Below are 72089 nucleotides of genomic sequence, written 5' to 3' on the forward strand. Positions count from 1 at the left end.
CGGAGGAGGCTAGCGGCTATTTACAGGCAGAAATGTACATGGATCACACTGATATGTATATGTTTCTGCAGAACTCGCAGCTCACAGGCAGGTGAATTGATTTCACGAATTTGGACATAAGTATTGTCCGTTCTCGTGAGAGTTTTGAAACTCTCTTCTTGGTAAATTCCCGAATCCTATCTTCACTAGTGAAAATTTACTCGAGTTTCTCCAATGGTGAATTGAATAGAGTTTGCTAACTCTCCAGAATTTTCCTGTAGCAAAGGAAATTTATTTCCTGAGTTTGACATTAGTAAATTTGCGAGTAGGAAAAAATGGAAAAATGGCCAAACTCTCCAGAGATTGCTAACTCGACCAAACTCGAATCTTAGTAAAATTTACCCCTAAGTGTTCACACCAGGGGTGGTTTAAGTAGAGGCCAAAGCACATGACACAATGGAACCATCCCCTAAAAATTATAAAATTAGTTTGCTATTTGTGCAAATAAAATATTGTATTCTGTTATCTTTGGTGACTTTTAATAATTTAAATTCTTTTTGAACATCAATTATATTTGAAGCATTGTTGATTTATTGTTTCTTTCACCTGTCTTCCTACCTGTGCATTATCCAAATCATCTGCTGTTACACCTCTATTATTGTAAAGCCAGATTGTGCAGCAGACAGCAAATAATCTGCTATATTTGCAGGATCGTTAAAAGCATATCATTAGAGTTATCAGGGCACTTGAACCAAGCATACAGTATATTATTACACCTTTAATGGTAAAGTGTCTCTTAAGTGACATCATATCCTGAATCACCTAAAATTACACACGATAGACATTAAATAAAGTAACTGTATATTTCAGAGAGTACATGTTGGCTATATAAACCAAATGACATATACAAAATTATTGTTTTTAAATACCTGGAGGTCATCCACTCATGTGTGTGTTGGTACATATAGTGCCACAAATGTGCATTTAAAATTGTACAACCATCAGCATTTGGCCTGTAATGAAAATAAAATGATTTGTTCTTTATTAAGATAATAAAATTAATATTGGATATCTAAATAAATTGATCTATACTTTAATAACTTGCCCCTTTTATATCTCAATGTATTTATTGAGTCAGACATAAATAAATTGAAAGGATAGTGCAAATCTGATTATATGTGCGAGAAGAAAAACTTAATAAGGTGGATTCCCTAATCTCATGTATTGTAGTTGAATGGGACCAAGAGTAAACTTTGTGACTCAATCTCATTCAAAGAACACTGGGGCTGATTCAGCAGTGCAATCATGAATGCTAATTCTCGATTATCGCGTAGCTGCATGTGTGCAGGACCCATTCTGCACATATGCAAAATGGGTTCTGCATGATCGCAAGTAGCCCCTGCTATGACTCTGCCCGATTGACAGGCAGAGGCATTTTCTGGGCATTGCAAAGGGCAGGGACGACTGGTGTTCCTGGAAGCAGGAGCACGTCATCCCAGTTTTCTGGGAGTGGCAGGCCCAGGATCTGAATCAGCCCCACTTTCCCTACTGTGAAACATGGTGGTGACGAATAATGTTATTATGATACTTCTCTGTTTCAAGAATAACATTACAAAGAAAAGTGCAGCACAAATTGCAATGTCCAGATGTGTGAAATTGTCATAGGCTTCCCCTAAAAAAGTCATACAACAAAAGGTACTTTTAATAAGCATTAAATGAAAGGAATATTCATCTAATCTATTATTATGAAGAAAGCTTTTATGTATCTTACAGTATATTGATGTAGTACATCAGTGTTTCAGAAAGCTACTCTGTAACCCTTAGCACCCATATAATAATCTTCTCTTACATATAAAACTTTGATAAATTTGTGAAGTCAGTGGGATGTAAGAAAAGTGGTTGTTTCAAAGTTCCCCTGGAAAACTATCTTAGTTCTTCTGCAGAAACCAATGAGGTCAACTATCATTGAAATCACCTCTATTATTCCTTTAGTGATCTCTGTGCCCCACTGCTTGCTGCGGTTGCCATCACATCTGCTGCAAACATAAGGAACAAGTGTCCTATCCATCTCTAGGCTTGACCAGTCAGGACAGGTGGAACCATTAATAGGTGATGCTTTGATAATTAATTGTTTTCTAAAGTCTGGATTCTCTGTGGTATTGCAGCTTTTTTTCTTTAGTAAATCTGCAGTACAGCATACAAAGAAAAAAAAAACTCTGAAAATGCAAACCTGCTCCTTAGTAAATATACCCCGTCTTTCTTTGATTACCAGCTTTCCAAGACCATTTTCTCTGAAAAATAAACAAGAAATGAGTGCACTACCTTCATTTACTTTCAATTACGAGATACAAAAGTATTTTCTGATGGGAAATTTTAACTTTTCCTTTTTTTTTCCTTTTTTTTTCAATTAGCCTATAGAAATATATTTTTGCTGTAGGTCAGCAACCAGAACTGTACAATTTCATATGAGCTAGAGTGTACATTTTAAGGGCCCACATACTGTAGATGTTTTAATGCCAATACAATTTCAATCTGCTCTGCAAACTGCAAACAGCAGTGCAAATATTGTAAAAATAATCATGTTTATTTATAGAGCACTTTATGTCAAGGTAATTTCATCCACAGAACATTATGTACACATACACTAATGAAAACAAATAAAGCATGTTACACTCACCTAGTAAAATCCTGCAGTGTTACAGTACATTGATGCAAACAAATGTTCAGAATAGATTTTTGTAATTATAAGTTCATTTTTTAATACTGACACAAAATTGCTTGTTCATAATTTATTTATTATTTATTTATTGTTAGTTTTCTAAAGTTGAGTACACACTACATAATATTTACTACGATGTATCGCTCTGACGCAGATCGGGAATGATATATCCTGCGGATAGTATAGTATGTATGCCAGATTGCACATGCACAATGGTCGTTCATTGCACAGTAAATAGGACGATGTGGTGAACGACACCATGCTGTTACATGCAGCATGGAATAATATCTCACACAGTCATACACCAGATTGTGCAGTGTGTATGGCCTCCGCGATATAATACATCGTATAGTGTGTAACCAGCTTTAAGGGGCATACAAGCTAGACTATAAAACTGAACAATATGAACGATAACGATATTGTTCCATTAGACTAGACAATGGCTTATATAGCATGAGGCTATATAAGAGTCCTTAGTTTTTTGGGATTGCTAGTTGTAGGGAATATGTTGCTAGGCAGTGTTCTTTTCTGTGAGGACTTTTCTCATTAGTTTGCGGTCAGCCAATTAGGGTTTATAGGGGAGGGTACATTTAGGTTTTGCTCTTTAAGGCCGAATTTGAATAAGTTCAGCCTCTTTTTCAGTTGGAAGCTAAGTAGAACCTGTATCACTCTTGTATTACCTCAGGAGTTGTGTCAGTTTTTTGGTCCTCCACTGTTTGAGCCCTCTTTCCATTCCTTTATCCTGTCACCTTTTATTCACCTTACTGTTTTTGTAGTTCAATTTCTTCTGTTCCTCGCTGTCTAGCTGTCATTTCTTCCCCTTCTCAGCCATCTTTCTGTACCTTGCTACACTCTTTTCTCCCTTCTTCCCTCTCTGTCTGTTCTTGCATCAATACCCACCTTTTTGTTACCCCTCTTGCCTGCCAGCATGCCCATGCCCAAAATGTTCTGCCCATCCACCATTTGGTAGACATGGCCCGCAATCTCGCGGACGCAGGTTACCACCAGCCTGTGGATGAGGCATGGCCTCCCTCTCACGGGGAGCCTCCGGACGTCCAGCCCATTACTTCAACGGGCGGCGACATGGCCCCCCAGCATCCCCTGGTCATGCCCCTGCTGCTCGTCTTAGCAGCAGCTGGGGCCAGGGGCCTTTGGAGCCTAGGCACGCCCGCATGCTGTGGGCACTTTCCCGGGACTGTTGATGGAGACCCTGGACCTGTGCACACCGGGGATGGAGAATCCCTGGCCGCAGTTCCTCCATCATCCGCACTGATTACCGCCGATCCTGGCATCCTGCATAGCCCGGGTGTCCTTGCGGTTCCTATGTTTGATGCCAGGGCCGGATGTGGGTCACGTGACCACACAGACATGCTGGGGACAGGGAATCTCCAGCTGCGCTCAAGCCACTTTATGAGGTGGACATTTGTACAGGGACCCCTGGCCTCCCTGCAGAGATCTCAGGGCTCTTGCCAACCGCCACTGCCACAAGTGCCATTTTGTGGGGCTGCAGAGGGGAACTCTGCAGCTCCTGTGATGGCGGGGCCCAACTTGAATGTGAATGGAGTGCCACCTGCTGCATCTGCAGCATATGTGCAGGCCATGAGCACTGCAAGCTCATGGTAAGAAGCTTATAGTTTTCAAACTAAGTCCACTATATTAAATTCCCGTAGGGCTTTAGCTGGCTATGCTTTGTCTAATGTTCAAGTTAATGCCCCACCTTTTACTGTCATGCCTGCCATTAGTACTGTTCAGCAGCCATATTTTTCACATGGTGGTGTCACCCACAGTTACTTATCAGTTACCTTCTGTGGTTTCCTCTCCCCATGCCACGCAACCCACAAGGTCATTAGGCGCCACACGTTTTGCCCCAGAATCTCTTTTTTTCATCTATGGCGGTATCTTATCCCTCCTACACCCCCCATTGACCATGTTTAGCCATTTTCCCTATGGTCAAATGATTTTTTCAGGGTCACAACAGCCACCCAGCCCTTATTACCACTGGCAGGCAGATTACACTTCACCCAGCACACCATACGCCAAGCGCACTGCAGTAAAGTTTTTCTTCATCACCGGCAGTTCCTGCAGCCTCTTTTAGCCCTGCTTCCACTTTGCTCCAGGCAGCTCCGGTCACTGCACCGCAGGCACTGCCTATACCTCCGACCCCCCCTCCACCCCCTCCACCAACCCCAGTTGATGTAACGGTATTCTCCATGGATTTATACATGTCTGTTTCTACAGCTGATATTTTCCCTAGTGGTTCAGCAGCATCTACGGGGCCAGAAGTGGTAGTCCAAAAAAAAAAGACAATTGCCTCGGGATGAAGTTGTGGCAACAGGGAGCATTCCTTCTGGGCCTGCAGGAGTTGTATTTTGGGATTTAGAGCTTCCAGGCCTTTCTGGATCCGGCAAGCATACACCTGTACAAATTTCTAATGACAGTTTGTCATCTGACTCATCCACTAGCAGCGAGTCGTCGGGGTCCCCTATGCGCCTGCGGAAATTGGCAAAATTGATTGCGCATTGCATAGTCAAGAAAACAGCATTGAGCAAGGGTATTGACAAAACAACTGCGCCTGCTGAAGTGCCACTATATTGCGATATGGATCATTGCATGAATACGGCTCTAACGAGGGGTTTAAGGAAGAGAATCTGGGAAAAGATAAGAAATGGGAAATATATGGATACATTTACCCTCTCTGGGGACATGAGGCAGGATTTTGAGAAGGCCAAAAAGATGGGTGGGAAAAGCTGTGGTACCCTTACCTGTGGTTGGAAGGGGGATTGTTTTGGAAAATGTTTTTCACAGTTTCCATCAAGGGATTATGACAAAAAATTAAGTCGTAAGCAGGATACATGGCAAAGGTAAGGATTTTTGCCTTCAATGATGAGAAATATACTAGAGGGGTAAATTTTTGTTTTCGCCAATCCTGTCGCAATTGCGGGGGAGGACATCCAGTCAAGGGCTGCAAGAGCGGTGCTGGTGCTTCCCAATGAGAACAAAGGGAGAGTGTTGGGGCCACTAAATAGGGTGCCAACACCTATTATTTTAGAAGAACTTGGTTAGTGTTTGGCACGTTATCCTAAGCGGGATGATGCTAGGTTTTTGTTTGAGGGTTTGTAAATAGGTTTTCATGTGCCCGTTTCCAGTCTTTCCAAGAAGTTGCCCGCAGGATTCTTAAGTCAGTGAGGGAATTACCGCTGGTGGTGTGGCAGAGAGTGGATATGGAGGTTCAAATGGGTCGTATGTGTGGTCCTTTTGATGTGGAACCCTTGCCGGGTTTGTGCATTCCCGCCCTGGGAATTCACAATCCAACATCTGTCTCATCCGCTCGGGGGCTTTGTCAATGACGCCATTCCTGAGGAGCTTTGCTGTGTGTGGTATCAGCTGTTTGATGACGCACTAAGTTTGAGTCGCAGATTTGGCCCAGGGGCATTAATGGCAAAATTAGATATCAAATTGGCTTTTTGGCTACTACCATTGCACCCCGATTCCAAGTGCTATATGTGTTTTAAGTTGGAGGGGAAGTTTTACATTGATAAGTGTCTGCCCATGGGGTGTTCTTTTTCCTGTGCCAATTTTTAGAAATTCAGCACTTTCCTTCACTGATGCATTGTCGTGGGCACAGGCCTGCATCTTGTTGCCCATTATTTAGACGATTTTCTCTTTATAGGTCCAGATAGCAGCGACATTTGTGGGGAAATTTTGTTTTCAGCTAGCTCATTGTTCCATGTTTTGGAAGTTATGGTAGCACAGAACAAGACGGAGGGCCCCACTTTTTGTTTGTCTTATTTGGGTATCGAGGTCGATTACAGGGCGGGATGCTGCTGCCTCCTGGCGGATAAGGTTTAGAAGCTTTTAGGGCAAATCAAGGAAAGTTTGTGGCTAGAAAGGCTCAGGTTGAAGCAGGTGCAGTCCCTTTCAGGCCCTTTTAATTTTGCTTGCCAGATTATTGCAATGGGGTAAATTTTTGCCATAAGCTAGAGAAATCAACAGCGGTAAAGCAGCTTCATACCGTCCACCTCTCTAGGGAAATCAAGGATGACCTTAGAATGTGGTTTTCCTTTTTGTTAAATTTTAATTGGGGAACTTTTATGGCTCTCTAGTGTGGTTTTTGATGCCACTCTGCAATTATTTACCGATACGGCCGGTTCTACTGGTTTCGGTGCATTTTTTGAAGTGGAATCTACTGGAGCTATTCCCAATAATTGTGGCTATGGAGCTTTGGGCCACCAGATTGGCAAATTAGAGTGTGGTATTTCACTGTGACAGTTTGCGGGTAGTACACGCTGTTAACAATCAGAGTTCCTCTTCCCCTCAGGCTTTGCGGTTTCTGTGGCATTTAAAGTGTTTGCAGTTTAATATCAATTTTTTAGCAGAGCAGATGCCAGGGGTTGAAAATGAAATAGCAGATGCTTTGTCACGTTTCCACTTTACTAGACTTCGCGCTTTGGTGCCTGTTGTAGCCTCTATTGGCCTAACATGTCCTCCTTATGTCTGGCAGATATCGAGCAGGCATATTTGGCACCATTTACTTTACGGGCGTATTCAGCTGTGTGGCAGGACTGGGAGGTTTACAGGGCTAAGTATGGAGATGGGGGTAAGTTACAGGAGGATTGCGTGTTATCTAAGGCAGCCATGGCTGCTGCATTAGCAGGTATCTCCTTTTATTTGAAAATGTATCAGATACATGATCAAGCAAGACTTTTGTGCTTTCCAAGGACCTTAAGGTTTGGGACAGGGATAGACCTGCCCCCGCAGATGGCTGCAGGCCCATTGATTTGGGTTTGTTATGGGACCTTGGGGGTCATTCAGACCCGCTCGCGAGCAACAGTACGCTCACAAGCGGGTCGATGTTCCCCAGTGCACATGCGCACGATGGAGGGAGCTCCGTTGTGCGCATGCGCGAGACCCGGGGAGCGACGGGCTTTCCATCGCTCCAGGTCTCGCACCAAAGGGGCGTGCTGTCAATGTTGATTGACAGCACGCCCCCTTTGGTGGCGTTCCGGGGGCGTGCCTGCCAGATGGAGGCGTTCCCATGGGAATGCCTGCCGTCTGAAGCCGGCCCCACTGACATCACTAGTGATGTCAGTGGGAGTGATTTTGGCTCTGATAGAGCCAAAATCACTCCAGGGCTTGTGGCAGGGAGACTCTACCGCAGGGTCTCCGTCGCAAGTCCAATGGTCGCGATGGTCAAGACCATCGCGACCATCTTTTTGGCCGCTCGCATATGCTGTGGGTGGTAACCTACAGCTATACGAGCGGCCAGGAGGCCGCTCCATTTTCATGGAGGAGGGCCCTGATTCAGAGCGAGTGCTCTGGTCAGAGCGTTCACCTCTGAATCAGGCCCCTTATGTCCATCTTGGCATCTTTGGCTTTGAGCAATTTTGAAGCCTTGGTTTTCCAGTGTGCATTTTTGTTTGCTTTTTTCAGTCTTTTGGGTCAGCGAGCTGGTGGCAGTTAATAAACGTTCAGAGGTCACCGGCCTGCTGTCCTGAAATGTACTGATTAAAGAGGAGTCAGTTATTTGCAAAATCCCTCATTCTAAGACGGATCAGACGGGCCACATGAGATGGGTTTCCCTTAAACCACATGCTATCCCTGACATTTGCCCTTTGCGCCTCGCGTCTCTCTATATAGTTAATCCAGGCCCACGGAGGGCGTACAATTTTTAGCTCAATTAGATTCTTACCCTTTTATGAAGTTCCAGTTTTGTGACGGTTTTAAGGCAATGTCTGCATGGGTTAGGCCTTAAGAGCGAGGAGTATTTCGTATTGGCATGGCTACATGCACTGCGGCTGACAATTTTCCAGCAGCGGCTATTCAGGCAACTGCAAGGTGGAAATCAGCTGCCTTTAAGAGTTATGTTTGTTGTGATAAGCTTTGAGTTGTGCCCGTTGCGCCAACCCAGAAACATTGCTTACCTGTCAGTTTTTGAATGATTAGCATTCAAAAAGTAGGGGTTTGAAAGGATTTAAAAGTTTCCTCCAAGGGGGCTCTAATTACAATTGGCTATAATAGTGGTCCACGGGAGTTTTTTTTTAATTTTCTTCTTCACCTTGGTTTCTGTATTAATATTGTTTGTTGAATGTTTCATTCATTTACATGGTTTTGGGGTACAGAACACTCTCTGCCAGTAAGGTATTTTTCTTTTCAACATCTACTGGCTCTGCGGAGCATGTGTGGTTGGGTGGCCACTCCTATCTGTTTTGGGCTGATAGGCACCCTTTGGCTAAAAGGGCAGTTATGTTGATGGGAGGTCGCAAAGTTAGATGGCTTGGAATCTGAGGATTACGTTGAGCCTCCCTCTTGGTTTTGCTGTTAAAGCAGGAACAGCAATGGGACCATCCCGATTGGTTGATTTTGCATATAGTGGGCAATGATGTGAGTCAGATTAAGGGCATGGAGCTGATCCTCTGAATAAAAGAGGATTTGAATAGGATGTTGTCCCATTGGCTGGGGGTGCATATAGTGTGGTCTGAGATTGTACCCTGTTTTGTTTGGAGAGGTTCTAGGGATTTAGCGGCTTTAGACAAAGCTAGGAAAAAGGTAAACATTCCAGTGTCTAGGTTTGTGATTGCTGCCAGGGGTGTTGTGGTCAAGCATCCACTGTTGGTTCTTGAGAGTCTGAATTATTTTAGACCAGATGGAGTGCATTTATCATCTTTGGGAATGGGAGTTTTCATTAAAGGAATTTTTTCAGCTTTTGATTCGCTGGCTTTGGTGTGGCTGGCAGGCTGCTGTTCGTTGAACCTGGCATTGGCGGGAAGGCGCTACTAACCAGTGGCCAAATGTGATGTAAGCGGTCATTGTGGGTCACTTGTCTCTTTGAAGGATGGCAAGTGTGTCCTACTTATGCGGGTTGGACGATTGGGCGCTTTCTTTGTGGAAGAGTTCTGACTGTGCCAAAGTAAGGGGCAGTGAGATTCGCACAGCACAGGTTACACATATTGAAAGGGGGGGAGCTTAAGTCATCCCTCATTTTTGTGGTAAGAGGTATTTTGGCTGGAGCTGGGTTGTGGTAGCGCCTTCTTTTGCCCCCCTCTTTTATTAAGATAAATTTGCATTTATTAAATACATTCATTCTGATTCAAACCAACACAGTTGTTGTTAGTGTCATTATTTATTTTAGAAGTTAAGCTTAGCATAAGAGGTTATAATGTTTTTCACAATAAATTAATGGACGCCTTTATATATCCCCACTACTGACGATGTTGCTGCATACACACATCGTCTAGTGTGTATGCGGCTTAAGACTCAAAGTATATACAGTATATTGCTCACTCTACATTGCACTTCTCCAATATAAAATTTTTATTTCCTCCTGAAGACGGATTATTATTATTATTATTATTATTATTATTATTGTTGTACAGATTTTTTAAATTATTATAGCCACTTAGAATTCTTCTCTGGAAGGAGGCTTTTATTTAACAAGTTTTCTGAGCATTTATCACATCATTAAAATTACTGCTGATGTTCCTGATTGCTCCTTTAATAAGTTGTACATGAATGCATGGCTTCTTAGTGTGCCTGATGTTTAGATTAGCTTGGCCTGAGTTTATTTTCTTAATTTTTTTGCAGGCCCACTTCTAAGGGCAAATTTTGGTAATGCCAGATATTCCATACTACAGACAAATCACTGCGATGTGGCCGACAGTTTGCCTCATAAATATCACATCGGACGGGCATGCTGGAAAATTCAGCATGCCCGACCAAGCAATATTTAACCCTCGGTCACCCATACACAAGCTACAATTATAGGGGCGATCCGTGGATATCGGGCGGATCGCTCCGATAAATGTAGCGTGTATGGCCAGCATTAGATAGATGTATTATCATGAGGAGGTGTAGTTACTTTAGTGATTGCTAACCACCCACCAACTCAGGTGGACTTGGGCTTTAAAATTAGATCACTGTTGAAGTTTACACAATATTATTTAATATTGTACAAATTGAAAAGGTCTTTCCTTATTTGGACTTGGCGCAGGCAGGCAAATACAGATTTATTACAAGATGAAATATACATGTTGAACAAGGAGAGAGACTTTTTAAGTGGTTACATTTATGTTCTTTTTGTATATTGTTTTGGTTATTTTTGTGATTTATTGAAAGAAGGAGTGCCATTGCATATACTAGGTTATTTTTTGTATTGTTGTTTGGGTGTGGGGCCCTTTTGGTATAGAGAAGCATGTAGGAAGTTTTGCTTTTTGTCAGTTATAGGGATGGAACCTGTTAAGTCAGTGAGCCCATACTACCTTCTTCTTACTTTTGCTATTGAGAGCACTGGGGGCACAGCAATGTCTTTTGAATTACAATGAACAAAATGGTGTCAGTGGGATTCTATCCACTGGCTGTTTCTCAGTGCTCCCCACTGCAATTGTAAAAGTAAAATAAATGCTGTATGTGAAATACAGTTGTGTTTGATATGCAGTGTCCAGGGCCGATGTTACCATTAGACATCTTTATGCAGCTGGTATGGGTACCAGAACCTGGAGGGCACAACTGAAGCCATATATAAAATTGTATTTAATTATTGTGGGGGCCGTGGATGCTGTAAGTCACAACCCCTGTATTTTCACTTGGGCCAGCTGTTCTTCTATAATGTGTCTTGGTGTTGTTGCACTGCAGGTAGCCAGGCAGCAATGTCCATCCTCTTTCCTTCCTTCCCAATCAATGAGTCCTTAAAACTCCACATCCCAGAAGGAACAAGGAGCTGACAATTAATGGAGCTGCATGAAGACTGCAAACAAAACACTTCCAGTAATAATATATATTTTTTTTATTTAAAATATGATATTAGAAAGTCCAATAAAAAAAGGTAAAATAAAGCATGATATGTATTTTTCATTTTCATTGAATCTGCATCGGTTGAATTGATCTTTCAATGCAGTATGCCTGAGTGACCTGGCAATAGCGATCACGTACTGTGGGCCTAATTTAGTAAGGATCGCTATTGCGTACGCAGTTGCAAATTCGCAAGGGACGCAGCTGCTTTCTCAGCCCATCATGCAACATTTATGCCAGGTCTGACCAGCCGCAGAAACAGCAAGTGTCGTCAAACACAGTGAGTACTCAAGCTGTGTACACAATCACAGAGGCTAATATATGCACACCCATGAAATGGCATTCAAATGGACAGACAAGCCTGCATTTTTCTAACTACTCCCCCGCCACCACCCCCAAATGCTCACAGCCTGTCACTCACTCTGCGATGGATTCCTCAGTGCATCCGTAATTGCAATGCTATCACAGCACACGCACAGTACAGTGCATACGCATGCACAGTGGTTAACAATCGCTCAATCTGCATACGTAATTGTAATTGCGTACCCTGCTGAATCAGGCCCAGTATGCACCGAGACGTCCACGACTGGCCACCAATGAGGAAAGTTGCTGTTTACTGCCCCCAGCTGCCCAGGTATTTTTTTGTTTTATTTTGTAAAATACACACAAAAAAAAGATTTTGGTGACAGAAATTTGGTATTTTCTTGAAATTTCAGTAAATAGGTCCCTGACATTGTTTAATGTATATAAACAATCACCAAAACCTTGATAATAATATATTATTATCTTCATTAAATTACCTTTTTCCCTTTTTTACAAAAATGAAACAAAGTCTGCGCCTAAATTTCACTGCATGTGTGTGAACCAGGAAAGCCAGATCATGCATGAGCATATACATTTTTGTTCTTAATAAATCTTAAAAGTTAAGCCTGAATGTAAGAGGCTGCAAAGAGAGTACTGGGTGGAGCAGTGGTGGTAGGGTGCCTATGGCACCTAGGAACCTTGTACCGGCCTGGCAGTGTTAGTTGGTTACCAGCCTTTCAGTCAAGCTGTGGAATGCAGGAACCACAGGCAACTGCCTATTTTTGATAATATCTGTCTGTACGGGATCGGTATGATTTATGCAGCCGGCAGTTCAAAATCCCGACATCAGAAGCCTGGTAGGGGTGAAGATCCTGACAGGAAAAAAAGGTAAGTAACCCTAACCCTCTCCCCCTCAACCCTAATGCCTAAACCTAACCTCCCCTCCCAGTGCCTAACCCTAACCCCCTTCTAAGTGCCTAAACTTAACCCCCTTTCTCTGCTGCCTACACCTAAGTCTCCCGGGGTAGGGGGGGGAATGACTAACCCTAACCTCCCCTTCCCCTAGCCTAAACCTAACCTCCCCTCCCAGTGCCTAACCCTAACCCCCTTCTAAGTGCCTAAACTTAACCCCCCTTTCTCTGCTGCCTACACCTAAGTCTCCCGGGGCGGGGGAGTGACTAACCGTAACCTCCCCCCGGGATGTCTAACCCTAACCCCCCCTTCCCATAGCCTAAACCTAACCCTCCCAGGGGGTGACGAACCCTATGTCCCCACCCGGGAGCACCTAACCTAACCCTCCCACCCCACGACTGTCCCCGCCCGACACCCGGCTTTCCTTCGATTGGGATGCAGGTCATCGGCGTAGGTAAAATGACAGGTGTTGGGATCTCAACACCTGTCATTTAACCCAGCCAGAATAAGACAGTCGGGAAGCCGGCGATCGGGATTCCGTCCATCGGCTTCCCGACTGCTTCCGGTCTGTACAAACATCATCAAATAATTACTTGTATTATAATACAGAAGAAATTTCAAACTACTTTTCTGCTTATGTATAAACTAATTTGCATGTCGCATCTTGTTTATTGAATGCACAATATATATTTGTCCTTTATTAGAAATTAAAGCACTTGATTTTCCCCCAAAAAATTTTTGTTTTCAATATAGTTTGAAAGTTAGGTGGCACTGCGTATATTGATTCAGAGATGGACGCTAAACACATTGTTGCTGTGTCTTTGGACATAGCAGTGATGTATAAATATACTAATGCTGCAAGAGGCGTCTGATGGGAAAAGTCACCTCCTGTCAGCATCTGCGATCTGAGTGCTGGGTCAGACTAGCCGCCTCCGGCCCTCTTTCAAGGCTATGATATCTGCGTCCCCGAAAGCAAACCATTGCTCCAGCACTCCCAGGAAATGGGGATGCCATGCCCCATTTTCGGGAATACAGGCCAGCGCCACCCCATCCGCACCCCATAATGGTCACAGCATGTCAATCATGCTGTACTTTGGGGGCACTGCATGAGATCACACAAGACTTGTTCTGAACATGCACAAAACTGGTCCTGCGCAGGTGCTCCACCAGGGCATTAACAAGGGTAGTGCGACCCGTGCCATAGAGCACCGCAGGGCAGGGGGGCACTGTTCAAGCTTTTCCATTCTCTGTTTATAAACATTCTCACTTGTAGGTTCCTCTTATTATATCCCCAGCATCTCCTGGCCTCCCCTATCTCTTCCCTGGCCCTTCCACATGAGGCCATGCCCCTTTTTTGGGTGCGGTTTGTCCACATTTGGGGGGAGGCACCAATGCTCTTTTCTGCCACAGGGCACCAAAAAGTCTAGTTACGGCTCTGTACTCCATCATCGGAGATCTACGTAAACCAACAGGTACATACATCAGGCTCTTGTTCTGTTTCTCTGTAACATCACATTACATCTCAGCATGGCAGTTTACATTTACATTATGAGATGCAAAGATGTCAACAAATGGGAGCACCGGCTATTGCTCTGTCAAGCTAAAATAATAAATATCACCCAGAGACACCGAATAAAGCATTTAATAATAAAATAGAAGGTTATTTGCTTGGATTTACAAGTAGTACCCTTTCAACTACTATCTACAGTACATTTCAGTTAAACGAGAGTATTATTGCTGAGGTTTGTACAAGGAACTTTTCAAAGCACACATTGACTTTTTAAAGAAAATGTGCAATACTTTCAACTCCAACATTATTTTTCAATTAAAGTTTAATAAAATAATGTCATTACTCATTCTGTTCAGGGAACCCAAGTGTTGGTGTATTATTTTAGCTCAGCAGAACAGTGGGAACCAAAACTTAGAATAAAAAAATGTATGCCACGAAATAAGGTTTCATGTGCAAAATAAGATGTGCCAAAATAATTATTTGGGTATCCATAGAAAAATAAAATGTATACTGTATGGAATTGTTAACAAAATCACTTATTTAGTTAGTGATACTAAAGACAAGTGAAATGCCACAGTTAGCTTCAGAGATGAGTTTTTTTTAAATAATTAATAAGGTTAATATTATTATTATTATTACCATTTATTTATATAGCGCACACATATTCCGCAGCGCTTTACAAAGAATATCTTACCATTTACATGGTCCCTGCCCCAGTGGAGCTTACACTCTATATTCCCTATGACATGCTCACACACATACACACTAGGGTCAATTTTTGTGGGGATCCAATTAACCTACCAGTACATTTTTGGAGAGTGGGAGGAAACCGGAGTACCTGGAGGAAACCCACGCTAGCACAGGGAGAAAATACAAACTCCACACAGTTAGGGCCGTAGTGGGAATCAAACCCATGACCTCAGTGCTGTGAGACAGTAACGCTAACCATTATACCGTCTGTAATATTATCTAATTAAAAGGTTATTTATCTATCTACAGTAGGGCAGTGGTTACCAAACTGGGTGCCTAAAGGCATTTGCAGGGGTACCTCGGTTTGGTGATCCTGTTCCAAATAAAATTATTTTATGTATGTGACCAGTATACACAACTAATTATTGTATTAAATGTACACTATTATGCACTTTATTGCACACATCATGGTAGGAAGATGTTCTCATATTTGCCCACCCCATCAACTTGGTGGTTCATAATTATTATTTTTTTTTTAATGAAAGGGGCATACAGGAGATGCTGTCTGTGGCCATTACAATTTCTAGACATTCTTAAACCATAAAATTAAAAATGTCAGGCAGCAATGCCCCAAACAGCAAATATTGCAAAGAAAAGAGGTGCAAGATGGACTTGACTTTGGGCCACCCACCCTTATGTTGTATATATGAAACAGGACATTCATAGTTTAACAAACGAATCACTACAGCGACAGGGACTGCCACTTGTGGCTGAAATGATGGTTTGTTTGGACTCCCTCAAAACAAGCTGCCAATGTGCAGTGGACATTGGTGGCAATGATCCCATACACAAACTGGCTTTACAACATAGGTAAGATCAGATGTAATCATCGTCATCATCCTCCCAATCAGTGTGTACATCCTCTTCTTCACCCAATATTAATTTGTCACTGCTGGAATCCACCATTACAGACACTCTGTATTTTTTTACTTAATTGCTGGTAAAGGTCTTCCTCATGGAATTTGTAATTCATTTTGATGAACATCATATTTTCCACATTTTGGGGAAGTGCCGATAACTGACAAGGTTTCCAACTGCGCTGAAAACTCTTTCAGAGTACACACTGGAGGGTAGGCAACTTAAGTAAAGCAAAGTCAGTTTGTGTAAGGGACTCCAAATTGCCTCTCTTTCCTGCCAGTAGTGAAATGGACTGTCTATTTGGATGCTATCCCTAAAATAATCATCCACCATTCTCTGAATGGTGACCATATCAGACAAAGTCATGGTAGACATGTAACTAATTGTAGGTAGTTCTTTCAGACCCAACCAGATATCATTAGGTTTTGCTGACTGATCTGCATCACCAGCAGTGGGTCTCTTAGGAAAATTTAGATTTTTCTGGCAGCCGCAGAAACTGAAAGAGATGCTGCCGTGTCACACTTGAGCTGACAATTTTTTCACCAAATGCTCTTTGCATCTTTTCAGATTTATGTCTGTTGGAAAGAAAGACACAAGGTATGACTTAAACCTAGGATCAAGTATGGTTGCCAAAATATAGTGATCTGATTTAAAGAGATTGACGACCTTTGGATCCTGGCGAAGCAAATTAAGGAATTGATCTACAAGTCCAACATACTTAGCCAAATCACTCCATTTCAGATCCTCCTTCCATTTATTCAGCTGCTTTTGCAAAAGTCTGATTAGGTGAATGACCTGACTCAAACTGGCAGTGTCTGAATTAACTTCACATGTGGCAACTTCAAAGGGATTGAGAACCTTGCACAACATGGAAAATATTCTCCACTGCACTTCACTAAGGTGCATTCCTGCTCCTTTCCCTATGTCATTGGCCATTGTGTAGCCTTTGATGGCCTTTTGCTGCTCCTCCATCCACCGAAGCATATAGAGGATAGAATTCCACCTAGTTACTACCTTTTTATTCAGCTGATGGCAGGGAAAATTCAACACTACTTGCTGGTGCTACAATCTTTGACACGCAGTTGCTGAATCTCGAAATCTTTCGGGTCACCAAGAGCATCTGCCGCACGCCCCTGTGATTTCTAAAAAAATATTGCACCACCAAATTAATTGTGTGAGCAAAACATGGGACGTGTTTGAATTCGCCCAGATGTAATGCTCGAATAATATTGGTGGCATTGTCAGAAATCACAAATCCAGAGGAGAGACCAAGTGGAGTAAGCCATTCTGCAATGATTTCCCTGAGTTTTTCTAAGAGGTTCCCAGCAGTATGCCTCTTAGTGAAATAGGTGATACACAGAGTAGCCTTCCCCTAAATGAGCTGGCATTTGTTATATGCTGCTGTTGCTGTTTGCACTGTTGGAGGCTATACACCTACCCAGTGAGCTGTCACAGTCATGTAATCTTTTGTTTGCCCCATCCCACTTGTCCACATAACTGTGGATAGTGAGCCCAATGGCATTTCAGGGGACACTAATAAGGTTTTTTTTCCTTGTACAGACTGGGAATTGCTGCTCTAGTGAAGTGATATCTAGTAGGTACATGGTAGCGGGGACACAGGACCTCAATTAGCTGTCTAAAACCCACTACATTAATCGCGGATACTGGACACACATCTAATACCAGCATAGCTGTTGTGGCATCAGTAATCCGTTGTGCAACTGGGTGACTGCTGTCATACTTGTTCCCCATTGAAAAGGATTGTTTAACAGTCAATTGTTTTTTTTAAACTACTAAAAGTAGTCTTCTTCCTGGTCCCTTGCTGGGATGAAGATCCACTCACAGTAGCAGCAACAGACATAGCACTCAAGGATCCTTCTGAGGAATCATGGATAGGAGAGGAGTCAGTCATTCTTATGAAATTGGATGCAGAACTACTTTCGATCACGGTTGATGATTATGTAGGTGTTGGTGGTGGAGATTTCAGGTGCTTGGATCTAACAGAGAGAAGGGATCAGCTAGGTCATACTCGATTGATTGTTATGTATTTAGCCAAAGTTTCTGAAATTGCACTACAAGTGAAGTAACAGGGAGGAGGTTCCAAGATGGTTACTCTTGCTTGGCAAACATTACAGATGTCTTGACAACTGTTTTCCGGATTTGGGTGGAAATAATTCCACACAGGAGAAGTGGATTTTTTTGTCTTTTGCGCTGGCATGACTACAATGAGCTTTTTCATATCATGGGAAACAACTGTTGTCTGATTTTCACAGACAACATCCTCGGCATCAACATCCTCATCATCAACATCCTCATCATCCTTGTTAGTGCCAACTACAGAAATATCCTCCTCATCCTCCTGGTGCAATTACACAGAAGCATCCTCGATTTCTACATCAGCATGTTGACTTGTGCTGCTCATCCCCACATTTGCAGGGGGCACACAAATGGTGGAAAGAGGATCCTCTTCAAGTACAGTATTAGAAAAGTCCCTTGGACTCCTCGGGGATCTGTGACTTTTCTGAGCACATACTGTAGTTGGTTCATGTGCCTTAGCGGTTTTCATTTTTTTACACTACTACAGGGAGAAGGGCTTACATCATCATAAGATGCAGAACCACCAGTCATAAATAAAGGCCAAGGCCTTATGCTTTCCTTGCCACTTCGTGTAGTAAATGGCATATTGCCAATTTTTTGTTTCTCTGCAGCTAACTTAGCTTTTAATTTTGGTTTTTTTTAGCTCTGTAAAACATTGCTTGTTTGATTTTGACTTAAGCCCTTGGGCATTGGCATTTGTAGATGATGTTGACGGCCTTGCATTGTCATCGGGACTGCTGGCATCAGCTGCAAGACTGGTATGTGGTTCCTGCTTTCCTCTCATTTGATTGTTCTCCATATCAACAAACTTACACTGCGGTCTGACCGACAGTGTCACCAAACAATATTTTTTTTGACACTGAGGAAGAGCACCCCTGAATGAGGCAGAAACCCCTTGATGAAAAACACAGACAGCACAACAAAGCACCCCTGCTGAGTGTGGACAGACCACCTGCAGAGTCACAAGTACGTGGACAATAAACTGATGCAGTGTCACCAAACAATAATAGTGCAGCTAAGTTGCTAATGCACACACACAGAAAAAAAAACACTTTTATTTTTTTGGACACTGGGAAAGAGCACCCCTGAATGAGGCAGCAGCCCCTTGATGAACAACACAGACAGCACCATTTTTATGGACAACAAAGCACCCCTGCTGAGTGCGGACAGACCACCTAAAGAGTCACAAATACGTGGATGATAAACTGTGACAGTGTCACCGAACAATAATAGTTGCTAATGCACACACACACAAAAAAGAAACAAAGTACTCGGAGAACCGGACCCGCTCATCTCTAATATGCAGGTGGTATTATCTACAAACAACAAAAATAATAATACTGTAGTTTCCACCTCTTTCTTTGCATCATAGTTTGTCCAACACATGTGCACCCACTAGCTGGATTTGTTTCTATCTCCAAATCAGACATATTTTTATAATATAATCAATCTATGTTCACTATTTGTATTGATAAATAACTAGATGTCTCTTTTTAAATTTGGTGCCAGTGTCTCAAAATACATTTGTACTTTTTGGCTAATAGAGGGTTAATACACAGTGGGCTCACTAGCTTGATCGCTGTATAAAACACACCATTCGCCTTCCTTTGATGAAACTATAGGTCTGTTTCACAGAGAAATTCACCAAGGACATTTTGCCTGCAGTAACTCTGTTGTGATAATCCTTCTGCAGACCATGCACCGCTCATACTCACAAACAGCAGATAATAGTAATTGGCACACCTCACTGAGCCATCAGTGCCTCTTTCCTTGAGTTCTCCCCACATTTCACCTCCTCCCTTAACCCTGCTCCTCCCGCCTCCTCTGCTACCTCTCTCTTTCTGCCTATTCTGAACATGCTCATCTTCTTAATCTCTCCCTCTTAAAAAAACAACCCTTGATCCTAACACTCTCTCCAACTACTGACCCATCTCTCTCCTCTTTTTGCCTCCAAACTCTTTTTGCCTCCACCTTACTGCTTTTCTTTCTTCCCACTCCCAGCTTGACCCATTTCAGTCTGGCTTTCATCATCTTCACTCCAATGAAACTGCCCTCACAAAAGTCAACAATTACCTCTTTGCTGTCAAATCCAAGGGCCACCACTCTATGCTCATTCTCTTTGACCTCTCTGCAGTTTTTGACACTGTGGACACCCTCTCCTCAAGCAAATTCTCCACTCCCTTTGTCTAAGTGATATTGCCCTCTGTTGGCTATCCTTCTACTGTATCTCTCTGACCATTATTTCTCTGTCTCCTCTTATGACTCCTCTTCCTTCACACTTCCACTAATGGTAGGTATCCCCCAAGATTCTGTTCTGGGACCTCTCCTATTCTTCCTCTATATGTCCTCTTTAGGTGAAATCATCAGCTCTTTTGGCCTCCAATATAATTTTTATGCTGATGATACTCAGATCTACCTTTCCTCTCCTGACTTCTCCCACTCTCTCCTCACTCATATCTCCAACTGTCTCTCTGCTATCTCTTCCTGGATGTCCCAGTGCTCTCTTAAAGTTAACATGTCTAAGACTGAGTTGATCATCTTCCCACCATTCTGCATAACCACACTTCTCACAATCTCATTATCTATTGACAGCACAACCATCTCCTCTAGTCCCCAAGTGCACTGTCTTGGAGATCTCCTGTCTCCAAGATTTTGCTTGTGTTTTTCCCTACTTCTGGAATTCTCTCCTTCTCTCTATCAGTTGCTCCACTTCCCTGCTAACCTTCAAATGGGCTCTCTAGATTCACTTTTTCATCAAAGCCTTCCAACTCTCATCCTACCTCACTGCTCCATGATTCTTCCTTACTGACTACCCCATCTGTGTCACCTGTGTCTTTAAATGTAAGCTTTCAAAAGCAGGGACCTCATCCCTCATGTGCTTCTCCTTTCTTGCACTACACATCCATACTTACATTACCACATCATCTAACACTTGGTTGCTAACACTACTTGGTTGCATAACCCTTGTGGTACCATATAAATGAAGGATAACAATAATAATAGTTACACAATCAGTGACAGTGTTGTTGTCGGCCAAGGCTCTCAATACAGACCACCAGAGAATGTTTTAACTAAGCAGCTCTCTGAAGGTCTCCAGCTCAATTTATCATCCCCCTGTACCATTATCAATTATGCTGTTGCTAAAAGACCACCTGCAAGTAATCTGGATCAAAAGGTGCTATTCCAAGCTTAAGGCAACAAGCTGATACATTTACTGTGAAATGTTTATGACCATTATTGACAGTTTTTACTTGGCAAAAATTATGTATCAGTATCCACTTTGGATCACTAAGGCTGTCTGTTCCAACAAGTACCCCCAGCAGGTCATGTTTGTGGATCTCTTTAATCATGCACTGGTAAATTAATCTATCCCATCTACTTCCACATACAGAAATCATCAAAACAGACCAGTTGGTAAAACTTAAAGGTTTAGGTTAGAACAACTGCCCTAAAGACTATAAGCATGATGGTCATTATATCCACCGGTACTCATATACCTTTAGTATTTGTTATGTTGCCAAAACAGTTTATTGACTACAGGCTATTGTTTATTATTATCAAATTAATTATTAATGTTATTAATTTAATTATATTAATGGGTTATTTACATAGTGTATTAGAGCTGAGCAGTCCAGATTCTATGAAATCCGACAGAATTTTGGGGTTGTTGGTTGAAACAATGCATGGCTCGGTTCTTTGCAGCAAATTTGGGTCTCAAAAATAAGGCAAAATGTCATAATCCCAGAAATGTCGGATCTCACGTGTTTTGGATTGCACACAAGTCCCACTCTGTCATATTCATTCTACTTCCTACTCCTTCCTGAAGCAATTCCGCATTTGTGGGTGAGCTGAAGCACTGCATAGATCAGCATGATTTGTGCAGGCTTTGTTATGTGTAAAAAATAATATAATAGTTACATTTTAAAAAAAGCGTGTGGAGCCAAAAAACAAAAAATCAATAACAAGCCCTGGACCTCTGAGCCTAGTCTGATATTAGAAAATAGGCGGACAAACTGGCATGGGGTTAATCAGCACCAGTCTGAACCAGATGGGGATGGTAATACTATAACAGCATGACACACAGCTTGTGGTCCCCCTGCCACAATGTTAATCAGCCTCAAACTGGGAATCCCTAGGAAAGTTGGATCATCCAAAAAAATGTGGTCCCCCATCCTGAGTGATAACCTGTTACTAATGTTAATAAATAATGATGGAACAAAAACAGGTCCAAATTACATGATCTTAGCTGTTCTTATCAATTTTTAAAGAAATGTAGATCCAAAACCAAAACACTTGGGGGTATTTTTGCCAAAACCAAACACGACAATGATTTAGAACCAAAACACAGAGTTCTGCTCACATATCTAATAATTATTATCTTTTATTAAAATATTGTCATGAGAAGCTGACTCCTACCTGTTGATTACAGTCATACATTTTTCTCTGTTTAACTCTAGATTAACCTGTATAACTTCAATGTGAAAACTGCACTGACAAGCTATGTTTTCCACTAATTTGTTTGAAACAGGAGATACAATATACAGTACTTTTTTAAATCAAAAATGAAATGATTGTATAATTGCCAACAATTGCTGACCTACCCTGATAGTCTAACATTTTACAGATTTGTTCCAGAAAAATACCACATTAGAATCACATTAATCTCTAAAGACCTTTCATATCTACCATTCTTTATTTTTATAACATTCTAATTTATACCATGCAAAATTTTCTACAGTATGCAACTCTTTATACCATGAAGAATTACCAATAATTTAAATGTAATCGTTTATGTGAGAAGAAAATTAAAACATGTAGGTACTTGTAAACTTCACTTGCACTTCTCAAAGAGCATCAGTGTAGTAAAACATGACTGATTGCCCTGATTGAGAAACAGAGGCTATTCCCTTATTGCACCAGACCAATTTATTGTCTGTGCTGTCAGCTGCTAGAACAAGTAGTTCAGCTTCAATGAACCTAGCCTCATTCTTAGAAATGAATGTATTTTATTGTTTACAGCTAGATTCTTCCTTTTTATGACTGATATCACTGTGTACCATCACTGCGAGGAGCTATTAATATTTATTAAGTCAGTAGACAGTGGCTGACCATAGACATTTTCAACATTACTTAAGGATTTTGTGCTACAATTACCTCACAGAACAGACCAATCATCATGGCGCTTATCAAAAGTACATTTAAATTATATAGATGCAGAAATATTCCTAATTAATATAAAGCAGCAAGTCTTAAAGACTGGGATTTGTGAATACCCATGAACAAACAGTAATGAATTAATCTCAGACTGCGCTAATATAGCTCTTAATGTGAGACAGCAAAATCCACATACATATATAGAACAGTCATGGCTCCATAAATTAAATATATATATATATAGAAATCTTTATTATATAAATAAATATGTATCAGGTTTAATAAAGACAATTATCTCACAAATAACAATAAAATGCCTCTTTGCGTTGAAACAATATAACGCTGATGTATATTAACACCACTGCTTGAAAAATCACTTGTGTACTTGACACATTCAAATATTGTGGACAGGTTAGAACAAATAAGTCATTGACGCTCAGTATTGAGTGAAAAATCCAGTTGGAATTCTGAATTGGTGTCCAAAAGGTATCAAGTACAAGTTATTTGGCCAGATATACTTAAAACTGTGAATGAATTGTACCTGTCCATAGCCGTTTGGAGGCGCTGAGGTCTTTTAATAGAATCAGTACTGGGTGTCAATGACTTATACCCCTTTTACACTGGAGCTAAAACCCGGGTTTTTGAAGGGTTAACCCGGGCAGCTCCCTGGTATAAAAAGGGAGAGAGTTGGATCGCCGGGTCGAGTGACCCAGCAATCCAACCCAGGTAACTAGCAGGGTTTAACACGGGCGTAGCCTGTGAAACCCTGCTGTGAGAACAGCGCACTCTGGGTCACGATGACCTGGAGTGCGCTGCTAGACAGACGATTGGTCCGGCTTCAGTGGCGCTTGGAGATGACGTCATCTCCAAGCGACCACTTTCACTCCACAAAAGACCCGACTGCAGTGTGAGCAGCGCTGACTCGGGAATATACCGAGTCGGCGCCGGCAAAATTCCGGGTCTGATCCGGATAGGAACTTTGTTCCAACTCCGGGTCAGACCCGGAATTTAGGTGGAAAAGGGGTATTATTTGATCTAACCTGTCCACAATATTTTAATGTGTCAAGTACACAAGTGGTTTTTCAAGCAGTGGTGTTAGTATACATCAGTGTTATATTGTTTCAATGCAAAGAGGCATTTTATTGTTATTTTGAGATAATTGTCTTTATTAAACCTGATACATATTTATTTATATAATAAAGATTTCTATATATATTTTTAATTTATGGAGCCATGACTGTTCTATATATGTATATGGATTCTGCTGTCTCACATTAAGAGCTATTTTAGCGCAGTCTGAGATTAATTCATTACAATTACCTCACAGGCTCACATTCAGCAAAGTTGTAGCATAGAAATCTGGCTGTCTATCATAGCACAGAAGCATATTTCACAGCTGAACCTTGTAATGCTTCCCATAAAGATGAGCAGATTATTTAGAAAAGTAACACTTTAAAAAAGGAAGGTGTGTGACATTCTATAAAGATAACAGGTGTTCCACATATATTTTCACAGTACCTGCGGGGCTGTGAATAACTAATGCAGTACATTTTGAAAGAAAAAGATGTGCTAGAAAGAATCAGTCTCTAGACAATAAAAAGACAATAGCATAAGTACCACCATATGAAGGTGCACAAAAAACAATTAGGAAAAGTATGTCAATAGCTTGTTTGCCATTGTAAGGTTTTAATGTGTATTGAATTATCAGTCATATAGAGTCTAAATATCACTGATTAAAATTGTTTACATTTTTGTTTTCCTTATTTTAAATGTATGCATTATAACTGGGCAGCATCTTAATGAAAAGTGACTACATTGCAAAACATTATTTTTGTGTTGAGATTGTTATTAACGTAAAACATTCATTTTAGAGGGAGCAAAGGCCCTCATTCAGAGCCACTCGCTAGCGGCAGTACGCTCATTCTGAGCGATGTTCGCACATCTGCGCATGCGTACGGTTTTTAGTACGCATGCGCGAACCAGTCAGTGCGGCCGAAAATCGTTGGTACGCAATATAGCGAGGGCCTGCTATTTTGAGTGACAGAATGAGGCGTATGTGGGTGGTAACAGGGGAAGGTGCTTGAAAACGGGGAGTGGAGATCCGAACGCAGGCGTGCTTAAAGGTCAAAACGGGCGTTTTAAGGGAGTGCATAATTAATACAGCAGCGTCATTGACCACGTCACTTGGTTTTTTTTAACTCAGAACTGCTCGCAAAATAGCGGTTGAAAACACCAACCACAAGAATAGCGAGCAGTTCATACGCTGTACGATGTACTCGATTAATCTAATAAATAGCGGACATGACGTATGGTGCGAGCGGCCGGCGGGCGTTTTTATCAAATAAACGAGCGTATGTTTTGCTCGCTCGTTCAGACTTAGAGGTGGGAACAGACTGCAATTTGCGAAGGGATCATTTGAATAGCCACCCCTTGTTTTTGAACGAACGACCACAAATAGCGAACGGCTCTGAATCAGGCCCAAAGTTATTTATTACAATTTCTTGGTTAAAGAGGTATAGTCATAAAGTTTCTGTTTATTTATTGAAATATTCATTTTTTTTTTACATTATCTTTTTTAACATTATTTTAACATTATACATACAGTCAGGTCCATAAATATTGGGACATTGACAGAATTTTCAGATTTTGGCCTCTATTCACCACCACAATGGCTTTGAAATGAAACAAACAAGATGTGAGTTAAATGCAGACTTTCAGATTTAATTTGAGGGTAATTACATCCAAATCAGGTGAACGGTGTAGGAATTACAGCGGTTTCTATATGTGCCTCCCACTTTTTAAGGGGCCAAAAGTAATGGGACAAACTAAACAATCCTAAATCTAACTTTCACTTTTTAATACTTTGTTGCAAATCCTTTGCAGGCAATTACAGCCTGAAGTCTGGAATGCATAGACATCACCAGACGCTGGGTTTCATCCCTGGTGATGCTCTGCCAGGCCTCTACTGCAAATGTCTTCAGTTCCTGCTTGTTCTTGGGGCATTTTCCCTTCAGTTTTGTCTTCATCAAGTGAAATGCATGCTCAATCGGATTCAGGTCAGGGGATTGACTTTGCCATTGCAAAACATTCCACTTTTTAGCCTTAAAAAACTCTTTGTTTGCTTTTGCAGTATGCTTTGGGTCATTGTCCATCTGCACTGTGAAGCGCCGTCCAATGAGTTCTGAAGTATTTGACTGAATATGAGCATATAATATTGCCCAAAACACTTCAGAATTCATTCTGCTGCTTTTGTCAGCAGTTACATCATCAATAAATACAAGGGAACCAGTTCCATTGGCAGCCATACATGCCCACGCCATGACACTACCACCACCATGCTTCACTGATGAGGTGGTATGTTTTGAATCATAAGCAGTTCCTTTCCTTCTCTTCTCTTCCCATCACTCTGGAGCAAGTTGATCTTTGTCTCATCTGTCCATAGGATGTTGTTCCAGAACTGTAATGGCTTTTTTAGATGTTGTTTGGCAAACTCTAATCTGGTCTTCCTGATTTTGTGGCTCACCAATGGTTTGCATCTTGTGGTGAACCCTCTATATTCACTCTTGTGAAGTCTTCTCTTGATTGTTGACTTTGATACATATACATCTACCTCCTGGAGAGTGTTCTTGATTTGGTCAACTGTTGTGAAGGGGTTTTACTTCACTAGGGAAATAATTATTTTGTCATCCACCACAGTTGTTTTCCGTGGCCTTCCGGGTCTTTTGGTGTTGCTGAGCTCTCCGGTGCGTTCTTTCTTTTTAAGAATGTTCCAAACAGTTGATATGGCCACACCTAATGTTTTTGCTATCTCTCTGATGGGTTTGTTTTGATTCTTCAGCCTAATGATGGCTTGCTTCACTGATAGTGACAGCTCATAGGATCTCATATTGAGAGTTGATAGCAACTGATTCCAAATGCAAATGTCACATCTAGAATCAACTCCAGACCTTTTACCTGCTTAATTGATAATGAATTAACGAGGGAATAGCCCACACCTGTCCATGAAATAGCTTTTGAGTTGATAGTCCCATTACTTTTGGTCCCTTAAAAAGTGGGAGGCACATATTGAAACTGTTGTAATTCCTACACCGTTCACCCGATTTGGATGTAATTACCCTCAAATTAAATCTGAAAGTCTGCAGTTAAAGCACATCTTGTTTGTTTCATTTCAAAAACATTGTGGTGGTGAATAGAGGCCAAAATCTGAAAATTCTGTAAATGTCCCAATATTTATGGACCTGACTGTATATACAGTACTATAGGTGCATACACACGTAACGCATGTCTTTGGGTGCCCTTAAATGGTGCAGTTATATTTTATGATGATCCTTCTTTATTTTTGGTGCATCTTGAAATCAATGATATACTGTAGGCAAGAAGCCTTCTTGGATTTATGTTTGACCATTGTTTAAGTTTATGGTGGTGTAGCCTTTCTATAAGGTTATGTGGTCCTAGACTATGCAAAAGCATTTCTAGTGAGGTGTGAAAAAGATGGTATAGTTTTGAATGTGACAAGGTGTAATGTCAATGTTACAGTGGCTCGTTTTATGAAGTGCGTGATCATAAGACATGGCTTAATCCATTATCAGGATGCCCACATATATCATAAACATGGTGTCTGCCTCAATGGTAAAGATCTATGGGGTCAATTCAGACCTGGGGGCTAAGCTGCACTCTCTCACTGCCAAAAGGGGCCGGGTATGCAAATTCTGCAATCACACTGTCTGGTGTAAGGATGCCCTCTATTTCTTAGAGAACAATGGCAGAGTGAGTGCACACTAGTATAAAGACACCCACTTTTCTTTCTTAACACACGCTATCTCCAGGAAGTATATGATTAATCAGAACCATCGATAGCCATTGGAGCTGCAAGCAGTGCTTAAGGTAGAGCCTACCCCACCGCAAGCACTGTGATCACTGCAGGCTGAAATGCAACTAAGTGACGTGTACAGTGACGCTTCCATGCTAATTATGCACACCCAAAAAACTCTGTTTTGATGCCCAGACACGCCTGCGTTCGCAGCACCACTCCCCCATTCACAAGCACCTTCCCCTGTTACTACCCACAAATGGCACTATCTGTCACTCAAAGTAGCACTCAGTCTTTGTGCTCAGAGCGCACGATTCCAGATCGCAATGACTAATTTGTGTACGCGCACCCCAGGCTTGCCACTCTAAAAGTTTGTAACATACTGTAGTACTAACAGTAAGATACCTGCCAATACTGTTTTATGGAAGCAGTATTTTTCTGTAGTACTGTAGTATATATCTGTATATCTCAACTCTTCATTTGAAAGCCAGGTCATATTTTCAGCACCAGACTGTAAAGAGTTGATTATGAATAGAAAATATATTTGTATATTTTGCATATTTTAGCTATATATTAAATATTTACATACAGTGTGGCTCTATTTTACCACCTCAGATGTTATGAAGAAATTTGGTGCATGGAAGTGTGCGACAGTACATATTGTTTGGTAATATAATACAATGCTTGCATGCCCTGTCACCTCACTCCACCTAAACTCATTCTCCTGATATTTTCCCTACCAGAGATGGAAGAGGCAAAAGTGGAAATACTGTAATATTTGCTCCATTTTTCAATAATAATAATACGTAGAACCCATCATTTTAAGTGAAAGGGGCACATATTTTTACTGTGGACCCCATTCAGTTCATTCATTATTCACTGTAAATGATTATTATATTCACAATTTAAGTAAATATACAGTAAAAGTGAAAAGTGAACAACACAATTTGGAAGCTTTAAATAGGTTTAATATAATACTGAAAGATAGAGAAACTTGCAAAAAGGACAGTTTATGCAAACCTCCATTATTCCATCTGCAGGCAATTTGACTATATCCCGTCATGGGATGGGTATGAGATGCCGGCGGCTGAATAGCCACCAGGTAAAATACCAATGCCGAAAGCCCAATCACTGAAGATCCCAACTAGGGCAGGTAAGTACCCCAACCCTCCCTTAGTGGTGCCTAACCCTAACCTCCCTGGGGGGTGCCTAACCCTAACCTCCCCCTTGTGGTGCCTATCCCTAACCCCCCCTCCCCACACACTAAACCTAACCCTCCCAGGTAGTGCCTGACCCTGTCCTCTCCCCAGTGGTGCCAAACCCTAACCCCCCTTCCCGTAGCTTAACCCAAACCCTTCCTGGGGGTTGCCTAACTTTAAGTCCGCACGGGGGTGCCTAAACTTAACGCACCCCCGTGGCTAATGCTAATAATTACCAGTGTCTGGACAATCAGGATTCCAGTGTTCGGGATGCCAACGCCGGTATCCTGATGACCTTCGGGATATCGGCGTTGGCATTATGCGGTATTTAGCGGCCGGCATCCTGTCCGCCAGCAATCTGGCTACATTCCTTCATAAGAAATATTATTTTTTAAAGTTAGGGCAGCAATGAGCAGAAAGTTACTGTAAATCCAGTTCTTCAATTATTGAGTCAAAAGAAAGACTAATGAAATCTAGGAAGCAAAAATAATGTGTCTAAAACAAAATGTCAAGATTTTATTTAAAAAAACTTTACACTAAAAGACAAAACTAGTTTTCCTTTTGGATTTAGATTTATCTAGTGTGGAGAGGTAAACTTTTCGGTAAAAAGATTTTGCTTTGTGTCTCATTAAGTCCCATTACACAAACATTTGGTGAGCTTGAATGAGCAGAGTAGATTTTGACAATCAAGTACCTAATCAGTGAAGCGCAATATTGAATGAGTGCAATGTAATAAGTGCATTTCATGAAAGGCTGCTTTCCTGTAGTTATTCTAAGGGTGACTGATTGTTTAAATCACTCAGAGATTATATTTTATGTGGATCTAATATGTCAGACATTCAGAAAATGTGTTTTGAATAATGCTAAATATGATAAAAACAGAGATTGCCTTAAAATAAGCTGTTTGGCATTGCATCCCATTACATGTCCATGACTAAACTATTCATTTATTGAAATTGTTATCTGAAAGCATGACATCATATTTAGAAAATATAGTAACATTTTGCATAAAGTATAAGCAGCTGTGTGAATTGTAACATGGTGGTAAGTGTCTTCAGCTAACAGTCTGTTGTGCATGGACACTGCTTGTAGCTCTGATGCATATTTAGTAGAGATGAGTGGTTCAGTTTTCCTGAAAACCAAACGCACCTGAACTTTAGGGTTCTGAGTCAAACTGAGTCCCAGCTCGAATCACTTTTGAGGTTCCAAGTGGAAATAAATCACTGCACAAGTCGGATCTTGGAACTAAAGAACGGATCCTGTGTGTTTTTGATTACATGTAAGCAGTGGCAGCTCCAGAGGTGGGCCTGCAGAGCAGTCCAAAATTCAAATAGGGAAACCACACCAGCTGCAATTTCAAATGCTGCCAAACATAGATGGCTGGGACTCACTGGCAGTTGGTGTGGCTCCCCTATTTTAATTTTGGACTGCACTGCAGCCCCACCCCTGGAGCCTCCACTGCATGTAAGTTCCTCTCTTGTGATTTCAGGTGTCAAAATTGACAGGAAATTAATGTTTATGATGTTAATAATAGAATTGGAACAAAAATAGGTCCAAGTACAGTACATGATTTTAGATGTCTTTATAATTTTTTTTTAAAGAATCCACAATCAAAACTAAACCAAACCACTAGAGAGTGGTTTTGCCAAAACCAATGCTATAACACTTGAAGGTGGTTTTGCTAAAACCAAAACACAGGAGTCTGCGCATATCTCTAATATTTAGGTATTCTCCAGATTTGAGCTAAATGTAATCACCAGAATAAGTCAACCATTGTAACTATGTTGAGCCAGAAAGATTGAGAGACATAGTACACGACAGGTCTGATGGTGTTTGAGTCCTTTAAACACTTAATTTATTGATGACAGCATGCACCTTGACTCCTATATTATTTAAGGGAATTTAACATGTTTGTAAAGATAAGATTATATGTAAAGATTGCAGATTCATATTCATGTTCATTTGTAGTCATGCCTAATGAAGTATATTTGGATATTTGTATTGCTACATCCGCAATTACACAAATGGTAAGCAAGGGGTGGTGGAGGAGCAATTCTTGTTCCATGTGCATACCCATCTGATTTTGTAGCTAGCATGTCTATCGCCCAAATAAATTAGTTTCAGGTGTAACTATTGTATAGATAATCTATTTATTTCAATAAAAGTGTTCTCCTCACCTGTTGATAGAAAACAGAAGGCTAGATCAATTACATTAAGAATATTGTAGTTTAATGTGGATAATTGTCAGGTAAGTAATTGGGGGCTAACATACAGTGACCACAAATTGCTCTCTACAATATGCATTCCATGTTACATGTTTCAGGAATTCTCTAATGTATAATAATGGATAATAATGGGACATACTGTAGTGTGCCCAAGCCAACCTGTATAATACAGGAATACAGCTATCAGCCTTAATGTTGACAAGTAGCAAGAACTCTAAACTTTTTTCAACTTTATTTAGTATCAAGTCTACAGTATGTGGAGGACACAATCATCTCTTGTGGTTGGAAGAAAGGAGTTTTATTTAAGCCAAACTGATCAGTTTTATCTCTCCTTTTTTATTGGACAACTGACTAGGGATTACAAGGATTATAAGGATGGAGAGTTAAATGATTTTAGATGTCTTTTTAACCGAATAATGATAAGAGCAGATAGTATTATTAATGTTTTGTTCTGAGATACTGACCTTGTGGATCAGAGAAGCTGATGTTTAAGATTCAATAGGTCTGGACATAGGGTATATTTTGAATACCATAGTAATAGATCACTGTTTCAGGCTTTCGTGGGAAATTATTTTTTTAGTGTACAAATGAAAGAAGAAAGTGGTGGTAATCATAAATAAATTGAAAGTGAGCAGATTTCAAATGTGCCACAGGGGAAAAAAAGTATTTCTGACTAAAGTGCTCACTACAGCTCAAACATTGTTCTATATTCCTGCTAACAGCATCCCACACTATACTACACATTTAAGTAATAAGAGGAGCAGAACACATTTATATCTAAAAACATTATATAGTGATGAATGGTATAAATAAATAGCTTCATATCTATCTTTGGGAGCACTAGTCCTTCTGATGTACTGGGGGTTATGGGTATGCCTAGCAACAGTACCCAGGGCAAGGTAATAGCTTCCAAACTTCTGCCTAGCCTAGTCAACTAAAACTGCTTGACCATATGAGGGTATATCAGGACATATTGCAAGTTTTTTCTTTTTATGTTCTGTTATAATTCTGCCTACACCATAAATAGAAGTTTTAATCTTACTCAGTGGTGATGGACTGTGTCCATTCATAATAATATCCTGTGAGCAAAAAGAAACAAATACATGCACAAGAGATGGGTAAACAAAAGGCCTTTCATCCATGTATACATATAGATGACTCTGGAGCTGGTTAACATGTACTGCAGTTTGACCATAATGTGGGTGCAAACATCATGCAGGAACAAAGACCAAAACCACATGTTATCTTCTTTGACATAAAAGTAATATTCTAGTATACTGTAGTTAGGAGCTTCAGAAATCATAGAAATATAGTACTGGACCTGTGCTATCTGGTTAGATATGATTTGGGGGCACCTTGTTACGGAGAAATGAGGTGTCTAACCAATCACACATCACAGAGCAGACAATCAATTTATAGCACACATAATAGAATTTAATGTGAACATATCATATTTTCTTTGTTACTACAGAGGATAATTTATGTACAATTCTTTGTTCTTACTTAAAAAGTTATGTGGGCTGTCTTGGCATGGACCTCATGCTAACTGGGTAGCCAGTCATCAGGGATTTGGTCCTGATATCACTATGAGGGGATAGAAAAGGAGAAAAATGTATGGGCATATTTTGCTGTGTGTCACGTTTTGGTGGATCAATTCAAGTACAAGCCTGGACTTTCATTTCCTCCAATTACCCCCAGCCCAGAATAAGATGAGTGTAATTATCTGTTTTTCCTTTTTATTTTGAAATTGCAACACTATGTATTTTTTATTTAGTTTTATTGATATCCTTTTTGATACTAAGCTAACTCTATTTTGTAAAAAAAAGTGTTTCTTTATTAGTCTATTTTCATATATGGTCCAGAACCCAATCTTTGAAGATCACTAAGATTATGCTATAACTATGAGGGTGGTTCAATAAGGAAAGTAACAAGACCTCTCATGTGTGTACTGTTCTCTATTTCATTCCTTTTTCCCACCAGGCCAGAGCAGGCACACCCATGCTTCCTCTCACGGCCATTACACTGAGCCTCATATCAGTCATATTGTCCCAACAGTATGACTAATATGAGGCTGTCCCAACATTAGTTGTAAGATGGTGGGTCTGGCAGAAACATTATCAAACATTGAGGTGTGTAGTATGTTTAGATTTCTGCACCTAAAGGACACATCAGAAGCTGAAATTAGGTGTACGGTGATAACGTCATGTCATGGAATAAGGTTTGGGTTTGGTCCATTGCCTTTGATAACAGCAGGACAGACATTCAAGATGATATTTTTGATATTGATAATATCAGTGCTCTGCCTGGTCCAGATGCATTGGAGTTAGTGATACTGCTGACAAACTGTACATCTCAGCAACTCACAGAAGTTCACAAAACCAATAGGATGAGATTGTCTCTTGTGCACCTGATGTGGTACCATGAGGAGGGAGTGCAGTTCCTGCCATGTATTGTTACAGACAATGAAACCTTGGTGTATCATGTGACACCGGAGATGAAGCAAGAATCCTTGACATTGAAACCTGTTTTGTCTTCACCTTCAAAGAAATTCAAACATGTCCATCAGCATCATGGTGACCATGTTTTGGGTCCACAAGGGTGTGCTTCTTGTTGATTTCCTCACCAAGGAGATACTGTGAATGCCATTCATTTTAGTGACACATTGAGCTGCTTGCCTTGGATAATTTGTCAAAAACGACCAGTGTTACTGCAAACAGGAGTCATATTGCTGCATGATAATGCCACGCCACACTCAGTCAACCAACCACGTGATTTGTTATGGCATTACCATTGGCAGATACTGGACCATTTTCCCTACAGCCTTGACCTGGCACCAAGTGATTTCTACCTCTTTGGACCATTGAAGAAGCACCTGGGTAGTAGATGATTCTCAACCGATGGTGAAGTTTAGCAAGCCATCATGTACTGGCTTCAGACGCTTGACACAGATTTTGTCTATGCCGGTATACTGTTGGAACAAATACTTAGACAAGTATGGGGACTATGAGGAAAAATAATCTGTACCAATGCCATATTATTAATAATACATATATGTGCCAGTTGAATAAATGTATGCGATGAGCGGTCTTGTTACCTTATTTATTGAACCACCCTCATAATATTTATTGCTAGAAGTAGGAAGAGACAAACTAACTGCTTGTTTGTGTCGCAGAAACTGCAATTGTGATAGTGTGTTTGGGGGCTTGTGGCCACTTTTTATGAGTGGTGGCAAGCAGAAAGGTGTATGTATAAAGAGCAGCATAATAGAATATTAATTGTGAGTATTATATTAGACTCTGCCATTGCTACATCAGGACTTGGGGATCTGTACAAATCTAGAATAGTTCCAGTCAGGAAGATATGGTTATTGGCTCTGATCTAGTCCAAATCAAACAGGGATATCTTTCAGGGTCCCTGATACTATGCAAAGAAGGTCTGAACATTTTTTTTTTTACTCCTACCAATTTAAGGTATAACTGGGAATAACCCAATTTTTAATGATTTATTGCTAATTGTATGTATTAAATATTTGATTACAATTTAAAAGGAGTCCCCAGGGTTTAAGATAAAAAAAATTCCCACCAAACTCTCATTTTTCATTTCTGAAATTTGCAGGGATTAAAAGTAACATGTCAGATGTTCAGCAAACTACACAGCAACAAGTAGTGGTAACCGCAAAATTCAATTACTGGGTTAACCCAATGTTTAGGAAGTGAACATTTTTAAAGCTACAGTATGTTTAATTTTCTTCAGGCATAAGAATCTGTACATTTCCAAATTATCCTCTATCATATGGATGTCTTTGTATTTGTAATGGTCTAGAAAGCTGAATCAGTCTTCTCCAGTATGGCATATTAAGTACAGTAGTTGAATCATAATCTGCATAGGTAGATAGGTCACAACAACAGTCACACAGTGTCTTATGCATGTATAATGTAAAGCAGAAGTGTATAATGATCAAAGCCAGAAGATATATCATACTTGGCAGTCTTAGGTCTATTTATTATTTATTGGGTTATTCCCCCAATAAATAACAACTCATTTTACATTGTTCAGTTGTGAGTTATCAGAGATATTTCACAATGCTTGATTACTTCCTAAAAAGGAGCTATCCTGGTGACTTTCCCTATTGAGATGTTTTTTGCAACAAATTTTACTGCATAGATTCCCGCAGCTACCAGAGAGAAATATGAAGATCCTTCTCCAGCAATACTGTAGCCCATAGAACAATGGCTACAGTAACACCATTCGAAGACAGACCCCTGTGTTTTGCTTTTGGTTCTAAAACATCACAGTGTTTTGGTTTTGGTAAAACCAACCTCAAGTGTTTTGGTTCGGTTTCAGTTTTGGGTTTGGATTTCTTTAAAAATTAATAAAACAACTAAAATCATATATCTTGGACCTGATCAGTAGTTGTAATAACATCAGTTACACTCATATCCAGTTAGTTTTACCCACCTCACAGCACCTGAAATTATGAGGGAGGGACTTAAATGTAAACCAAAACATGAAAGATCTGGTTTTTAGATTTGAGATCTGACTTGGGGGCCCTTTTATTAATAATTGCTTTTGCAATGTGATCAGGGAATGTCAGTACCATCCATGATTGCATTGCAAAATGTAATCATAATGACCGGATTTATCATCCGTGACATGCAGGGACACGGACTCCAAAAGGAGTCCATCCCTGCGATGTCTCCTGAGAGCTGCCAGGGATGCTGCACATAGCCGCTATAGCCGGTAGTGTTCCGGTGGATCCTTCAGTCGGCTAATTGTGCGCTGTGTAGCCCATAGGCTACAGCGGCTATCGCCATTTTCAGATAGTGTTAGGTACAGAGGCCCATTATCTGGAATGCATCGCATTCCGGATATTGGTAAATTTGGCAGCATCGCATCCCACATAGAAACCTACGAGGGATCCGGCTGTCAGCGGTAATGGAGGGATCACAGCGGGTACATTCAGGAGATACTTAATATTTGAGATAATCCATTGAAAACGGGTGTTTTGGGGGATTATACCTCAAATATACTTTGATAAATGGGCCCCTTGTGACTCGGTTGTACTTGGAACCCTAAAGTCATCTGAGCCGGGACTCAGGAGCTCATTCAGACCCACTCGCTAGATGCTTTCGCTCCAAACCAGCATATGCAAATCCAGCGCATGCCCAGCAAGGCAAGCGATCACACGGCAAGGCATTAGCATGCCCACTATGTCTTGCGATCACTTTGTGTATGCAGATGCCCAGCAATGCAGATGCCCAGCAGCCTGTCTTAAGATGCCCACTTGTGCTCATCATCTCCAGGAAGTGTATGTAACCATTGGTACATCAGGGACCATCGGATGTGATCGCAGCACTTGAGTTTGACTATACCCTGCCGCAAGAACTGCGATCACTTCAGTGTGAAATACAACCAGGTGACGTGTACTATGATGCTGCCTGTTAATTATGCGTGCCTCTGAAATGGCGTTAAGATGATCAGACACGCCTGCATTTGCACCTCCACTCCCCCTGTTTCTAGTGGCCTGCCCCTTTTACCACCCACAAATGGCTTGACTTGTCACTCATGCAGCTGGGCTGTCTATGCTGGATGAGCGAACACTTCTCAATCTTTCACAGTGGTTCACACACGCGCATTGAGATGCATACACATGCGCACAATGTGAACCATTAGCAGCTACAAGCGAACGCTTCTTAGCGTCCGGGTCTGAATCAGCTCCTCAGTTGGACTCGCAAACCCAAAGTTAAGGTGTGTTTGCTTTTTGCCAAAACTGAACTGTTCATCTCTAGTAATAAGCAGTGGTGAGGTCATGTTTGATACTGTATGGGCATCATCTGATGTCTTTATGGAATATAATAAAATTATCTTATAACATCCAGTGTTAATTTAATTCTAAATTTTCATTGTATTTTAATTGTGCCTGTTTAGTTAGGTAGGTGTACTGTTCTCTGCATAGTGTATTCTCTGCCAACATATAGAGATTCATCTACACAAAAGTGAAGTGACTGTGAACATTATACATTTTTAAATAAATGTTCATTTATTGATTAAACATTGCATAAATGAGAAATGGAGTTTCTCTCATTTCCCTTCCAATGTGTTTCTATGAAACAGTTAAAAGAAATATGTGTGCGACCTGTTGCATACTGCATGAATATATCAGCCATATATACTTCTGCATGTCAAAGAAATTAGAAAAAATCTAGCAAATGTTTATCTCAGGAGTGAGATGGCTTCAGTGACATATGGAGAACATTTCATCACTATAGAACTTTGTCACCAGCTTGTCAGATCATATGACCTAGTTTTCTTCTAACATATTTTATTAGATGCTGTTTTTTGGATATCTGAAATCCCTGTTTTGTTTTGATGACAGCTGAAAACATTGCTTGTTAGTCAACAACGGTGCTTTGCAGGAAGACAGCCGCTTTACAGTAGATTTCAAATTAGCTTTTGAAAGAAACTTTTGTTTTATCACTTTGGGTTTGCCTCCAAAAGCTATTTGCTAAGTCAGGGGGATAAAAGCACAGTGGCATATTAACCATTCTGAGTTAATCTAATTCCAGATAGAAAACAGATATTTGCATGAGCCCAGATTGGCAACAGTAAGTATAAATACATCCATAGTCAAAGTGATACATTTAATGCTATTGTCAACTATTAAACTGTTATTATGTTTTATGTAATTGTTATATGTTGCTATTCATATTGGCATTGATGCAAGTTGTCCATAATTTATCCTGCAATGCGTACATGTATTGAAATGTGTATACAGTATTAACTGTTATAAGAGTGGCCAGTCACTATCCATATGCTTCGATTGATAACTTACAGATTGTAAGGGGTATATTTACTAAAGTGTGGGTATTTAGAAGTGGAACTGCTGCAAGCCAATCAGATTCTATTTATCATTTATCTAACACATTCTAGAAAATAATAGCTAGAATCTGATTGAACAGCCCAATATTGGTAAAAAAAACATAAGCAATTAATGTCCCTTTGAGCTAGTCCCACTTAAGTCTAATCTTAACAATGGAAGATAGAAGCTAATGAACATAAGTTGAGAGTCAATTAAAGACCAATTCAGTTCCAAACACTGAAACAATCTCCTGGTTTATGATTTCTAATGTATCAGAAATTAAGGGTTGGGTACGGGATGCTGGAGCTCGGGATCCCGGAGGTCATCCCGACAGAGTAGTTCTAAGCGTGGGCTTTCCAACTGTCAGGATTATAACTACATCTTGAGATGAAAACAGTAATTGTATATACATGTTGTTAAACTTGACAACAAATTAGGAGCAAATAAAACATTGTGCTGTGCTCAGGGACTAAACAGGGAAAATACAAAAGTAAAAGTCTGTGAGTTGCAAGCACAATATGTGTTCAAAAATGTTGCATCTAGATTTAAAGCAGCAATAATTTCAAATGGAAAGTCAACCTTTAAATGTAGTGACTAAATTCACAAAGTTGTGCTGGTACTACTAAATTCACAAAACTGTGCCAGTGCCTGCAACTGGCAAGTGTTTACATATGGACCATAGAGTGTAAATTGCTGTTTAAAATCCAAGTCATAGCTGAGTTGCAATACAGGGTAATGCTCAGTGATCCTGTTTGCTAATGCACTGTAAAGAAGGATTTGTCAGATAAGATTTGAAGAATATTGTTTATGTAGATATTTAATGATTAATAAAGATTATCCTTGAAAATATAGTTTATGAGAGTTTGAAAGACACAGGAGCACTGCAATGCCTGAATGTATGAACAGGTAATTGTAGAGGCAATTCTATGCTTTGACAGTGGCCTTAGACTCATCAGCATTTTTAATATGGACAAAATCATAATATTCCCACTAGTAAAGTGTAAAGAATATTTATTTCTCTACAAATTTGAAATAATTCCTAAACACTGTATTCGGTGGATGAAGATTTTTTTTTATGACCAATTTATTAAAACTCTGGTAATTGGTATAGGGCCATAAATAATGTTTTTTTTTGGCAAACAAAAATAAAATCAGAAGATAAAGTATATTTGTAGATAAATAATTATTTCCAGATTCTGGTTCATGGTACTGAAAAGGGTTACAAACAACCACTGAGAGTTCTATACCTAGGATTATGTCAATGACACAATGAAAAGTTTTAGGTGATAATTCAAGCAAAAGGTCACGGCCATTAGCAGACAAGGATTGTCAGAACAGACCAAGCCAACAAATAACAGACGATCAGAATAGCAATCAGAAAGAAGGCCCAAGGATAGTAAAGAACAAGACAGGTCAGTAAGGGGAAACATAAAGTAGATAACAGCAGAGTAACAAAAAAACACATTTACAGTAGCACAGAATTGTGCACTGAGCTACTTCTGAAATCCTGTGGCCATAAATCTAAAGTTAAGAAAGGAGATGCGGATGTCCCTAATTAGAAGTTGGGAACAGGGAACAAAAGTGTGAGGTATGGATGGTTGAATCTATCAGCATTTAATAGGTATTTATTAACCAAACATGAAGATGTCCACATACTGTAACTAGAGATGAATGAAATTGTTTTAGGGAATTTCTATGAAGTTTCCATAAATATCACTGTCTTAAAGCCAGAGAAAAAAAATCTCAAGTACGGGGTAAAAAAGAGTTTTCTAAATTAGTTCTGAAAGAACAATTAGTCAGACTTCAGCCGTATATATAACAACAAGCTGTGTAACAGCTTTGTATCAGAACAATGAGTAATAGGCACAAAATAAACTAACTGGGATTAACCTTATTTTTTATATCATTTTGTGACCATGCTCAGTACGAGCAAGCTGCTACTGAGGCTTATTTATTCCTCATCCTATCCTGTGCTCTGAGTGGTGGCAGGCAGCTGATACAGAATTGAACATTTGCATGGCATTTCTAGCGAGAATTCGCACTGTGGCCCCGATTTGGAGCCGGGATGCACTGACAAAGCGCTCGCTCTGAATCAGGGCGTCTTTTTTTTTATGGAGCAGCCTCCTGGCCGCTCGCATTGCTGTGGGTTACCACCCACAGCTAATGTAAGCGGCCAGGATGATGGTCGTGATGGTCAAGACCATCGCAACCATCGGGCTTGCAACGAGACCCTTGTGGTAGGGTCTCATGGCTGCAAGACCCAGAGAGCTTTGGCTCAAACAGAGCTGAGGGCTCTCCCACTGATATCACATGTGATGTCAGTGGGGCCGCCCCCAAACAGTAGGCGTTCCCATGGGAACACCTCCATCTGGGCAGCCACCCCCTGACCTGCCCACCAAAGGGGGCGTGCTGTCACTCAATATCGACAGCCCGCCCCCTTTGGTGCGAGACCCGGAGCGACGGATTGCCCATCGCTATCCAGGGCTCGCGCATGCGCATGACGGAGCCGGCTCCATTGTGCGCATGCGCTCTGGGCCACCATCGACCCAGTTGCGAGCGCTCAGCGTTTGTGACCGAGTCTGAATCAGGCCCAGTGTATGCTCAGAAAACAATTTGGCTATGCAGAGTCCTACTCAGTTTGGGTGCATTGTCCCTTACAACCTTAGAGGTAGAACTTGGGTGTGACACTGCTATTTTTTCATGCACATTTTTTTGTGTAGTGAATGCCTGAATTGCTTCCAATTCATAGTGCAGGAAGTTATGGGGTTGATTCCGTAAAGGATAATACATGAAAACATAAAAAGACTGTGGATAAATCTCTATCCAGGTAAAGTAAAACACATATCAAGATAAAAATGACGATGTGGGATTATGATATTAAATCTTACAGTAACTTTTGTTTATCACCATTAAAATATTGGGTAGACTTATTTATGATTATAATATAATTGTCATCTTTTTTTATAACAAAAACAAAATCTATACACTATAGTTCTGAAAAACTTTTTTTATGGCTGATAGAGCAAAAATATCTGTTAGATTATGTTATTAGATAAATAAATAATACTTAAAATATCAACAAGTTGGTTACTGTACAGTATATAATATGATGAAATCTAACAACACTGGGACATACTGTACATTGACAAATAAGGTCAATATAATTAGACTTCTAGATTTCTGCCATTGATTACTGCTAGATCATACATAGAGTAGAATAATAATCTGCAACTAAAAATAACTCTTATTTAAGCATAAAATGAATTTACAGTATGTATTTACACATTCTACTTCTATTCTACAGAAATAAACATATCATAGATACAGCTCAGCAGTAGTCAGGGGTAAATTATATCCACATGGGTAATGTCACAAAGTATAAAAAGCAACTTCTCATGGAAATATAATTGTAACAGAAGTTTTGCTCAGTAGCTAATATGTAAATTGTATCAACAGTTGTTGCATAACATATAGGCAGTGTAGATTAACAATCAAATGGATTGGAAAATGTTGAATGCACACTTGTATCAATATATTGACAAAGTAATATAAGCAGAGGAAACATCAATTTTTAATATAAGGGGTAAAATTTCACACAAGTGAAATACCAAATATGACCAACAGTGTTCAGTCAACCATGTGGAAAAATATATAACACACACGCATAGTGAATGTGTATCAGCATGTGGAAGCAAAAGTAAAGTGGGCACCTGAAGACTGCAATCAAGATTTCTGCTTTCAGCAATCTTGCCTGTGCATAGGACAGCTGATGAAAGAGTTCTGTCTGCTGGTGCCTTAGAAAGTAAGATAACACGGGCACCGCAGCCCCTCTGTGAAGTTAGGTGGGCTCTGATTGTATAATAAATAGCGTGTGTTTCACTCATTGAGCTTGTTCAGATTGCAGGCTGCAATAAGAATAAGCTTTGTGAGTGAAAAACACATAATTTGACTCCACCCCCATACACACACATATATTTATTTCAACCCTTCTAAATGCATGTGCAGGCTTCCCCTTCCACAAATGTGCATTAGTCTGTCTTTATATGCTTTCAGTGTAAAATTACTTTTTAAACACTGCTTATGCTTTCTGTACTTTCTGTGTGTCTGCTTACCAGCTGCAATAGCATTGACACCCACTTTCATGACCATTCTTAGTTCCCTGACTGCAGTTTCTTGAGACAAAAACAAAATGCAGATTACAAAAAGTTCCATATGCATAGTAGAAAAAGTCACAAATTAAAGTTGAAATAAGTCTCTTTTGCGCTTCTTTTTCTTTTGATCAGATTGTTGTCATGGATCACATGGGCTCCTATTATAATAACATATTTCCTTAGTTAGTTAGCATTGCCATTTGTGTCTATGTAGCAGACAATCACTGTGCATCTTCAGCCATTAATAAACATTGCCACAGTCCTTTCAACCCAAAATTATTGTTATTAATTATTGTTATTACTGTGCATGGAAATAGTGTTGACCCGGAAAATAAAGGAAAGTGCTAAATTGAGAAAAGTGGAACATACAGTAGCAGGTGTCTACTAGCCATCATCACTTACCATGGAAGCTTTGCAAGTTCTACACTCACTTAAAAAGATGGATCGGCCATTTTGAATTCTGTGTTTTGATGATTAAAGCACGTCTTATTTTTTTCATTTGCTCACTAGATTATACACTGGACAATTTGTATCAGTGTTTAATACAACTTGCAATGTAAGCTATAGGCACAAATTGTATTTTAAAAAAGTTATTTTTGCTTTCCTTGCTTTTTGAGAGGAAAGTGTAAGCATGCAGTTTGGAGTCAATCAGCTTTTAACTGTCAATTTACAAGCTATGCTAGAAAAGTGACAGAAGCTTATAGGTTCATTTTTATATATCTCTACTTTAAGGCTACTTTAAGGCTTGTTGTCATCTTTCATTTTTTAGTAACTCTGCTGACTCCTTGGTGACAGCAGCTGCTGATGAAAATCAGAAACAACTGTCCAGGCTCTGTGTGCAGTACTAAGAACGATACAAAAGAAAAATGGCAACTACTAAAAGATGGCCGATAACCATAATAGTGCCCTTTTAGTATGAAAACAAGAGCCTGCTACAGAATCAGAAGAGTAAACAGAGTCAGATAAAATAAATGATGACAGCAGGTAACTATTTTAATAGTTTTACAATCCATGATTCATGTTTTGTGTCTCTACCTTCTGCTGCATCTCCTCACTCCAATCATACTGCACCACTGGTAGCTATAGTGATATGCCAGTCACCAATGATTGCCCTACCATTGGCAGCTGGTAATGTTGCTGCCTTAACATAGAGACATCTTCAACTGATATTTTTCTACATATATATATATATATATATTTATTCCCCACATCTAATAAAGTGTAAGCTCTTGTTGATAGCACTTCACATTTTATGACTTACATCATATAACGAGATTGTACAAGTAGTTATAATATTCACTATATTTTAAATAGCAAAAAAAAGAATAGTGCAGTCAGTATGCATGGTAATTAGCCATTATAATTACTTAACAAGCTAAATATTAAAAAGAACAATAGGTAAAAATATACTGCAACATAGAACAATGTAAACCTACTGGTATATAATACTTTAATTTGGGTGTAATTTCACTACGCCTCCAAATTTTTCAATAATTGTATACTAGCATGTATACATAATTATACATTCAGTATAACTTTTCCAATTTTACAATAGTGGAACAGTATCAGCGATCAAACGCTTATCAACATATTTATGCATATGAAAAAAGTGATGCCCTTTGTGTCTTAAGTGTGTATGACAGCTAGGCGGCTGTCTGAGTTTGAGAGTGGGTGTGGAACAAGTGGTATATGATTTCTGACTGAAAAGAAATGGTGGGTGCTTGGAGAAAGAAAGAGGAACAAGAAATAGGAGACAGGGCTAGAACAGAAGAGAGTAAAATATACTGTATACTATAAAACATAAATCTTGACCTGGATAAACCTGGGCAATCTGATTGAATCAGATGCTGTATTCATGTAAATGAGAAAACTATGTAGAACTCAGGTTCACAATTTAAAGGAATGATCAGTATATTAAAAAAGACATTGGGAAGAGGATTTTACCAGCTGACAATTCGGAAACTCTAATTATCTACCGAAACAACAACAAGGCAGAAAAATAGATATGAACTGTTAATTCATGTAGTGCAGCTAGTGAAAGTCAATGTTTGATACAATGTACTCCAAAAAGCCTAAGGGGTATATTCAATTGGCCGCGAGGTTTTGCGAGGAAAAAACCTTGCGCCCCTCGCGGCCAATTTCAAAATCCCGCGGGTATGCACGCTCCCGATACCCACGGGATTCAATTAAAAAAAACAGTGGGCATGGGGTTTTCATCACTGAAAACCACGCGCCGCGTAAATTTAAAAAAAAAAAAAAAAAAGTCACTTACCTGTCCGGGTCTCCGCGCCTCCCGGCGGCCTCCCCTCTCTATTCTTACTGGAGAGGGGGCTGCTGGGAGTCCTGGGGGCTGATGGGAGGAGCAAGGGCTGCTGGGAGATGTAGTTCTCCCAGCGCCCATTCCGGGGGGGGGGGGCCACACACACCGCACCGGGTGTCACACACACACTCATGCACTCATAAAAAAAATCACGCTTGCTCAGGAGGTGCGTAAAAAAAAACCTCCCGACGCACCTAATAGAAAAGCAAAAAACCCGCACCTGCAGGAAATACCTCGCAGGTGCGGGTTTTTGGCTTTTCTCGCGGCCAATTGAATATACCTCTAAGAGTGAGATGATTCTGAATAATTTTGTGGTAGAAACACAGAAAATAATTTTTTTCTGAGGCATTTAGCATCACTTTAGGTTCCTTACAATGTATGATCAGGATTCCTCAACACAGTAGACCAGATTATGATCAGGATCTCTCGGCACAGCGGATCCAATATCTGTTGCAATCTGGCCAAATGAACCAAGCTTCAGAAAATGTAGCTTTCTTGAACTTGGCCCAAATAGCTAGTGCCCTCTTTAGATGGATTTATGTAGGCTTTGCTCCATTTCCCCTACTCCTGCTCTGCCCTTCCTGCAAAGTGACAGACAGAGCAGAGCCTGGAGTTGGCTTTTAACCACAGCCTGATTACTAAAAAAAATAGTTATAATAGAAAAAAATTAAATGAAACTTACTGTACCTGCACCTAGGGATCAGTGATTGATGAGCTCCTTCTGTGATCTGTGCTGTCTGGATCTGTGACCACACAGATCAGTTGTCTGGGGGTCACAGAAAGAGCTCGCGATCACCAATCCCTGGGTGAAGGTAAGTTTTATTTCATTATTTTCTATTATAATGTTTTAGTTTCTCTGTAGTAAGCCTCTGATAGATACACAGGCAGATCACAGAAGCCAGATCCAAGTGCAAGGGTGTTGAGGCAGAAGCACAGTGGTGGGGTAGCCTGTGCATGACCATACACATTTCTTAGGGTATTGTTTTTTGTAAATCTGTTTTATTGTGATTTTGAAATAAACAATACAAGAGAAAGATACAGCCATAACATGTGATATCACAAAATTGGGGTCTTAAAGGTACAGTAAGAGTCATAGGAAGTATTGGTAATAGACATTTCAACAGATCAAAATGAAAATATCAATTAGATTAGTAAAACTACAAAGGGGAAATGTTTATATCCATCAAGGTATTGTTAGAGAGCCTATCCCATATAATGATGACAAATAAGCTGTTCAGTAGAGTGGAGACTGTAGCAATAGTCATTGAAACAATAACATATATAATTACAATATAAAGAGTTAAAGAAATAGGGGGGACAGGAAAATTGAGGAGACAAAGAGAAAGAAATAAAACAGAGGAGAAGGAGTAGGAAGATGGGAACTAGTGAAGAGTAAAGGTACTTAACACAGTTAGGACAGGGTCACAGGACATAATGAGATTATAAACCACAGCAAAATATTTCTTAAGGTTTCAACAAAAACTACCAGTGAAGGAACCAATCCGTTGATTTCAGTAGTTTATAGATATGTTGTTAAACAGAAGAATCTAAGCGGTCTATGTATAATCCTTATTTTTCTATGGAGCCTCTCCACACCTTTATTTAAATTGGGGGCAGAAGATCTATCAAAACATATGAGTAGAATAGGCTTCTGTTTCACTTCATTAAGTGAGGGGGCTGACTGGAAATTCCAATGGATTAGGATAGTTTTTTTGCTATTCTGGTCATACAGTAAGTGTGGAAGGGTGATTAATGCTGATTTATTAGACCCTAAATTCCAATTTTGCAAATTAGAACAAAGACAAGCCAACTGATCAGGTTGATGATGTACAGAAAAGGTTTAATCAATAAAAGATATAATTTTGTTCCAAAATCTTTTAATCTTTTAAGTTTATCACATTCCCTTAAAGCACTTTAGACAATTACCAGAGTCAGAAGGGACCATATACTTAAGTTGTCCTTGGGCTATGTAGGCTTTAAATGTAACACATATGTGCACTTCTTGCAAATAAGCAGATTGTGAGATATGCAAGGAATCAAAGTGAATAAACAAATCACTTGATGAGGTTATCATTCTCTCTCAAAGCTTGCAATGTTTTATCCCATCATGATTCTTAATTAAAATCAACTAAGGAATAGTATAAAAATGTTGTCCTATTGGGGGTGTTTGTGAATGTGATTTAGTAAGGAAATTAGTGGGTATTTAGATTTCCATTGCTGATGGAAGAGACTGAATATAATATCTTGTTTGTATATACATATAAAAATCATGGTGAGGAATTTGGAAAAGCTGTTGTAGGGCAGAGATAGAATGTAGCTTGCCACCTTGGTCAAATAAATTGGATTCATGCTGAGCCCCTTATCATACCAGATCATGAAGTTGGAATTTGGTTGAGAGCTGAAGTAAAGGCCAGATTACCCTAGAGTGGAACATGTGGAGATGAGAGATGATTTCTATGCAAGTTTTTATTGATATTTATCCAGAAATAATAAGTATTCTGAAATATAATGTGAGAAAGAAGAGTATTAGGAAAATCATGAGGTCTGGTGTGCAGTAGCGCTCCTTGTAAGTATGGGGAGAATAACACTGTATCTAGAGAAATATCAGTATATGTACACCTACTGAGTAACCATCACTTGCATATATAAACACTATGGCTAAGTAATAAGCACCCAAATCAGGGTGCCACCATGCCACCATTTGACATTTCTATTCTAGGGCATGGGAAATTAACTGGGTAAGGCGAATCAGATCATGTTTAGAAAGAGCAATAGTGAGCATCTGCATGAGAGAATATATTTTGTACTCTGTACATTTATTATAACTGCCACCCATCCCAAAAGAGAAAGAAGTAGTAGTTTCCAGTTAAGTATTGGGGTAACATTAGCTGAATACAGCTGTGAGAGATTAGAGATAATCTGGATCCCTAAATATTTAATTTGGGAGGTATTTAGGTTAAAATCTCAAAGGACAGAGATAGAAATCAAATCTGATAACGAACCCACAATCGGTAGAATTTCTGATATATCGACATTAAGCATGATGACACCTTTCATTACTATTAGGGTGTGCAGTCTAGAGCCCCTCCATTATACTCCATATTGTGTATTTATATATGGAGATTGCACCAGTCTAGATTTGCACCCCTCCCCCACCCCCTCATATGTTTTTAAGCAGGGACCTAGCATGTGACTGCACAAGGCAACAGGCATAATTACAAGTAAGTCCTATTTATATTGTTAGTATCAGTTTATTTGGGGTGAGCATTTGGGTGTAGGGCCCCCTAAGCTGTTCTGGCTGGACCTCTCCGGGGCATCACCATTTAATACATATAGTCATTTTATATATCACTTTCATGTTTGTTTATTATTTATGTATTTTTTCACACATATTCTACCCTTATCATTATTATAACACTTGTTAATTACTTTACACACCGGATTCTTTAACACTTCACTGTCACCTTTTTTTCGTGTGATGCCCTGGGGAGGTCTTTGGTTGAGCTGACTTTTGGGGTGCCCTGCGTCCCAGATGTGAACCCCAGAGTGTTAGGGACCTGCTCAATGAGGTGACCTTGACGCTGGTGGGCAGGCCCATATCAGTGGCCATTGATATGCAAACTACCTCTGAAATTGTATATTATAAATTTAAACATATACAGTAATGATCGCATAGTGCATCTGCAACTCTGTTTTTTGTACATATTAACATTAACCCTATATCCAGAGAGAAGCTGCATAGTCTAACTAGTGCTTTGCAATCACTCAGATCAGCTGTTTGGATTTTAAAAAGTATGTTACCCATTTCCATCTAGCAAGCAACATATTGTTCTTACATTTCTGCATAATGGAATTTATTTCTGTTAGCAAAGATTTAGATGTAATGACTTGATTGTATTTTGTATTACCTGGGTGGGGGATGTTGTTCAGTGATGCCTAGTTTATGGTAGGATACTGCTTGTGTTTACACAAACCCAGTGCCAAATTTCTTCATTGATTAGTTAGCATTTGTGCTCAGCTGTAGCATGTCTCAATCAGACTTTCTTTAAGTTTAGAATCAGTATAGAGGCAGCCGTGGATGTCGATGGCAGCCGTGTATTATAAGCACTAAGTGTGTTATAACACAAAGTGTAATTATATAACAGTTAAAAAAACAGTTGAACAACATCTACAACACGGTAATTACAATATCATTCCTTACCCGTAGTTTGTGTGTTGTACATTATTGAATGTATTGCAAAAATGTATCAGAAACTTCTATTAATGATCTCACTCCATGGAATCATCTCTAAGACTACTACATCCTTTACTCTCCCTGCAGCTCATCCTTTTGTACATATTGCTGCCTCAGTACTTTCCTCTTCTCTTACAAACACATATGAGCTTTTAACTTATCTAAACACATTGACAATAACATCCACAACCTCTCGCCATAACAAATATTCAGTCTAATCCCACAAATATATTTATATCTCGCTCCTGTTGCTTCTATTAGCTGGTGACATATCTCCAAATCCAGGCCCAACCCACATGCCACACCCACAATGAACTATAAATCCAGCTAACCTCATAAATATTGCATGCCTCCCTTCACCATCCAAGTCACTAAAATGTGCCTTATGGAATGCACGCTCTGTCTGCAATAAGCTAACATCCATCCATGACCTCTTTATTTCAACCAACCTCAACCTTCTGGCAATAACAGAGACATGGCTCACACAATCAGACACTGACTCCCCTGCTGCACTTTCACATGGTGACCTACACTTCTCACACACCTCCAGGCCTGGTAATTGTAAAGGAAGTGGGGTAGGAATATTACTCTCCCAATCTTTCACATTCACAGTTCTCCCACAGGTACCCTCACTCACATTTACATCATTTGAAGTACATTCTATCAGGACTTTCACCCCTTTCTCTCTGCGAGTTGCTGTTATCTATCGCCCGCCTGGGCCACCAGAACAATTTCTGGAACACTTTTCAGCCTGGCTCCATCACTTCCTATCCTCAGACATCTCCACCATCATTATGGGTGATTTCAATATCCCCATTGACAGTCCACAATCTCCTCATGCCTCCAAACTACTCTCTCTAACCTCCTCTCTTGGCCTCTCCCAATGGACTGACTTCTCTACTCATAAGGAGGGCTACTGGCTTGATCTTGAATTTACCAGACTATGCTCAGTTTCTGATTTCACTAATGCACCTTTCCCTCTCTCAGATCACAACCTTATCACCTGCACACTCTCCTCCATTACATCAACATCAATGTCAGTGAAATCAACCAAACCTCCTAAAACCCGCAGAAATATTAATGTGATTAACTTTCAACAACTATCTACCTCTCTACAACAACAACTCTCACCAATTTCTGCACTCACTTCTCCTGAGACTGCTGCATCACAGCTAAACCAGATTCTAGTAAAAGCCCTCGATGAAGTAGCTCCAGCTACCCATCACACTCCGCGTAGACTCAGACGTCAACCGTGGAATTCTAACTTAACAAGGCATCTACAAAAACTCTCACGTAAAGTAGAACATCAGTGGTGAAAGTCTCGCACTCCAAGTGACTTCCTCACATATAAGTCTATCTACAACTCTTATCGTACTGCTCTGGACACTGCCAAGCAAATATATTTCCAATCTCTTATCTCTGCTCAAGCCTCTAACCCCACGCGACTTTTTAATACATTTAAACTGCTTCTTACTCCTCCCTCACCCAAGACACCTGCTACTATCTGTGCACAAGATCTTGCTTCCTATTTCAAGGACAAGATTAGTAATATGGGAAATGAAATGTTATTCTCTTCCTCAGCTAGTGACCTACTCAATTCCCTACCTGAACCCTCTGGCACATTCTCTTCATTTGACCCCACAAATGAAGATGAAGTATCTACACTCTTCTCATCCTCCGACTCTATTACCTCTCCTCTAGATCCTATACCCTCACAAATTAGTAAAGCTCTGTCTCCTGTGCTCATCCCAACCCTAACTAAAATCTGTAATCTCTCTCTTTCTACTGGCATCTATCCATCACTGTTCAAGCTTGCAGTGATTACTCCCATTCTGAAAAAACAAAATTCTGACCCTAACACTCTCTCTAATTACCGTCCTATCTCCCAGCTCCCATGCCCCTCCAAGCTACTGGAGAGACTTGTCTACACCCACCTCACACACTTTCTTAACACCCACAACTTATTGGACCCACTTCAGTCTGGCTTCCGTTCCCAGCACTCCACAGAGACAGCACTGACTAAGGTAGTAAATGATTTGGTCACTGCCAAGGCTAAAGGCCATTACTCACTTCTAATTCTTCTAGATCTCTCTGCTGCTTTTGACACTGTTGACCACTCTCTTCTCGTACAAACATTACAATCCCTAGGTCTTAAGCATACAGCTCTTTCTTAGTTCTCTTCCTACCTATCTGATCGCTCTTTTTCTGTTTGTTTTTCTGATTCTGCCTCCTCTTCGCTACCTCTATCAGTTGGAGTACCGCAAGGCTCTGTCTTAGGTCCTTTGCTATTCTCAATCTATACCACCTCTCTTGGCAAACTAATCCGCTCTTTTGGATTTCAGTACCATTTGTATGCGGATGATACTCAAATCTACCTATCCTCTCCAGATTTATCACCATCTGTATTGGTCCGTGTCACTGAATGTATTTCTGCCATTTCATCTTGGATGTCATCTCGCTACCTGAAACTTAATATATCCAAAACAGAATTAATTATATTTCCACCGGCCAATAACAGTTACCAATCTGATCTCTTTATCACTGTTGATAACTCAACAATCCACCCCACCCCACAAACTCGCTGCCTTGCTGTCATCCTTGATTCTGAATTGTCCTTTGTTCCCCACATTCAATCTGTCTCAAAATCATGTTACATACATCTAAAAAACATATACAAAATTCGACCATATCTCACACAAGACACTGCAAAAACTCTAATCCATGCACTCATTATTTCCCGCATTGACTATTGCAATAGTCTCCTTACTGGTCTTCCCAAAAACAGGCTATCGCCATTACAATCCATTATGAATGCAGCTGCGAGGCTTATCTTCCTTGCCAAACATTCATCATCTGCTGCCCCGCTCTGTCAGTCCCTCCATTGGTTGCCGGTTTTCTACCGTATTCAATACAAAATACTGTTACTTACACATAAGGCCATTAACCGAATTACACCAACATACATCTCTTCACTCATCTCAAAATATCTCCCAACCCGACCTCTCCGCTCAGCACAAGATCTGCGTCTCTCATCCCCACGCATTACTTGCTCCCATTTACGGTTACAGGACTTTCTTCGGGCTGCACCCATCTATGGAATGCCTTACCACACACAATAAGACTTACCTCTACTCTTCAATCCTTCAAGCATTCCCTGAAAACTCACCTCTTCAGACAAGCTTATCAGATTCCAGAACCGACCACATAACCTTCATAGCTTCCATTTCTTATCACATCCCCTCTCACAGTCCACACATAACCTCACATATTGTCTTTCTTTCACATACTCCTGACATTTTGCCGACATTCCTGTGTGACTGGATCATGCAGCCCACCAAGAAACTCTGCATTCTGGCCAGACCAAATTGCAATATATAGCACCTATCCTTGTGTATCAATGCCTATTTCCCTATAGATTGTAAGCTTGCAAGCAGGGCCCTCTTACCTCTATGTCTGTCTGTTATTACCCTGTTTTGTTCTATCAATGTTTCCAATTGTAAAGCGCAACGGAATATGCTGCGCTATATAAGAAACTGTTAATAAATAAATAATAAATAAAATAATAAAAAACAAAGGTTGTCAATAGATCAATAATTGCTGGAATAGGAGTAGCTGTATCAGATATAAATAAGAGCATATCGTCTGCAAACAACGCTACTTTTAGGGTCATGTTGCCTATTGCAATTCCCCCGAAGAATGGTGTGTTAGATAGAACTATTGCTAGAGGTTCTATTGCTGCTATCTGAATGAGAAATGGGGCAGATAAATGTCCATTACATGAAACATGGAACTGTATGTCTGAGTAAATGGTTGGAAGGGAATTGGTATATAATGCCAGTGGCTATTTAGCCACTGGATCAAATACTAACAGTGGCAGCCAGATGGGTCGGAATCCTGACAGCATCAGGTAAGTATCCTAACCCTCCCCTCTCCCCCCCTAATCCTCACCCTCGCTTAGAGTTGCATAACCCTAACCTCCCCCCTTAGTCCTAACCCTAACCTCCCCCTGTTGATGCCTAAACCTAACCCCCCTTCCCTGCACCCTAAACCTAACCCTCCTGTTCAGGTGCCTAACCCTAACCACCCCTATCCATACCCTAACCCTCCCAGGGGGGTGCCTAACCCTAAGTCCCTTTGGGGGTCCCTAACACTAACTTTCCCCTCCGTGGATACACGCTAAGACACCCGGCTTACCGAACAATAAGTCACGTGTCAGGATTTAGTAGTGGGGCTAATGATAGGTGTTGGGATTTCAATAAAAACAAACAAGGATAAACAGCGCTCTAGTAATAAAAATATAATGGAATATTTTAATATTAATACTAGGTATAATACCCAAATCACACATAAAATAACAAAGAATCATGCAATAATAAATAAATTGATACACAAATCTTGCATAAATCTCAGTTGGTAACTCCTGATCACACAGAAAATCAGTTAAGATGTCCATGTGCTAAATGCTGATAATGGTATAGTCAATATCCTGCCAAATATTTACCCAGTCCGGTATCCACACAGGTTTGGGGTCTGTTTGATGATGGTGAATACAATGTGCACACACGGCTCCCCAAAACACAGGTGTGTAAAGGACTTGATGGGACAGGTCCAGTGTCCAAATATACCAGGGTCCAATTAGCGGTTTGGCAATTCGCACAATGAGGTCCCCATGGCACAGGTCCAGTAGTAGGCTGGTGTGACACTTGTTACTTAGTAGGCACAGCAGTAGATGGTATAAAGCATGGCACAGGATCAGGAAGAATTTTTCAATGTGTAACAGCCAATCTCTGACACGTTTTGCTGTGTTCAAATCACAGCTTTATCAAAGGACCTTTGATAAAGCTGTGATTTGGACACAGCGAAACACGTCAGGAATTGGCTGTTACACCTTGCAATACTCTTCCTGATCCAGTGCCATGCTTTATACCATCTACTGCTGTGCCTACTAAGTGACGAGTGTCACACCAGCCTACTACTGGACCTATGCCCTAGGGACCACATTGTGCGAATTGCTAATTGGACCCTGGTATATTTGGACACTGGACCTGTCCCATCAAGTCCTTTACACACCTGTGTTTTGGGGAGCCATGTGTACACATTGTATTCACCATCATCAAACGGACCCCAAACCTGTGTGGATACCGGACTGGGTAAATATTTGGCAGGACATTGACTATACCATTATCAGCATTTAACACATGGACATCTGAACTGGTTTTCTGTGTGATCAGGAGTTACCAACTGAGATTTATGCAAGATTTGTGAATCAATTTATTTATTATTGCATGATTCTTTGTTATTTTATGTGTGATTTGGTTATTATACCCAGTATTAATAATAAAATATACCGTTATATTTTTATTACTAGAGCACTGTTTATCCTTGTTTGTTTTTATTGTGGTATCTATTGAGGACTGACTATCCTCATATTTACAGCTGCTCATTCTAATTTATGCTATACACCCTAAAGTAGCGCTCCATCAGTAGTAATACTGTCTTTTTTATTGTATCGGTTTTTCAATGCCTATCTTTAGTCCCATGTCAGGATGTGGCTGTCAGGATATCGGCAGGCAGGATAGCGCCCGCCGGTATCCTAACTACATCCCGGTTGGAATAAACTTTATTTATTTAAAAGTATTTATAAACGTTAACAGGAATCCAATTTATTCCAATGTTGTAAATAAATCAAGCCAAAGAACAAGGTTAAAAGTCTTTTCAGTATCTAGTGAAAGGATGATCTTAGGAGTAAAATCATTAGAAGTAATAATAGATAACATTTACCACAGTATGGCATCCCCATATAAACTTAGGGCCTGATTCAGAGCCATTCATAAGCGGCAGCTCGTTCGCTCTGAGCGATGTTTGCCCAACTGCGCATGCGTACGGATCGTTATACGCATGCGCGAACCAGTCAGTGTGGCTGAAATTCATGTGCTCGCAAAATAGCGAATGCCTGCTAATTTGAGTGACAGGATGAGGCGTATGTGGGTGGTAACAGGGGAAGGTGCTTGAAAACTGGGAGTGGAGATCCGATCGCAGGCGTGCTTAAAGGTCAAAACGGGCATTTTATGGGTGTGCATAATTAAAACAGCAGCGTCATTGACCACGTCACTGGGTTTTTTTAAAGCCAGAACTGCTCGCAAAATTGTGGTAGCAAAAACCAACCACAAGAATAGCGAGCAGTTCATACCCTGTTCGATGTACTCGATTAATCTAATAAATAGCGGGCATGACGAAGGATGCGAGCGGCCAGGGGGCGTGGTTTCCCAAAAAACGACCTCAAGTTTTGTTCGCTCGTTCAGACCTAGAGGCGTGAACAGACCGCAAACAGCGAATGGTTCATTTCAATAGCCACCCCTATTTTCAGGACGAGCGAGCGCTAATTGCATCCAGGTCTGAATGAGGGCCTTAGTTTGGTCTTTGTGTATGATATAAGGTAAAAGAACTTTCAGTCGTTCCACTAAAATTTTTGTTAAAAGTTCAGTAAAGATATGGTCTGTAAGAACCAGGTAAAGTTAAATCTTGCCCAGGTTTGGGAAGAACTTTCTAAATAGCTGAATTGTAATAGAGAGATAGTGAATCATGATACATTAAAAAATTGAATACTCTATGACTGTCTCACCAATCAAATCACCACTCAGACCATATGTACCCGGTGTTTTACAGTAGCTGGTTTAAGACCGTGAATCGGCTTAGTCACTTCTTCTAAAGTAATTAGTGATAATAAAGTGTGGGGTAGATCAGAAGGCAGTTGTGTATACATAAGATCCTCCCAAATGGTGGATAATGACATATCATGTGAACATGAGGGAGATCAAGAGTTACTGTACCTGGTGATGAATAATGAGATTCCTAGAAAGACCTCATAATATCAGCAATCTGAGTATTGGTAGACATAAGAGAACCATCAGAGGTTTTGAGCGGATCATTGTGATCCTAACATAAAGAATGTATAGCAACCAGCTGATATTTCCTAATTAGATGGGACTATTACTATACCATTTACTCTGATATTTAGTATTTGTAATTGTGATAATACGTGTATTTTGTTATATGTTTATCTATATTTGTATTAAATCTATAACTAGACCAACTTTCACACGGTGCTGCTGTTTTGAATATACCAGAGCGCAGTTATCAGTTTCTTTGTTTTCTTTGTAGAATAAAGAGTAAAAGTTGATGATGGGAGGGGAAAGAAGGGGAACGGGTGGAACAAAAAGGAAATGACAATACCAGACAAAAAGGTGGAAGAATAATGAGAAAGATGGAAATGGACCAATTCAATACACAAAAAATGTACTTCATGTATATTTAGAATTGAAGCATGTAACACTACAACAGAACTAACACCCCAGCAAAAAAGCTCCTATAAGCAACCCATGTAATAATGTGTAGGGCTGCCATAACCTACCTACTATACCTTTAGTACACTGTGTACAATTCACAGCCCACCATACATGATCACACAATTGGAGAATAATGTAAAAGTGTAGCATTAAACAAAGTGAAGCAATAGAATAGAAATAATACAACATAAACCAAAATATTGCAAGTAATATCATTGGATAAAGGAAGTGATACAACTCAGCTGATTTGTGCATCCAAGAACTGAGACTCTGTCTGTAAACGAAAGACAGTAAGGGAGGGTCCAGTGGAATATGCTGGTAATAACTAGTAACCAGGCTCTGGGTATTGGTTCAGATAGCAGAGGAGGGAGGATCCGAGATGTCATGGCCATTTGCCTGTGACTCTTCCAGAAGATATGTGTCCACATCAGCAGGATTCCTTGAAGTCTTGGTAAGAGTCACCCACAAATAAAAGCAACTTTTCCAGGTAAAATAATGCAAATTTCTTCTTTTCCTGTTCTACCTGTAAACATACTGTATATGGGTAGAAGGCTGTATGGGCGCTTATGAGCCCCACTAAAAATCCTGGAAAAGGTATTATTTTCTGCCTTCCCATTTAATAGCTTTATTCTTCCTGAAAGCAGACCAAAAGATGAGTTTGTGAAGGTAATTTAGACAGCTATAAAGTGTCACACGTGGATGGGTGTCAGAGGGTGTTGGAGTGGGGCCAACTATATGTACTCACTCAACTACTAAATCCTGACATTCTGCCTCTATTCCCAATAATGATAGTAGGATGTTGCAAACAAAATGTGCTAAAGCAGGACCTTTTATATATTACGGTAGACCTACCAGCCTGATGTTATTCCTGTGAGATCTATTCTCTAACTATATTCTCTCTTATCTATTCTCATAGCTAGTCATTTTCTTTTTTCAACTTAAGAAGGTCAAACTGTACATCAGCTACATCATGACACACAGCACCCACCCATTGTTCAGTTTCAGAGACTCTCTGGGAGAGATTTTTTAAAGCTGGGTGGTAATGTCTGATACAGCTTGCATTAACAAAGGTCCCATAGTGGACTTATTGCCTCAATTACATCCCCATATGAAACAGTGGCATCAGGGGATCTGCGTAGTAAGTTTGTGTCTTCAGAGGTTGCTGCAGCTTTCTTTGATGCTGGGGAGGAGGCTTGTGCATCAGCACCCGGTATCATGTTTGTTTCAGCCCAGCGCTTCTCCTGTAATGGTTGCGATGGCTTAAGATGCAACTGGCCAGCCAGAAATTATCCGTGAGCTGACAGAGGTTACATGGGAAGCTAGAGAGCCCAATTTGGAAGCTAGATAAGAGCCTTTAAAAGGTTAATTGGCCGGGTGTGCAGAGGAGCTTCGTGGAGATGCTCACTCCATGTAGCTGGAACCTGATGTCCTCACAGGGAGGGGATTCGCAGGGACAGAGCTTTCACACAAGTTCTGTCCTGGGATGCAAATTATAATACATTCATGTGATATTTGCAAATATCGCATTGCAAATGTAGTCAAAATTATCACATCACAACCTTATCTGAGCTATGGATTGTGATAAATAGAGGCACATTTTGCTGTGTGAGGTTTTGCCCATGGCAACCAATCATATTCTGGTTAACTTTACCTGGTCCATCCTAAAGTTTGGATGTTATGGACAACAACTTCACTCTTCTGAACCTGCACATTAATGAATTTATCCTTTAGGATTTAATTAGGGTATTCTATAAAAACTGCAGTACATCTTCAGTTTACATTGAAACATTCTTTAACACAAAAGAGCCTCTACATTTTCTATCCGATGGCAATGTTTTGCACCTTTTCAATGATCAAAGCAGAATAATTGCATGCCACGTCTAAGTATTTTTATGTTTTGATATGCATTTGTTATATTTTGATCTATTGTTTATCTATCCTTCAACGGTCCCATATATCATGAGACAGTTCAGTTTAACAGTGGATACAATACAGGCATAATGTATCAAATAAATAAAAAATTGGCTGAAACAGTGTAAACTTTAGGGCTAATTTAAAATTAAAACTATCCAAGACTTCAGATTAAAAACGCTTGTTTGTTTTTAGCCTTTTGTTTAACATGATACAAACCTTCTGTTTTTATTTAACAAGTAAAATTGGTTTGTTTATTAGACAAATTATGGCTCCAGAAAAGTTTTTAAATGTCCCCTTATTTTGAATGCTAAACAGGCAAATCTTTAAAAGTAATTTTGGGTGTTCATTGCCTCTGCAAAGAGCAAATTTAAATAAATTCCATTTAAACTATTGAAGTATTCATTATTTTCAAGGAGAAAAGATATATGCAAATTGAGGTACATTTGAGGTGCATTTATAATAAACCCGTTTAATGCTATTTTTCTCTCTAAGTAGAAAAGTCTCTATTTAATAGTTTTTATTTAAATTTCTGTGCGAGGCAAGCAATATTATTTTTTTGAACAAAGTGTGAATATTAAGACCACCTGTGCAGTCATTTATTCCAACATTTTTAAAATATTAGTACAATGTTACATATTTAATTGGTAAATTCTTTATATGGCAGATGTGGCTAAATCAATATAACTCATTATCAAAATAAAACAAGCTTAAAATGACAACTTATTATACAATTTGAATTAATATGCGTCTACTCTGTGCTTAAGTGTAATATTTGATTACAAAGGTTTGTTTCCTACAATTTGGTTACTAATTTTAAAGCAGGTGATAATGAAAGCAAAGATAGAGAGCCCCTCAAGCATAGATTTTATTTGTACTTACCATGCTGCTGTAATGCAATGATGAAAGTTTAGGTGTACAGTAAATATAAAATATTTGTCCATATAGAGTGTTTTTCCACCATTATTGTAATCGCTGTTTGAGATGTTAGCATTACATTGTGTCTTTGACTAGGAGAATGGATTATGTAAAAACCAAATGAAGAGTGTAAAAGAGAACACCACTTAATAAGGTTCAATTAGCAATTAAAATTAGGTTGACTTTAGTTTAACTCATGTGGTGTAAGTTTGAGACTTGAGGAGAATTTATGAAATTTAAATCACCGCATTTTGCCACTTTTTGCTGATGATTTTGTCCTCCAAAATGTATTATCCAATGGTGCAGTATAGAATCTGAAAATGCAAATCATCAGTGAAGAATGGCAATTACATACCACCACATTTAAAGCAGTTTAAGATGCATGTGGTTGGTTTATGGCAAAACACCACAATTCTAGGAGTGTGTGTGTATAATGGGGGTAGGGGGGGTGTAATTGTACATACTTAGTGATGTCCGGGCCTATGCTAGTAGCATAAAGCCCTTCCTGGCAGCTCTAGCTGGTGTGCACATGGGTTAAAAGAACTATGTGTTCCCTTTAGTTTTTAGCAACTAATGTGTGCTTCCTTAATAGAAAGAAGATCATAAAAGATATGTATTAAATACTATGCAAAATACAGAAAATATGGAGGACCATTAACAAATATTAATATTTTAAATTAATCTGCACAAATATTATTTTCAGTAATAAAGGGCCAATATAATTGGGATAGATATATATATATATATATATATATATGTATATATAATTTTTTAAAATGTAAAACTGGGACAGATATTGTTTTTAGTTATCAAGGAGAAACATTCTATACAGTATATATTTTTATTAGGAAGGAGGCACACATTTTAGATTATTTATATCTCTTTTACACCTGACCCGGGATTTGGAACATGTTCAGACCTGTAACAGACCCCATTTACATCACGCAACTGACCCGAGCTATGCCCAGGTCGGCACCATTCATATCGGAGCTGGCTCTGCAGTTACCTGGTCCTTCTGGCATTGCAGTGGACACTTGGAGATGATGTCATCTTCAAGTGCCACTGAAACTGTCCAATTGGGCAGCATGCAGCATTCACACTGAATGACCCGTGGCCAACCCTGCAAGGTACCCGAGTTGGATCCCCTGGGTGAATCCGTTTACACTGACAAAAATCCTGGGTTGATGCACGTTCATGTAGAATAAAGAATAAACTCTCTGTGTTGCCACTGAGAGCTTTATCCCAGCGCTATATAGGATATAAATCCCACTTTTAGTGGTATTTTCTTTACACAGCTGCTAGCTCAAAAAGGCAGTTACTCTGCTGACTTAAACCAAAAGCTTCTCAAACACAAAGCACAAATTGACCTGTGCTAATGTTAGAATAAATAATACATATATCTGTATATGTTTGATTGAGCATATAAACTTCAAAATGCTTTCTCCATATAACATGTAATATTTAAAATGTCATTCCTCTACAAGAATACATATGGTATGAAAATGTATAACAATATTTAGCAATATAACATAATGATAAAATTTAACTTTTCAGTTGCCAATATTATGCTACAATTTGTACACAGCAAGCCACTGTCACTCTTTCGGTATCCACCCAGGTTGAGCTCCTTATATCCATAGACAGGTTTAGGCAGTTAACATAGAGTCTTGGTTGGACATTATAATAATTAGGAACAGAGTGGTACAAAGATGTTGCTCACCATACTCTACAGAGTAAAAGTTATCCGATCCATATATCCTTTTAATATCTGCCTCTCACCACAGATGGATCTAAGGTATGGAGACAAACACAGTCCTGGCTAGTGTGGCATCTGTAGGGCCTTACTCCCCATCTCCTTCCCAGCAATGGGATGGGGGAGACTCGCCTTCCCAGTGTCGTTACCATGTGGATGCACCTATTGTCCTGTGTGAAAGTTAGCTCACTCTAATACTGTGCTGTGAATATCCAGGTGCTCAATAGTGCTATTAGTAGAGTGAGCACAGGTTTAGATGCTGTAACAGGCTGGTGCAATAAGTTGGTGCAGTGTTGCATATGCTCAGTGCTGTTGTAAATGTCAGAGAGCTTGTAGGTATATAGCTGGTAGTAGACTGGTATAATGTAGCAAAACAAGAATTGGCTCTATGAATAGGACCCTTATCAACGCGTTTCACTCCTCTCCTAGGGCTTTATCAAGATAATTTGCATTAACCTGGATTTTTCAGGTCGGTATAAAAGGGGTATAAGAGGGAACATATTCATCATTGAAAACTAAAAAGACATACAGTTTTTTTAATTCTGGTACCCACTATACAGGGGTCACATCATACATAAATAAGTAGAAGTGAGAACTCAGCAAGTTAAATATTGAGATCAAAAGGTCAGGCCAGGTAGCAGGGCCAAACTGGCCATCTGTCACTTCTGGCAAATGCCAGAAGGGCCACATTTGTCACTTCTGGCAAATGCCAGAAGGGCCAATGACCTTATGGATATGTCCAGTCTGGAACACTGGCTGAGCAGCTCCACCACCCAGTGCTTGGCTTGGCCAGGACACTGAGAAACAAAGCCCAGTTTACTGGTTGCTATTGTGAAAGACTGGTAAAGGTAGCACTAAGTTAGCAACTTGATGTTTTATACATTTGAGATCACAAACAAGCCACAAGTAAATCAATGGTAAAAAACAAATTAAAGCAAAGTCAGCACATTGGAAGGCCATGTATAAGCCATAGGAAATTTTCAGAGAGAGGTAAGAAACTAGACAGGTTATACTCTATAGCAAATGAATTATGGAGATACTAAATAGCAGAAGTAAGTTAGTGAGTCTAATGCTCTGGTGGTTTGCTGCAGCCTAAATTAAATAGGGAAGCATTGTTTGCATAGTCCTCCTCTGTGATGTCAGCAGTCACATGATTAAATGGATAAAGCCACAGAAGTGACACATACATACCCTTATAGGAGAGTGAAATGGCACCAGCAATGCACTCATTGTGGGGCATGTGGAATCTGTTAGGAAACCAACCACAGGTGGGCCTGGAAAGAAAACTAAGAGTTCTGCATTTTGCATCCCAAAGGTCTGAATATGGGTACTGCCACTTTAAAGTATTGCTACACTTATACAAGAATCAGAATGGAATTCTGGTCTCAGCAGACCGTGAACTTTTCCCCTTATTTTATAGTTAGCACATCGTATTTCATTAATAAGTGATCATTACTGAGCTTCTGTTATTTCACATAGGTAATTCTGGTGATTTGTTCCACTGTTTGTCTTATCATGTGCTCCTGTTAATTGCTAGTATGTCTGCAATCCTGTATTCTAGTGTGTTTGCTTCCAGTGTGCAATATTTTGACCTTGTGGATTTGTACCAGTGTGCAGTCATGTGTTACTATGTCTTTTCTATAGTGTACAATACTATGTGTAGTTTTCTATCATTGTATAATCCTGTGTTCCTGAATTTTTGCTGCTGGTATCCAATCCCATGTTCCTATATTACCATCTTTGTGCAATCTGAAATTCCATTGACTCCGTTAAAGTGTAAAAACCTACTTGTAGCTATCCTATTAATATAAAATCCAGTACGCCTGCAGTTTTCTACTACTGTGCAAACATGTGTTTCTGTGTCTTTGTTACTAGCATGAAATTATGTGTTCCAGTTGTTTTACTACTAGAATGCAATTCCAAATTATTGTACTTCTGCTGTTTGTATGGAATCCTGAGTTCCTGTATCTGCTACAAGTGAACAATCTTGAATCAAGTGCAAACCGAGTTTCTGGCACTCTGCCACCAAAGAGCAATTTTGAATTTATGATATCTTGCTACCAGTATGCCATAATGAGTTCCTGACACTTTACCACCAGTGTGTCATCCTGAGATTCCTGACACTTTGTCACCAGTGTTCAATCTAGAGTCTCTGACACACTGTCACCAGAGTGTCATAAAAAGTTCCTGTCACGTTGTGTGTAGTATGTCATCCTGAGTTCCTGTCACCTGTCACCAGTGTCACATCCTAAAATACTGACACAATGCCCCCAGTGCATAATCCAGAGTTCCTGACACCCCCTACTACCAGTGTGCCATTCTATGTACAGTAGCTGATGCTCTGCTACTTGTGTGCAATTCAAACATACTACTCTGGTCTTAGTATCAAACAAATAACTGTCATCTTAATTCATGGTTTTATGTTCATTAAAGAATTCTGCCCTTTCACAAATGTCTGAATCCATGTGTACATAACCCTTGATAAAGCACTCAATTGGCCACAATTGTCATTAAGATGATTTTACAATAACATACCAAATTGTTTTACAGTTTATTTATTCCCACTTTAAGACAATTTCAGAAATATATTAAAGCATATATTGGATATGTACAAGGAAAATAACATATTTTAAGTTGCATACAATTTAAACCAACCATAAACTAATTTTAAGTCACAGAATAATAATTACAGATTAAAATTTTAAATATTGTTTAAGCCAAACTTTTAGCTCATAAAAAAGCATGTTTCTGCAGGAAAGGTCAATTTTGTTATCTATCAAAATAGCCTAGGACAGAGGAATAATGAGCTGCCTTAAAGTACTGGCCTTTTTCTTTCAAAATAGGCTTCTAAATCAAGTTAGGAGAGCATTGACTGAAAATCATTCCTTTCTGTCTGTAGGAAAGGTCAAAGCCTGAAATATTATAGGATAATTTTGCTCTATTTTTTTTGTGCAGCAAAACATAGCTTTGAAACTTAACAAACAGTACATATTTACTATTCTTCCACTTCTAGGTGTCTAAGCTGTCACTTATACTAGGATTCACACACACAGTCTGTCACATGCTGACTTCCTATAGATAAATACAAGAAGTGTGTAAATATGGATTCATTTCCCTTTGCAAGAGAGGTTATCTAGTGTTCAATAGTGGTTTTTCATCTCATTTTTGCAATACAGTGGCACTGAGTTTATAGTTACTGTTGAGAACTAACAGTAATTGCAAAGCTAAGTTGAAAATTGTGCAATTGGCTTTATTTTTCTTCTGTCTTTTATTAAACTTTTTTAGGGGAAATTGTACTGTACCATTGTTTTTCTAACTCCACTAGCATATGTGTCATGAGTTCATGATATGCAGCACTCAGTGGTGCCTATGTATTGTGGGTTCCCTGCAGTGAGAGTGACACAGCCTGGAAGGCAGGCTTGAACTGTGTTTCATGAGTCCCACAATCCCTTTTGCACTCTGGTAGAAACTAGAATTTTTACCAATCTGACAATGGAAAATGCATCTGACTAGCTATTAAATAGATCTAGACAGATAAAAAGCCAAATAGACTAGGACTACTGAACTAGAGAACTAGAGAAGTCAGAGATATAATAGTTGATGTCACTACCAAGATCTAGGGTTTGGTAAACATATAGTGGTCAAGATGAAAAGTAATTAGTAGAGTAACTACAAGAAAATTCCTCACAGGTAATGCCCAGTATTAAAATCTTACTCAGTTCGGGAATACTAAGAAACATTGTCTAAAATACTGTTGTTAGGATCCGCAATAGCGGATCATCTTAGTGGCAGGTCCTATCCATAGTTGCGACTGGGACACTGCATCATGTCTTGATCCATGTTTTGGCTGATAAGTTACAGCCAGCCCTACACTCCATGCCGGTGATATTGTCTGACATCCAGAATCTATTTGTCCTGTGCTCAGAAGCCTGAGTTCTATCTGAACTTCCTAGTTCTACATTTCCTGTGTCCTGTTCCTGTCAGCTGGATCTGTACCTGCCTGTGTGTTATCAGCTGTGATTCTATCTGTTCATATCCTCACTGTTTGGACTTCCCAGAGCAGTGACTCTGCAGCAGCAGCATCTTTCTCTGTTGTCCGCAGCATTTCCATACTACATTCTGGTCCTGCCATGTCAGTTTATTTCCAGCGGATTCAAACCTACAGTGTTCTCAACCTCGCGGCCTCCAGTCTGCATTCACCTTTGTTGTTTCAGTCTTGCCATGGCCCTCAAGGCTGCTCTGTTTTATTTCTGTCACACCTTGGCCTTCTAGGCTGCATCATATAGTTCCATGTCATGCCACGGCCCTCAAGGCCACTCTTTTCTGTTCCAGTCACACATGGCCCTCAAGGCCACTCTGTTTTATTCCTGTCACATCGCAGCCCTCAAGGTTGATCCATCTAGTTCCAGTCTTACCTCAGTCCTCAATGCCACTTTGTCCTGTTTCAATTGCACAAGGCCCTCAAGGCCACTCTGTTTTGTTCTTGTTACATCTCGGCCCTCAAGGCCGCATCTTGTTCTTCCAGTCCCACCTCAGCCCTCAAGGCTGCTCCATCTAGTTTTAGGATCACCCCAGCCCTCAAGGCTGCTCTCTCTAGTTTCAGTCTCACCTCAGCCCTCAATGCGGCTCCATTCTGTTCCAGTTGCACACGACCCGCAAGGCCGCTCCATTTTGTCAAGGCCAGATCTTATTGTTCCAGTCACACATCAGCCCTAAAGGGTGCTCTGTCTAGTTCCTGTCAAATTTCAGCCCTCAAGGCAAATCCGTATAGTTCCAGTCTTACCTCGGCCCTCAATGCTGCTACATCCTGTTTCAATTGCACATGGCCCTCAAGGCCACTCTGTTTTATTCCTGTCATGTCTTGGCCCTCAAGGTCGCATCTTGTTCTTCCAGTCTCATCTCAGCCCTCAAGGCTGCTCCATCTAGTTTTAGCCTCACCTCGGCCCTTAAGGCCACATCAGCTTGTTACAGTCATGTCATTGCCCTCAAGGCTGCTCCATCCTGTTCCAGTCACACATCAGCCCTCAAGGCCACTCTGTCTAGTTCCTGTCACATCTCAGCCCTCAAAGCCACCCCTCAGCCCTCAGGGCTGCTCTGTCTAGTTCTAGTCTCACCTCAGCCTTCAAGGTGCATCATTTTGTTCCGGTCACGCCATGGCCCTCAAGACCGCTCTGTCCTGTTCTAGTCACACATTGGCCCTCAAGGCCGCTCCATCTAGTTCCTGTCACAGATCGGCTCTCAAGCCATAACCCAGCTCTCAAGGTCGCTCCATCCTCTTCTTGTTGCTCCTTGGCTCTCAAAGCTGCATCTCATCTCAAAAGGCTGCATCGTGTTGTTTCAGTCACACTTTGGTCTGCAAGGCCATACCTTGAACTTTGTCTGCTCCATGACATCATCCCACACTGATATCATGAACACCTCATTCATAGCAACAATGATGCAGCAAAGAGAAGAGGTTATAAACACATATGCTGGGGTGACAGAAATGTATCTTTGTAGATAATAGGCTACTTTCACATAAGTGTTCTCCAGCTCCACATTAGTATTTTATACCTGAGCCCAACCATCAGATGGGTATTTTTACACTAGAGTTAATCTGGTCATACATCAGATTGATGTCATTTCATCCAGCCAACTAGTTTTCTGGTTGGAATGATAATCATCTATAAATTGTGGAAAACATTGCCCAGTTTGATGAAACAAATAAAAAGACATGCAAAAGATATTTTTCTTTAAACAAACTCCCAAATCCCAAATATTTATTAATTCAAAACATGCATAAGTAGGCAGACAGTGTCAGATATCACAAGTTGGAGAGAAGTTTGCTGGCCTGATGAGAAAGTGGGGTGGTTGGCAGGTTTGATGAAAAAGTTGGTAAAGGGGTGTGGGGCACTGTTTTAGCTGGACAGACCGGTTGGACTGTAGACAATTGTATGGTTGGAGAAAAGTTGGTCTGATGTATGGCCAGCTTTATTGTAGTTTGAAATGCCCTGGTTCTAATAGCACTCAATGACTCCATAAGTTAAACACTGAAGGTAAGTGTGAGCATTGTGAACACTCTTTCCCTGCTGCATTGGGATGATTATGCTAAATACATGTTGCATTCAAAGTCTTCAGTGTTTAATCACTATCAAGTGAGGGTAAATGGTAAGTTTTACAGTGAGGGAATAATAATTACATGTCAATATGAGAATAGATAAGCATTATACTCACTGATATTTGTTTTGGGACAAAAAGTCTACTTTCAACATTGATTTTAATCTGTACAAGAAAATTACTCAGTTGGCCACATGCAAAATATACCTAATTTAGCTAATTTTACTTTACACTTTGATATTGCTAAAACACATCATTATGCACAAAATGATACAAAGGTGAAGTTACATTTCAAGAAGCTTACAGAAGAAAATGTAACTAATCTGGCATGGCCATAGTCACAATTTTGCTATATGAATTGAATAAAAAAATGAATAATGTGAATGCATAAATCTGTACTTGGATATTTTGTTTAATACGGAGCTGAACACATGTAATAATAAACAAGATGTTTTGTTTCCCCAGCTTTAATATCCTATGGGACTAGTTAAGAGGTTTCCATGCTTATCCAGTTTTCGGCACATTGGACAGTTATCAGGAAGAGATACAAATGTGTCCTCTTGCATCCCTGCTGAGCACACTGCAAATGTGCGCACGCATTGTGCCATATGATTAACCGCAGCTGAGTGTGCCATGCTACACCATGTCCCATACTGCGTTCACACCACACAATCCTATGGAGTAACTGTTGGTGCTGGCTATTATATGTTCAGCAGTGACTTATGATCAGTAAATAGAAAGTAATTGAAATTAAATATATCCTTGTATTTTACATACAGTCAGGTGCATAAATATTGGGACATTGACAGAATTTTCATATTTTGTCCTCTATTCACCACCACCACAATGGCTCTGAAATGAAACAAACAAGATGTGCTTTAACTGCAGACTTTCAGATTTAATTTGAGGGTAATTACATCCAAATCAGGTAAACGGTGTAGGAATTACAACGGTTTCTATATGTGCCTCCCACTTTTTAAGGAGCCAAAAGTAATGGGACAAACTAAACAATCCTAAATCTAACTTTCACTTTTTAATATTTTGTTGCAAATCCTTTGCAGGCAATTACAGCCTGAAGTCTGGAAAGCATAGACATCACAAGATGCTGGGTTTCATCCCTGGTGATGCTCTGCCAGGCCTCTACTGCAAATGTCTTCAGTTCCTGCTTGTTCTTGGGGCATTTTCCCTTCAGTTTTGTCTTCATCAAGTGAAATACATGCTCAATCAGATTCAGGTCAGGGGATTGACTTGGCCATTGCATAACATTCCACTTTTTAGCCTTAAAAAACTCTTTGGTTGCTTTTGCAGTATGCTTCGGGTCATTATCCATCTGCACTGTGAAGCGCCGTCCAATGAGTTCTGAAGCATTTGACTGAATATGAGCACATAATATTGCCCACAACACTTCAGAATTCATTCTGCTGCTTTTGTCAGCAGTCACATCATCAATAAATACAATAAATACAAGGGAACCAGTTCCATTGGCAGCCATACATGCCCATGCAATGACACTACCACCACCATGCTTCACTGATGAGGTGGTATGTTTTGGATTATGAGCAGTTCCTTTCCTTCTCCATACTCTTCTCTTCCCATCACTCTGGTACAAGTTGATCTTTGTCTCATCTGGCCATAGAATGTTGTTCCAGAACTGTAATGGCTTTTTTAGATGTTGTGTGGCAAACTCTAATCTGGTCTTCCTGTTTTTGAGGCTCACCAATGGTTTACATCTTGTGGTGAACCCTCTATATTCACTCTTGTGAAGTCTTCTCTTGATTGTTGACTTTGACACATATACATCTACATCCTGGAGAGTGTTCTTGATTTGGTCAACTGTTGTGAAGAGATTTATCTTCACTAGGGAAATAATTCTTCTGTCATCCACCACAGTTGTTTTCCGTGGTCTTCCGGGTCTTTTGGTGTTGCTGAGCACTCCGGTGCGTTCTTTATTTTTAAGATTGTTCCAAACAGTTGATTTGGCTACACCCAATGTTTATGCTATCTCTCTGATGGATTTGTTTTGATTTTGCAGCCTAATGATGGCTTGCTTCACTGATAGTGACAACTCTTTGGAACTCATATTGAGAGTCAATAGCAACTGATTCCAAATGCAAATGTCACACATAGAATCAACTCCACCTTTTACCTGCTTAATTGATAATGAAATAATGAGGGAGTAGCCCACACCTGTCCATGAAATAGCTTTTGAGTTGATAGTCCCATTACTTTTGGCGATATTAATATAATGTAACCAGCGCTAGTCGAATATTATGTAAAAAATATACTATTAATATACAAACGAATGTGTCAGAAAATTACCATTTTTTATAAATGCGGTAAAAATAGATGTCACATGTGTTTCCATATGGATAGGAAAACCATTACTGTATCTACACCAACACAAAAAAAGATAAGTATGTTTTAAAAAGCTTCATGAATTGTGATACGAAATACATTGTTTATTTACTTAGATGTGGATGTGGCCTACATTATGTGGGCCGAACTACAAGACCTTTACGTACACGCTTTATGGAGCATAGAAGAAACATTTTAAAACAATGTACTAACCATAGTATTCCTAGACACTACACTAAGGTACATGCAAGTGATCCTACATGCCTTTCAATCATAGGTTTGGAATCGATCCCCCATACACAAAGAGGGGGAGATAGATATTTTAATCTTTGTCGCCAAGAAGCTTATTGGATTTTACAGTTTGACTCCTTGTATCCTGTTGGTTTAAATGAGACCATTGAACTCAATTCCATAATATAGGATCAGTATGATCATGGTAATTTATATGTTTTCTAATTATTTATGTTCTGGGTGAAGTATATTAGTATACCATCAAAAATACTCCATTTAGATAATGTATGTAGATAAATCAAGCATGTAATCAATATGGTTTTAACCATTAAGGGCTTAATGTATGGGTTGCAATTATTATGATGCACAATAATAGAATGGTCAATACAATTTGACTTATAATGAATATTATAAGTACCAAATGTACATTATGTACACCATATTGAGTATGATGCATAATCATGTCTAATGTGTTTATGCATATATCTATAAACCTTAAGGTTCAAAGAATTGCCACCAAAATGTTATATAGGGCGATATACCTCATATCTGTTTTATCTATGTACCCAGATTATCCCTCGATCTCAGGTATTGGAACAACGAAGCAATATATCCACTTAAAATATAGTGAGGAAAAATGTTATCTGAGACAATAGAGACACATATATGTATATGTATACATGTGCATTGATATGTATACATATATGTTTGTCATATACTAAATATTTATATATGCGTAGAATGATGAATAGTTTACCTAATAGACAAGATAAAGAGATTATTATTGTCTGAATTCTAGATATCCAATCAGAACATTGTGTATGCAAAAACAAAAATAATATACAATGATCTATGCTATATAAGTTGCGGATTGTTTCTTGAAAGGATATGAGGAAAATTACATTGAGATTGATCCACATAGAAAGATTGTGGCTATGGAATTTCCACATCCAGGATATAAATAGCCCATATATAAAATGTTTAATGTTTCCAACTAATAGGGAATAATAAAAACTAATATGATCACCTAAAAAGTAGCGGTTATTGATATGTTGTACAAAGATCGTGGTTGCCAGGTAACGAAGCAACCCATGATGATGGACCACGTCACATATAAACACCGTGGTTGCCAGGTAACAAAGCAACCAATAATGATGGACTACGTCACATACTACGTGACTAGTGTAATCACATGATCGGAGATCTACAGTCACGTGACTAGCGAAATCATGTGATCCGAACTCCGTAGTCATGTGGAGACCATCATTATATTCGGGGCTAGGTCACCTGGATGTGGATAAACAAAGCCCAGGATTGGTCCTTTGCGCACCATGTGACTGCAGTATGATCACATGGCTGGGATATATACAAATGTTTAGCACTAATAAAAGTGAAAAATATAAAGAGAAATGGTATGATTGTACATGTATTGTATACCCCTTTCAGGTAAGATTGTCTCCTTCAATTTTTAAAGGTATTATTCATGAAAAACGGATGTGTCAGATAATGATTATGAACAGGTGTTGTAGATCCCTGTAATTTACAGAGTATAAAAGAGCACCTCTAGCTCTACCACATTATGCTTCTGATGAAGCTGGAGACTACTGATCCAGCGAAACGTGTTAAGCAGAGACTCAGACTTCTTTTACCAACACCTGTGAGGTCATTAAGGACTTCAGGACACTTTGAACTCTCCTTTGGACAAACACCATTTTTTGGACAACTAAATAGGCTTCCATCCTGGACTTTGGACCAGCAAATACAAGTGGACTAATCTATACAGCCCCAGGAATTTGCACAGGACATGCTAAGAGGACTGTTATCACTTCAATCCATCAATTGGTAATTATCGCTGTGTTCAGATATTCAGTCAGTTTGGGAGCCAGACCTATACCATCTTCATATACGAGAGACATTAATTACCCACAGGATGTTTGGATTTGATTGAATATTTATTTTTATTAGCTTTTATACAAATGTCTTTTTAAGATTGAATAAAATGGTAATTTTCTGACACATTCGTTTGTATATTAATAGTATATTTTTTACATAATATTCGACTAGCGCTGGTTACATTATATTAATATCGTTTCTATTATTAGGGATTGACAATCCCTACCAGCTGCTATGTAGTAGTGCACTGTACCAACTATATATTATTTCTGTGAATATCAGTCATTTCCGTGCTGCAACTATGAGCTGTTTTACTAATTTTAATGATAGAATGACTAGGAGACAATCTTACCTCTCCCAGTGGGAGAATACTGATAAAGAAGTAATACCTGATAATGTAGAAATGAAACAAGATTTTTACAAACTAGAAGATCTCTTGAAGTTGGAATCTAGAAATTGGCTAGATAGTATTAATCTTCAACAATACATTGATAAGAGAATGGTTCCAAGAGGTCTTCGTTTGTTCAAATCTTCAATTTTTCAGGGGGATTTAACATACCAACAAGAGTGGGATAAATTGTTGGACAATTGTTCACTCGCTCTAATGAAATTGATTGTGAAGTACAGAAACTCAAGAGTACAACAGATAGAAACAGATATTGAGAACCTTAAGGTCTCAATGGATAGATTTACTTCATTACCAGAATTTAAAGAGAAAGATC

This window comes from Taudactylus pleione, unplaced genomic scaffold, assembly GCF_031769625.1.
Source record: "Taudactylus pleione unplaced genomic scaffold, aTauple2 ptg000016l, whole genome shotgun sequence".
Classification (NCBI taxonomy): domain Eukaryota; kingdom Metazoa; phylum Chordata; class Amphibia; order Anura; family Myobatrachidae; genus Taudactylus; species Taudactylus pleione.